Here is a 72,089-nt window from a genome sequence, read left to right on the forward strand (position 1 = left end):
CAGTGTGGCAACACCCGATTATATTGCGAACCCTTGACTCACCCGTGAGCAGATATCTGGCACATCTTCAGGAATTCAGGATTCAGGAAATAAATATAACGCGAAAAACATACAATCCAAATGACCAGAAACCACACACAATTGTAAAATAACAACGCGCTTGCAGCAACTACTCCGGATCAAGTGCAACACTTGAAAAAAAACTTCATCCCCTCTGCATCAGAACGCTGGTGGACTATACCAAGTGTCAGACGTAGGGGTGGCACATTTCTTTGAACATTTAAGATATTAATCAAATGCGTTACATACGCGCGGGGATTAGATTACATTAAATGAACGGATATTTTGATCATGAATTTAATAATAGTAGTTAGATTTATCAAATCAATAAACAATGTGTTTAATTCAAACAAGTAATCATGATATTCGCTTCATTAATGGCCCCCCCTTTTTCGAATGTGTAAACAGCAGACTAGACAGACAGATAGATTAATCTGAATTGATTGTCTCAGAACGGTTGCCAATTTAATTCTCTGTTGAGTGCATTGTGAATGGTTGAAATTTATATAGGAAGCATAGATACACATTTTGATTTGCAGTAGGCTATTCCAACAGTTTTAGTCTTAGTCATGTATGGTTCTTGTCTCAGTGGATGTATGGTTGCACTGAGACTATATGCATTCAGGACTTAATTGGACATGTTGAATGGTTTAAGTAACATCAAACCAACTATGTGACAATCAAGCTCATTCTAAGTGAGATCAAAAAATGATTCAACATGTAGGGCAGTTGAAGAAGGGTCATTGGCACTTGGGCTGTTGTTGCCTATTCTAAGCAATGTAAAGAATTGGCGAGGCATAGCACATTCCTTTGGAGTGAGTGTATAATTTACTTGTTAACAAGAAGCATTGCCACCATGGAATGGTGTTGCTGCCAAAGGCCATCTCTTCTCAACATCAGGTTATTTGTTTTCTATGGAGTATGCAGCATGGAAAGATTTCAGCAAACTTTGGGAAGTCACCGTTGTCTGCCTTGGCAATAAAAAAACACATAGGCCTAACAGTGCATCTGTAAGCCAATATGTGAATTTTATTGATTAAACCAAATGAACATCCTTGGGATTGGATCGAGAGTTGCAGGAAAGCCAGTGTCACATAAAAATGTCATCCAGTTGCCATTGGTCATATTTACACAGGGATGTAGTGGAGGCTAAACTTGAGTAAACACAGTTTATCCACCTCTGAAATTTCAGAAATAGAGTTTATCCACCTCTCAAGAGTTTATTCACCAATTGCAACTTTTAACATAAATACTGTATTATCCACATTCACAATATGTACACTTGTCAACACTCTAGGAACACTTTAATACCACTGGTATTGTTATAAACATTGGACAATAACCTTCACCATCATCTAACCTGTTCTGAATGCCCCCGCTGGACTGCACCCCCGAAAGGAAGGTAGGGCAGACACAGTTTTCTGTGAATATCTCGAGAACCGTAAGGTTTAGGAGGACCATTTTTTTTGTATGTTGATCTCAAGGGGCCATGTCAACCCATTCCATAACCACTCATTTCATGTATAGCGCCACCTAGTTAAACACAAAAAGTTAAAAATGAAGTGTTGTAATCGCAGGTATCTGTGACCTAACATAGTCAAAACTGCACGAAATTGGAAGTGTATGATCATTATGACACCCTCTGAATGCACGCCAAGTTTCGTGGAATTCCGTTCATGGGGGGGCACACAATAAATTAATTTATGTTACTATACACCAACTGGCCTGTAGGTGGCCGGAGACAGTTTTCTGTGAATATCTCGAAAACCGTAGGGCCTAGGAGGTCCACCTTTTTTTTGTATGTTGATCTCAAGGGGCCATGTCAACCCATCCCATTACCACTTATTTCATGTATAGCGCCACCTAGTTAAAAATTAAAAAGCAAAAAATGTGGTGTTTTCATCACAATATCTCTGGCTGACATGGTCAAAACTGCACGAAATTGAAAGTGTAGGATCATTATGACACCCTCCGAATGCATGCCAAGTTTTGTGAACTTTCGTTCATGGTGGGCCTTACAATAAAATAATTTATGTGTACATTTAGTGACCATACACCAACAAGGATTCCCGGGACACTGAAAGACCGGGGTACACGAAACTTGGTGGGCATGTAACTCCACATGGATAGCATGGAACCATCGTTTTTCGTTTTGATCTGTAGCCCCCCCGCTGTACTGGACCCCCCAAAAGGAGGGTGGGGCAGACACAGTTTTCTGTGAATATCTTGAGAACCGTAGGGCCTAGGATGACCAATTTTTTCTGTATGTTTGCCTCCAGGGGTCATGTTAACCCATTTCATGTGCACACATGTGCATAAACAGATACACACGCACACACATACATTCACAGTAATCATACGTATGACACATACTCACACAGTAGACATATGTATGCATGCATGCACATGCACAAACACACATACGCAGGCAAACACACAAGCACGCACACACACACACACACACACACACACACACACATAAACATAAACGTGTACACGCACACATGCACACAATTCAAGAATTTCTCAGAATTATGAACAGGCAAGATGGGGGTGGGGTTGTATAAAATGAATTTTACATGTGGAATCTATGAACTAATTATGTTTTGGTACTTGTTGTCTAGCAGATACCCGTGAAAATTGAGTGTGGCTAATGCAATTTAGTGAGACAGTTAGAATCATATAGGCCTTTCAGCGTGATTTATTTTTGTGGAAAAAATGTGCTGGACTGGGCGGCGGTCATATTTTGTACCGCTCTGCGGTACATCTAGTTTTACCACTATCCCTGTATGTACAGTATACTAGTCTCAGGTAGGCCTAGCCAGGCAATCACAATATGTGAGTTACCTTCTTGTTTTTGAGGGGGCAATATGCAGAAGCATAAAAACAGTCAGGAATCTCTGAGCCTGCCTTGGCCAAATGTAATCCATGGGAAGCAGATTACTGACTAAGATTAGCATTAGCTCGTCTGAGATTACTGATAATTAGACTCCTAGTGGGACCATCTCTCTCTTAATGAACTGCTCAATCTATTCATCTCTATATTAACCATTTAGACTTGAAAGTAGCCTAGTATCGATATAATATATATGTAATTATAGGTCATTAATAATCTGTATGACAACATGTTGTGTTATGCAACAAATAGTGTATGCTGTTTAGAAAGGAACTGGCTTTAAGAATAATCCTAGTTGAAAAAAAAAACAGAACAAATAAATCTGAAAGAACCTCATATTCCGAACTATAGGCCTACTTCAAGTAAGTAAACTATATATAAAGTTTCAAAATAGCAAGAAAAAAGTAGTATATTGTAGTAGATTTGCTTCAGTTTCTTAAGAATACTTGACAGCACAAAACACCTATCCCTCTAAACATTTGTAGGACTTCATAAATCTGTTCTCACCATTTCAAGCAGTTCACCATTAAAATGCCACAACCTGGTGTTGCCCAGATGTGTGATGCATTGCAAAGACCAAATGAGACAGTGAAACACTCTTCAGTAACGCTAACAACATGCTCTGCTGGTGTTCCATTAGCGAGGATGTCCTGGCGGGAGGAAAGAGAGCAGTGGACAACGACGCGGTGTGCTGGACAAACACCTCCCTCCGTCCCTTCAGCTCCTGGGTCGTGGTCACACCTGGTGGCCTGCTCTTGGAGGCCTTGTCTTTGGCTGCTGTTTGAAAGGAGACAGAGGCTCTGTTGGACCAAAAACCCCGCGACAATTTGACCCCTGACCCCAACCCCCACTAGAGCTCTTTCTTGCAGAGTCAGCTCACACAATCTAGCTCCCCGTCCCCCCCCCCCCCTTTTTTCTGCATGGGGGTACACATTACATCATCCCACAATGCCATTAAGCGGTGAAAAGGGATGAGTGGCGGGGCTGGGGGATGGGGGGGGGGGGGCAATTGTGGGACTGCTTTCATTTGGAACTCCAGGTTTCCATGGAGAGGCAACATTCCAAAGATCAGCTGGTGCAAGGAGCCACTATCAGACTGAGGGAGAGTGTAAAGCCCAGGAAACTCCTTATATCTGTCTGTAATGGCCCAGAACGCACACTTCGATTTGCAGGCAAAGCCACACTCAATCGAAAAACATGTTGAGATCTTGGTTTTGTGAAATAGCTACTTTAGCACCTGTGGGAATATGCTATATGGAAAGTGCAACTACAGTTTTTTCGCCTGATGCATTTATGTTTGCCTCCCATGAATGTTACTCACAAACAATACATAATATTCTAGGTGTTTAAAATGAAAATAGGATAGTTTTGCCTGTCTTTTTAAAATACTCAACAATTCACTCTTAATGATAAAGGTGAACACTGCCACCCAGTGGAGGTAATAGGAATCTTCTCTCACTGGCTTTTTAATGGTGACAACACACACCTTAAGATCCTCTACAGGAGATATTTGGTCATAGGTTTTGAGAAAAATGAAGAAAGACTGTTTGCACCATCACAGCTCTATTAATGAAATGATACAGTACATTACAGTTCCAAACTTTGTGCTTAGAACCGACTTCTAGAATGACTGAGAATAATTTTGACATGCTACGATGATTAATGATGCATTGATAAGCTTATTAACAAATAGGAAGAAATGAGTGGAGAAACTGTCTTTTGCTTTCAGTACATTTAATGGATAAGATTGCAGTCAATGATACAAAACCCATTGTGACAAATGAGAAATTTATTTCTTTTATTTAAAATACCATTTTCTCGTTTACAAGCATAAATAAATTTTCACCCCAGATACCAAACATAAATACTTTCCATAAACCATTTTGTTTGATCACTTTGTGCTGTATGAAAGATCTGACACTTGGCCTATTGTTACCCGATGATCCCTGTAGTGAAATAGTTACCATGCTCGAAATTCAAGGGTCTCCCCCAACACCAGGCTGGGTTAGTGTTGTGCGTGAAGCAGCGGCTGCTCGGAGCGACGGTGTCGAAAACACCATAGCTCAGCTCCAGACTGCTGCTTCGAAGCTACAATCAATAATCAACTGAATTCATCTGGAAGCATGTCTTTTGTGATGTAAAAAATGGATTGTAAAAAACGTGAGTAGTAAAAATGACAAGTGTCATAAAAAATCTACTCTCACTCTCTCTTTGTCTGCAGTCTGATGAAAAATAATGAAAAAAGTGAAATCATTTGTTTTGAGTGAAATGGGTCCTCTCTGTGATGTACAGAGCGGACTTGGTTCACCTCCCGCAAAATAAATATTTTATGTGTTTAGCAGCTACATTTCCAGTTCAGCAATAACCTTGAGTAATTGAATAAAAAAAATGTGGAATAAAACTGGCAAAATATAATTATACATAAATAACACTGAAAATACCACAATAAAATGAAGAGACCATAGCATTACCTTGACAGTACTTTAAAATGATTAAAATCATCCATTAAAAAAAAGAAAAATGGCAGTAGAAAAATAAAAATGAGAATTCCACATTCACAATGCACCAACTATTGAAAGATAAAACAACAAAACAGTTTAAGAAACAAAAACACTGATATACTGTCATTTGTTTTCTTTTTGCCTCCTACAAGGAAACAAAAAAGAAAATACCATACTTAAAAAAAAAAAAAAAAAAAAATTATGTGACTTGCGCTGAATGTCTTTTTGTTTAGGGTGCTGTGAGGTAACAACTCAAAGTCCTGCCTCCTTCCCACCTCCAAACAATCTCTACTGAAAGAACTTGAGGCCAGCAACCAGGAAGAACTTCTCCAAGAAGATCTCGGAGTCCAGCACGGCAATGTGTGCTGCTCGGCCGATCAGCGAATTGGCGGTGTTGGGCAGTGCGTGGATGACATCGTAGCGCACCAGGTTGCACTCTTTGTTCTGAAGCACGGGCAGCAGCAGGTTTTCAATCATCTCGGCGTATACCGGACCTAAGAGAAATAACATGAGGAATCAAAAATTATGCCAAGTTTATAATAACAGACCCCTGATCAATCCCTGACCATCACAATCCCCCAATCGGTTGGCCAGGGTTCAATTCCTGTACCCGGCCCGTCGTAGTGTGTCCGCTAAATACCAGCCTACTTTAACTTCAACTAATGCTCCAGATAACGCTGTGCAGCCAAACTCCTGGAGAAGTGTGTGTAGCATGCTAGTGGAGTGTGAGCTACAGCAGTGTCCCGTGTGTGTGTGTGTGTGTGTGTGTGTGTGTACAGCAGCCTCACCTGTCTGCTTGTCCTTTAAGGCGGTTTTGCACATCTCAATGCGAGCTGAGTGATAGGGGACGTAGCGGTCCTGCAGAGAGCCCACCAGCACCACATTCCTAAAGTACTGGAGCCCTGACAAGAGAAGAAGAGTTCCTTCAGCTTCATCAGTCACAACATAGCAACCAACATGATTACCCTAGCAACCAGCCTAGCAACCACTTGAGTTACTATAGCAACCACCACAACTACTTGGATTATGGGGCAGTCGTGGCCTACTGGTTAGGGCTTCGGGCTTGGAACCGGAGGTTGCTGGTTCGATCCCCGACCAGTGAGAATGGCTGAAGTGCCCATGAGCAAGGCACCTAACCCCTCACTGCTCCCTAAGTGCTGCTGTAGCAAGGCAGCTCACTGCTCCGGGTTAGTGTGTGCTTCACCTCACTGTGTGTTCACTCTGTGCTCTGTGTGTTTCACTAATTCACGGATGGGATAAATGCAGAGACCAAATTCCTCGTATACGCAAGTATACTTGGCCTAGAAACCTGATTTACATTTACATTATCTTATCAACCAGTCAGTCCCAAGGGGAATACTTGAGTCTACTGCATTCATTACCAAGAGGGGATTACTAGACAGACTACTGCAAATGTTGCATTTCTCCAAGTTGAATTGCATGATTACTGCACGGATGAAGCGTGACAGCACTTGAATGACATCCTCATAATGGATAATTATCATAACCACTCCTGTTTCATACGGAGAGGGTGACAGACTTAGAGCTAAGCAACAGCAGGAACGTAACGGAAGCATTCCGTTCGCGTTGCGTCTGCTGCAACAATTAGTTTCCATTATAATCAATGGAAGTAGCTACACCAGACGTGATAGCGGTGCGTACGTTCGAAAATAGACCATTCGTCTAAAATGGATTTTACGCGTCGCGAACGGAACACTTCAGTAACGCGCCTGGAGTAGCTTCCCTCTCAGACGCTCACCTGCTTTCTTGCTGAGCTTGTACAGGAAGGTTTGGCGTGGGTCTGAGTGATCCCGGCAGGTCAGCTGGAGAAGAGAACCCGACTTCTTCCACTTCTGCATGAACCACAGGCCTGAGACAGAAAGAGCACTCTTTAACAGGAGCAGGGTGGACAAGCATCGACCAGTGACAAGGCCAGAGATCTGACACTACAGTCAAGTCAGGCTATTTATAAAGCACTTTAAAAACAGCAACAGTTGTGATGCAACAGCAACCAAAGTGCTACACAATCAAAAGGTCAGAACAAAATAACTGACTAAATAATAATAAAAAAAACCCATCAACATCAACAACAAAAACGTATTAACTGATGCTCAGACATTGCAATGTTATCAATACTAAGGTACACGTATCAGAGTGTCCACCACGCCCTTGAATACATTCCTCTGTTTATTGGTTTTGAGTGTACCATGACTCCTTATTTCCTGGCCTTATTTAAACAGAACGCTCCTGTGCTACCTGACTCACCTGTGTTGACCAGGGCAGAGCTGTTGTACAGCGTGCCCAGGTGAGGGCCCGACAGAGACAGGAAGGTGTGCAGCCGGCTCAGGTAACACTTAAACCTGGGCCTTGTCAGCACCGAGCGCACGATCAGATTCCCCAGGGAGTGACCCACGAAGCTGAGGACAAAACGAGGAAAGAAACACAATCAGACAGAGAAGAGACAATAGAGAGAGAGAGAGAGAGAGAGAGAGAGAGAGTGTGTAACAAAGATATAATTAAATCAGACAATTGGCTTTGGAAATTATCATCACTAAATAAAAAAAATAAAAAAAACCTACCTGATTTTTGAGACAGCTAAATTGTAGATCTGAATATACTGCACAATTTCATCCAACAGCCGGTCAGTCATTGATTCAAAATCAGCAAAGGTGTCATTCTGTAGAAGACAGAAAATAAATTCAAAGATTAACAACAGCAGAAAGTTACTGTGAGGCGGCTATTTATTTTGACAACACCCTTTTCATCTCAGGTGGGTGCAACTATCTCCCTGTGTTTGTGTTGCTGTTTACCTGATTGCGTTCGGACATGAGGAATTCTATGTGAGAGCCAGGCAATCCCAGCTCCAGGTAGGTCTTCACCAGGCGCAAGTCTGCGCTGTTTCCTGTTGGAACAGAGGAGCAAAGAACAGATGAGCATACACAGACCCAGCAAACGAGCCCAGCACTGGACGACTGAATTCATTCTTCTCCTTTCTGTTGCTAAAGAACCATGTGTGCTTTTCATTTGAATTACAGCACTTGGACTGCAAAGGGTTGTACTGTAATCCACAACATAGTATTCCTTCAACAATTTATTGAACAGAGAAAGGTACAGCTTGTACAGACATAGTCATACTCACAAGACACATTTTGGATAGCGACCCATCTTTAATGTTGAATATCTATCTAAATGTGATCCAATGTGTTCCTGAAAGTGCAAACTGAATCTTTTACAGTAGCTCTACAATGTTGACAATCCGTTTTAGAGCCAAATAATCCTGAGCTATGTTGATAGGGACTGATGTGGATATGTTGTCCATTTTCTTATATGTGGCCTCTATTCAATCATGTCTGGTATTATTACCTCTTCTCAATCCATTATTATTAAAGATGTATTTGGTAAAGAAATACATCTATCGCCCATGTTATGCCAACATATTTAATTCACCTAGATATAGGCTACAGTAGATAGAGGCTTTTGGACATCTGCTGTTGTCAGTGTGCAGTCTATCCCTTTACTCACAATAGCCTACATGTTAAAACATGAAATGTTCAATTATTACCTGCTGACTAATGCAAATTACTGATTGCTTTTAAAGAATTTCACTGGCACATGCACTCAGTTTCTTTCAGATCGTGGTGTCTTTCTGCCATCTGTGAGGCTGCGATGATTAGGCCTACATTATTCCAACTGTGATAGGTGCCATCTGCCATCTGTGAGGCTGCGATGATTAGGCCTACATTATCCCAACTGTGATAGGTGCCATCTGCCATCTGTGAGGCTGCGATGATTAGGCCTACATTATCCCAACTGTGATAGGTGCGCGATCTCCGTCTGGAAGCCTATTATTTGTTCTTGCTTGTTTTCACACTAATAATCAAGAAGAAGGGTCTATATGCTCCAAAGAAGAAACAAATTGAACACTCATCAATGAGCAGCTCAAAATATTTAGCCTACAGGTCCACTTTCAGACTCGTTGTTAATGGCTGCATTTTGCCTCGGAAAGTTCCGCGCTCCATTTAATTAGCACCAGATTGAATCAGATTAGACCATTAGCATCTCTCCTATAAGCTAACAGTCTAATCTGATTCAATGAGCTGGAGCTAAAAGTGTTACTGTCAGACTCAGAGAACGGCTGGATGAACTGGGGAAAGGTAAAACTCAATTCTTTAACTCAAGGTGAGGTGGAAAACGAGTGTACTTCCCCAAATGGTGGAATATCCCTTTAAACTCAACTCATCAAGTCTTTCATTTAACCCACCGTTGAATGAAGAAGAAAAAAATGACATAATGCTTTGCCTGTCATTCTCACTTGTCACTTTCTCTCTGTATCTCATCCTGGCATGAAACAGATTTGCAGGGGATTCTAATTCACATGCTCAAGGAGCTTTTCTGGAGAAGTTGGGTGTCTGCTCGTTTTGCGTAGTTTTAAGTAAAAAATCGTATTTGATGTGAAAATCCGTGGTTGCTACGCAAAATGCGTACAGGTTGGCAGGTCTGTTCTATGTTCTTTACTTTTTAAAGCCCCACCCCCTTTTAAACTATTACCCTCTCATGATTTTGTGCTGTTAATCACAGTGCTCATCTTTCCTTTCACCGTTTATGCCAAAACATGAGAATCTGTGTGAGTTTCATAAAGGGCATGCTTGTTGTGTGCCGATTATCAAAGACGGACAGAGGTTTCGTCACAGTAATAATAACCTGTTGAGAGACTGTCTGATGGGCATGGATTTTTCAGGCTTTGTTTGGGTTAGCTGGTCTATAGCTAAATTTAATAACCTAACAGCCTAACTGGTATGACAAAGCATAAGGTTAAGTTGTTGGCTCTGTTCCAGTAATAGATTGTTTTGCACGGTCTTTATTATTTTATTGTCTTTTATGTCTTTTAACTACTCTATTTTATGTATTTTACTTTTTAAACGTTTTTAAACTACTGCCCTTTTATGCTTTTATGTAGTCTTTGCTTTTGTTTATGTAAAGCCAATTGAATTACCCCTGTGTATAAAATGTGCTATATAAATAAACTTGCCTTGCCTTGCCTTGTAACATCTCTGCCTGGCTCCAGGCTTGATTCCTTATGCTCACCTCCAGCCCTCTGTGTGTGTGTGTGTGTGTGTGTGTGTGTGTGTGTGTGTGTGTGTGTGTGTGTGTGGTCTCCTCAGTGCTCACCGTCCAGGCCGTGGACACAGACCACCAGGTGGACGCCCTCGTCGGTGCTGTCGTCCTCCTCCAGGCTGAAGTAGGGCATGGTGGAGGCCAGCTCCGCCACCTCACTGTACAGGAAGCCCGGCAGCTTCAGCAGCTTCAGCTCCTCTTTGGCCTGCACAAACCTGTAAACAAGCACACACACACACGCGCACGCACACACACAGCCAAGGCTATTACATCGGGATCAGCATCAAGGGCCTGTATTCTGCAAGACCACACATGTATAAAATACCGCAAAGTACACAGTACAGCAATTTATTCCTCCTAAACTAATAGGCTTGTCAGAACAGAGATGATTAAGTTCTGACTCATTAAGTTAGCAAGAAGGGAAAAAACAAACTTCATATCTATAAATTATATATTTATAAATAATAGTTATTATATATAATTAGGGCTGTCAAAATAATGCGTTAATTTCGATTGATTAATTAATAAAGAAATAAATAAAATAAGAAATAATAACGTGTTAAAAACTAAAAACTAACCGCATTTCATAGTGACATTTGACCCAGTACAGTCTGGCTATCGTAACAGAAGGAGGCAGACGAGAAAGCACTGCTTTAAATGAAACATTTAGCCTACGTTTTAAAAAGAACGCCCAGGCAAATACTGTTGACAGGAGCATCAATCTACTATTTCTGCAGTAAGGAATTTCCGCTGCCTACCATAGGAGTTTGTCAAGTCTGAAGTAGCACCTCAATGCAAAACAATCCGGAGGTAGGCCTACGAGTTAGCACACCTCTTGATGATGATAATAATGCTAACCGCCAGCCTTGTCAAAGTTAACTTTGCTAACGCTTTGCTGAGCCTAACCTAACTAACCAACAAACTCCATTAATAAATTGACTAAATTTGTTGCACACTTGAAACAATCAAGTATGTTGAAGGTGGTTACATTTATTTCCATTCCAATAACTTCACACACTATTTCCGTTCGCATTGTGTAACAGTTTAATTTCTTGAACTGCTCTATTTCTTATCCTGGACTGCCACCTACTCGATAGAAAAGGCAAAAACTCAGTAATTATGTGAATAAAAATCTACAACATGTTTGAATAGCTAAAAAAAGGATAAATCACAGGGGTATTCCAGACATTACCTTGATTCACTCATCTGCCAAACTTGTTCATAGCAAAAATGGATGCATGCGATTAATTTAGATTAATTAATCACAGAGTATGTAATTAATTAGATAATTAATGTCTAAGAATAACTTGCTCAAATGTTTGTAATCAAAACTGGCAAATAAAGTAGGTTGCCTTTTAAAACCCAACTAGGAATAACATTAACATACTGACTAACCCTCCAATTGTTCCAACAAACCTTTAATCCAAATCCCCAGTAAAACTGGCATCATCTACCGGCTTATAGATCCAGTCTCTTAGAGTTATCGTAGCTTCACCTAAAATAGTTCTTAACTAATGATAGACTATAAGAGAGAGAGCGCTGGAGACTTACGCATTCATGTGAGCTTCAGGGACGTTCTCATACCAGCGCATGCTGTTGGTGGTGGTGGTGGTGGTGAGGGGCGGGACAACAGCCCGACAGCAGACGTGCGGTTGGTGCAGGGAGCTGCCCGTCTCCGGCAGGTTCTCCAATCCCACCTGGTCATAGAGCAGGCTCCTCCCCTCCTCGCCGCTCTCCTCCGCCCCCTCCAGCCCGTTGACGTAGGCCGGGGCGTCCGTCTCCTCGTAGTAACCGTTCTCGATGTCGTGTTCCGGCTCCTCGTCGTCATCGCCCTCGTCCTCCTCGTTGGCTCCGGCAGCCGCTGCGGGGACGAGGGTGGTGGTGGCGGACAGGCCAGAGGGTCGGACGCCCAGAGTGACCGCGGACGACTCGACGGGGCTGATCTCGGACACGTCGGTGCTGGAGCGCGAGCCGAAGTGGTTCTCCACCAGGCCGCGCTTCACCATGTCCGTACTGCTGGTGCCTGAGGCGCTGGACTGGGCCCCTCCCGCGGCAGTGGACGCTGACGCTGACGCAGACGGTTCTGCTGCTGCAGCCCCACAGGGGGCGCCGGTCGAAGGCGAGTCCAGGAACACAGACTCGTCCCCCAGACTGGCCAGGGTGGAGTGCTGGGCGGTGGTGGTGGCAGGGCACAGGGGGTTGTTGGGGGCGTGAGCGCTGCTGCTGACCGGCTCCCAGGGGTCAGGGTCGGTCGAGAACACCAGGCTCTGCTCCTGCACCAGCACGCTGGACTTCCTCCCGACGGGCTCGCTCTCGGGCTCTTCGTCGGACGGGAGCGAGGTGATGGACGTAAGCGAGGACTGGACGCCACTCACGCCGCTCGTCGTCTCTGGGCAGAGGCCGCCTCCTCCGCCTCCGTCGGGGCACTTGGCTCCCGCTGTGAGTGCCTGCAGTGGCCTGACGGTGGACACAGGCCTGGGCGGCTTCTCCGACGCCGGCTGCTGCTGCTGGGGGACCCAGACGGGCTCCGTGGTGTCGGCCTTCGCCTGCGGCCCCGGTGCCAGCTGTGTGGCCGAGCTGGGCTCGCTCTCGATGCCCGAGTCCGAGAGGCGTGACGAAGGTCCACCGGGCAGCTGGATGCAGTCGCTCTTAGCGCCCAGCGCTGGACCGCCGGCCTCGCCTGCTGCTGCTGCTGATGATTCCGCCGCCGCTGCCCCCTCCACCCCCCCACCGCCTTGCGAGGGCTGGACCTCAGGGCTGCAGTGCGACTGTGTGATCTCTGGCAGCAGCCCCGCCAGCCGGCCCGGTGAGAGCACGGTGACCTTCTCGCCCTGGTAGGGGTCCTTGTCGCTGGGCTTCACATCAATGTGCCGGAGGCCCCCGCTGTGGCCCCCTGCTGCTGCTGCTGCTGCTGTGGGCGGCGGCGCCTCACCACGGGGAACGGCCACTCCGCCCTCCGCGCCCGCCACTGGGGCTGCGGCTCCAGGACCTGCCTGGGGCCTGCCGTGGGCGCCCGCCACGGGCCGCAGCAGGTTGGTGAAGTCGTCCCTTTGGCAGCCGCCGTCCGTTTGGCACTCGGCCTCCCCCGCCGGGTCGGGCAGCGTGGGAGCGTGTTTGACGCTGATCCGGGAACTGTTTCTGCCGTCCCCAGGGAGGAGGTGGTGGTGGTGGTGGTGGTGGTGACCCTCTCTCTCCTCCCCATCTCGTCCACCGACACCCTCCCCCGCTGTCGACGCTGACCACTCCCGGGGGGGCTTGGCCAGGGGCTCGGCGGCAGAGGAGTGTGAGGGCGGCAGCTTCAGGTGCTTGTAGCCGGTGAGGATGACCGAGTCCTTGGAGCTCTGGCGCACCAGCTTCTTGGAGTTCTCCGTCTTGGTGTTCTTCTTCAGCTTGATGGACTTGGCCTTGGACTTGAGCGGCTGCAGCTCGGCCGTGGGCTCGGGCCAGGTGGTGGCCAGGGCGCCGTGCCGCGGCTCGGGGGTCGGGCTCAGGAGACCTGTGCCGCTGGCGCCACCCATGTCCCGCGAGCTGGACCGGTCCAACCTCCCTGATACGGACCCTCTACGGGCATTGGGCATCCCTAGCCACGGGCCGTCACGATCTGAGGGAGAGAAGCAAGCTGCGTGAGAGAGTAGCCAAAACCAGCAGCAGGCACAGACATTATCCTCAAGTCATTGTGGCTTAGCAACACATCATAATCAAGCAGTGGGAGTAGTGCTGGTAAAGCATTTCGCCATGGCTGAATGCAAGGTACCGAAGGTAATCACAGCCATGGTGATATCCTGTGCCAACAGCAATATGAGTGTCGTACTGCTTATATACAACAGTTCCATTACCAACTAATTTAGTTTTTAGATACTAAATTGTGATTTCTGTTGTTTATTTTGATTTTTGCTCGTTCACCCTCCGCCCACAAAAATAGTTCTAATCTTAGCCTTGCCGTTTCCGGTTGCCAAGCAACGTAACACCACTCGAGAGTCAAGATCAGTGAGAGGCTATGTGCTTGTGCACACAGTAGGCTAACTTGTACCTAATGTCTATACATCTCGTATCAAATTGAACATACATCTCGTATCAAATTGAACATTCACCTACTCTTTACTTACTCCATTTTCTCACTCAAATGTGATGTTATGAAATCACTGCTCTCTTGAAATGTTATGAAATCACTGCTCTCACTGCTCGCTTTGTATGAATGAAATGTTGGCTTTGGATAATTCAATGCAATATGTGGAGTGATTACTTGTAGTAAAACGTCCTAGTGGGGGATCTCCTGGAATATCGCCACTCATGACGACTCATGGAATGCCTCTCATCCAATGAGAAATTAAGAAGTAGTTTGACAGGACCTTACTGTCGTTTAACACACCATATAATACATAGCTTACTATATGCATTGTATGGTAAGGTATGAACTCTAACTACTATTGAAATAAAAATAAAAAAAACTGGTCTGTGACGGAGCTGTTGGCTTTTTCAGTCACGTGGTGCGACTTACCCTCCTTGACCGAGTCGAGGTAGCGGTCCTCAAAGATGATTGGCAGCGAATTGACATCTCCGTCCAGGTCGGCACACTCGACAGGCAGTGGCGGCAGTGACAGGAAGTAGGAGGAGCTTTTAATGGCGGCAGTCATCTGTTGGTGGCTGTGAGCGCTGGAGGAGAGACCGAGAGAGGGAGGGAGGGAGGGAGCAGTTCAGTGAGTTCATAAGCATCATCCAGCAGCCCTTTACCACTGACAGCCTGACTACTGCAGCTAAAAGAAATGACAGGATTCTTTATCAGTGCTGATGAAAGGAGAGAAAATCTTCAAAGACACTCACTGCAGTTCCTGGTAGGCGAGCGCGGTTTGGCGCGGATGTTCCAGGCAAAAGAAAGCCTCAGCAAATCTTCGGACCTGCCGACGTGAAATGTAAATGCATTTTAAAACTGTTGATCATTACAAATATCTCTATGCCTCCGAAGTGAGTCAACTATTGAATTTCTGTGGAGTAAGGGCGAGTTACTCCGTTGGTGCCAAACTATTGACATCCATAAATAGTTCTGCAGTCATTGCAAATTAATTCACATCCACCACCTCATTCACAGTAGTTGCCTCCATATATGGCACCCCAGCACCTGTTCACACATCAGGACATTACATCCCATAATGATCTCTATTGACACATAGCAGATAACGAGGGGGTAGCGTAGCTGCAGGTGTCAGCGATTAGCTTCACAGCCTGATCAAGCTCAGGATCAAGGTGTGGATGGATCCTCACTTTGAAAAAAACTCACACAACTCCCAAGCTTTTGCATGATACGATACATAGGTTCACGTGTAACACTTCACTCCACTAGTCTAACCATAACTGGGTCAATTCGTTCATTTGATATTGTTAGTTAGGGTCAAGGATTTTTGGAGATGCATTTAAATTTTAGATCAAAAAAAGGAGCAAGTCTGTGCTTGTGTGAGTCCATGTAGGATTGAGTGTGTGTGTGTGTGTGTGTGTGTGTGTGTGTGTGTGTGTGTGTGTGTGTGTGTGTGTCTGTGAGTCTAACTAACCCTTAGCGTGTGATGGTCCATGGCCAGCAGGGCGGCGATGCTCTCGTGCAGGGACACCACCTCCAGGAACTGACCCCACAGCGCCATGAGCAGAGAGCAAAGCTGGGCCAGGTTCATGTTCACCAGCTCCGCCAACTCATCTGGACTCTCTGCTCTCTTCTGGAGAACACGCACACACACATGCATGTGTATCCACACACACACACACACACACACACACACAGAAGAGCATAGAATTGAGCAAATATTCAGAGATCTGGTGAAAAAGAAACCAAACAAACAAACAAACCAAATCAAATACTCTTTTCAGCCACCAGGGGGCATCCCCACACAGTGAGTCTCCTTAAGCAGAGGCACGGGGGATGTTGCAGTGTTACTGAGATGCGCCAGATAAGAGAAGTGTTTAAAGGACAGAAAGAGGATTTTTTTTCCTTTATATATTTATTCATGAACAACTTGACAGAGGCAGCAAGCATACCTAACGATTCAAACCCAACCACCATACACAGACTTATTGAATAATAAAACATAACATTCTGGAGTACAGCACTAGAATGGGATGTATAAAATGAAATCCGTGAGTCAGTGTTTGCTACCTGTATTTCTGGGAGACATCCAACACCGTTTCATCCTGACTGACAGCCAGAGTGTGAAAGACCCTGTGAGTGGCTCAAAATAACCCCTTTGGGCTGAAAACTGCACATCTTTTTGGGCTTAGAGTCAGACAGCCGTTGGAGCTCCCAGAAGCTGTTGTGTCATGGCCCACCACTGCGCACTTGTCACATTAAAGACATTAGCACAGTTGGCTGTGCTCACCAGCTAACGCTAGCCAAGCTGCAGCATCAGCAAACCTGCTCCACAGACGGCTGCTCTACAACCTAGTGACTACAGTGCAGAGTCGGGGAGAGAAGAGGCTGTGTGTTTGTGTGTTTGTGTGTGTGTGTGTGTGTGTGTGTGTGTGTGTGTGTGTGTGTGTGTGTGTGTTGGGGGTGGGGTGCAACACGCATAATAAATCTGGGATAAATATTTCAGAGCTTCTCAATTTTTGATAAATACTCCCACAGACGTAAAAGAGAGCAGAGGAGAAATCTATGACTTCTCTGTTTTAACAGCGCTGAAAACAGAGCTAGGCACACTGACACTGATGCTCTCATTGGATAAACAAATCACATGGCATTATCAGAGCAAAATGAATATGAGGGCAACCTGCAGGTCTGTCTATGACTAAAAACATGCCTCAAAAGAAGGATTTATTGTGTGTAAGCGTTTATTAATATGTATGTGTAACTGTATGTGTCTATGTTCCATCACTATGAATGGTGAGAGCACATACCTTCACTTGGTCACAAAGTTCGGTGAGACGGGCCTCCACGTCGAGTTTCTCTGGGGGACAAAGAACACAAAGGTCATGATTAATTTCAAGATATCAACGTGGGATTGGTCTGCAAGTGTAGCTGAGGGAGCAGAGGAACCATTAGAACATCAGCAGAGAAACCATTAGAACATCAGCAGAGGAACCATTAGATTGACAAACCAGGAGGAAATAGTGAAAGACCAGGACACTACAGGGACACCAGAACAGAGACAGAGAGAAAGGGAGAGAGAGAAATACAGAGATGGAGAGAAAGGGAGAGAGAGAGACAGAGATGGAGAGAGAGAAAGAAAGAAAAAAAGAAAGGATAGAGGGAGGGATAGACAGATTTGAAAAGATAACTCGATGAAGAGCTAAAGAAGGGAAGAGGAAAGAAGAGAAAACTGAGGAAAAGTTGAGAGCAGAGAGAGAGAGAGAGAGAGAGAGACGAGGCATTGCCAGACATGAAGAGAAACCCCCAATACCCTAGAAACACACTGAATAAGGAAGAAGGAACAAGAGAAAAAGAGCACAGATCTCAAGTGTTCCATCAGCAAGGAAGACTTACTCAACGGAGAGAAAAGTGAACCGCCTGGAGAGGAGGCGCATCGGGAGAGGAGAGAGAGATAGAGAGGGAGAAGACGGAGGGAGGGAAGGACAATGAGAGGTGGAGGAGGAGAGCGAGTGAGCCAGGGAAGAGGGGGACGGGGTCGTACGGGATGGAGGGGTAACATACCTATGGTGACGTGCCTTTGGCCGCGGGGGTAAGGTCTTCTGAGAACTCTTTCATAAAGGACTTGCATGCTGGGCTTGGCTAGTGGTGGGGATTGCACATATATAGGCACATGTTCAACGTGTCATCTCCCTTCAGCGGGCGCTTAATGCTCAGTAAGAGCCATTTACTGTTAGGTGGGTTAGAGAGAAGTGGTGGGGCGTGCAGCAGCAGCAGCAGGAGCAGGAGGAGAGGGGTTAGTGTCTGAGGGTGATGCTGTGCTACAGGAGAGAAAACTAGTGGCTTAGGGAGCTAGTCTACAGTTGGAAATGAAGGGGCACAACAAAAAAAGATTGCTCATAAGGGGCAACGATTGGGTATTTGCAGAAGACACACACACACACACACACACACACACACACACACACACACACACACACACACACACACACACACACACGTACAACATCAATACAAGCACATAGTTGGATGGGTAATTCTGGTTAGGATGAGGATGATAAGTTGAGAAGAACAGGTTTAAGTTAGTTACTGCCTAGGTGACCAATCTTACAAATTTCCAGTAAAGGGGTTAGATGGTGAGAGGCGGGATTAATTTGAATGTTAGTGAGCAAATGATAAAACAAAAATACAACAACAACATCTCAAAACAGCCATCTAAAACAAACAAGCTAAAAAACTGACAAGACATGTGGCACCTATGAAACTGGAGGTCACTTTGACAAAGCAATAAATCATCACTGATCACACACACTCAATTACAAAGCAGTGCTTTAAAAAACAAAACAACACAAAACTCTCATTCTCATTTACAACTGAATGTGGCCATCAAAAAGCCAATAGTACAGCTCAATTCCCTCCCTGCAACAATCACATCCATTGACCTTCAAAGTGATTTGGACAAAGCATCAGCAACAGTGCTACGCATGAAGGAACAGAACATAAATGGGGGAGCGGTGGGGATTATAAGCTGGCTAGCACTAAGAGAGAGAGAGGGGTGTGTGTGGGTGGAGGGGTGTGTGTGGGGGGGCATGGGCGCCCACTGTACCTAGCTCCATGCGGTGGGAGGAGGGCAGGTCCTTGGTGACGGTGGAGAAGTAGGAGAAGAGACCCTGGTAGGCCAGCAGCAGGCTGGCACACAAGCTCTGGTGCAGGTTGAAGGCGTGCTGCAGGCAGTGATCAGACACCAGGAACGTCTTCCCCTGAGGAGGGCACAAGAGCACAACACACCTTAAAAGAACATGCCAACTTTTGGGAAATTCAGCTCATCTACCACAGAGTGAGACAAGAGGAAACATACCATTCTCTGTGCATGCAATTACCCTGTTTGACACCTTAGGCCTATAGGATGTTAGTTAAGCCAGTTAGCCTACAACTCCCTTTTAGCACCAGGCTAGCTATAGGTTAACTGGTGTAATGTGGGATTCAGCAAATCTCTCCACACACACACACAACCCACCAGTGGTCCATTCTGTGTGCACTAAATTTTGTGTGTGCAAGAACTCACACCACACCACCCTGGTGGAGCACCGGTAACCTCACTGATTGACATTCGGTCAATCTGGGTTCGATTCCCGCCACTGAGAGTCCGTGTTGCTTTGGATAAATGCGTCGGCTAAATATCAGTCAACTTTAACACTGCTGCAGCCAATCAGAAACAGGATGTCATCAGTTCACACCCCAGAGAGTTGCAACAACTCTATTCACGCCAATGTTCTATTTCAAGCCTCAAATAGTTGCCGGAAGTTAACAGCAGTACAGCAGTATGGACAGCGAACAAGGCAAGCAAATTAACGTTAAGCTAAGCTCAGTCTACTAGCTATTTAATAGGCTACGATATAAAGTCTGGAATTGTATTAAAAGTTTTCAATGCATTCTAATCAACTGTCAATTTTGTCCAGAACTTTTTGAAGTGAATTTTGATGCCCCATGTACGCAACTCTCTCTCTATAGGATTCTGCCACAAACCTATGGAGCACTGAGGGGAGGAATCTATTTGATTGGCTGTTCTTCAACATGAGCAATCTCCAGCATCGCTAACCCCATCTTTAAAAGAACTGAGATGGAGTTCGACTTTTCGGTTCCCTTCATGTCTACAGTCAAAGGGAATTGAAATGCTGAACTTGCAGCGAGCAACCCAAACCAAAGTTTAAACACACTACAAATGTTACAGAAAGTTGAATCAGTTCAATGTTCATTCTATTCCAATATACCAGAACTCCCTCTGCCACAGAAATCGCTCAATGGATTAGATAATGCTGCTGAACTGATCCGAGACCAGGCCTGGCATTGATCTATGAGATTCTCACAGGCTTCGGCCTCAGGGAAAAGCGAGCCTTCACTAATGTGTGTGTGTGTGTGTGGTTAATATTAAAGACCATCTCTATGGCGAGGCGAAGGGAAAGGGAATATATACTGGAGTTTTTTTCTTTTGTTTGGTTTCTGCAGCCATTATGAAACTCCGCTCTGGCCAGCTCGAGTGCATTCTGGGTCTTGAGCCGTCTGTGTGCCGTTGTGGGGGTGGAGGACTTGGGGAGCTAGTCCACTAAGAGGAGAGGGTTCGTTCTCGTCTGTGTGCCGTTGTGGGGGTGGAGGACGTGGGGAGCTAGTCCACTAAGAGGAGAGGGTTCGTTCTCGTTCCTGCTCGCTCACATTCTCCTGTCCACAGCATCAGAGCTGGTACTGCTGCTGCAATGTTACATCATCTCTGTTCCAACCAAATGAGGCCATGGCCATGGATAAAAAATACCATTGCGCTGGCTATTCCAGATGAACGGTTTGAACTGAGACCTTAAGTGATGATACGGATGTGTGAATCATCCATTCAAATAGCTTTCCTAATTAGATCATGTCTATTTTTTGGCTTTGTGTGATCTTATACAATACCCTACCAAATATAACAGTTCCCCAGTTAATACATGTTTTATACTCATCAGTGGTGTCTGTAAGTTACCTCAATGATGTCAGCAAGCAAAATGTCCTGATGGCCTTCCAGTGTCAACATTCTTGTCTAACACAGTGGCTTAATCTTCCCAAGCTTCCTGGTCATTAGGAACTTCAAGTCAAAGTGCTGCCGTTGTAAGTAACTGCTGGGGGGCATTTCGAGTAGATGGTGTAGAGCTGAGGTCACTAATAGGCGGACTGTGGTCTGGGTCTGAAAATAAGTCCCTTCAGGGCGGAACAAGACCCCTCCGCTCTGCGTCGGGGTCCGGTTCGCCCTATAGGAACTTATTTTCCCAATAATTACCGGCGTTCTATACATTATCCCTTACTTAAAATCTGGAACTGGACCTCACTGAAAATGAATTGAATACCCTTGGCCTAGAGACTGTAACAGCAGAGCCTTACAGCTTCAGCACAAGAAAGCCAAAGGGCTCTTGTCTGACTTCATTTTCTCGTGTTTGTCACTAAATCACTTATTGGTTAAAGTCTCCTGTTGCTGTGGCTGGCCACAGAATACAGGCTGCTGAACTGGACTTACATCAGGGGATAACTGCTTGACATAGCTGCTGCCAAACACCACATTCTCCAGAGGGGGGATGAGGGAGTCTTTGCTCTGTGCCGGCGCGTTTCGGTTCAGCCATGTACTCTTCACATGCCGGGGAAAGCTACACACAAGCACACACACACACAAGCACACACACCACACACACACACACACACACACACACACAGATCAGCACAACAAATCCAGAGGCAAAGGGTAGTAAACTGGCATCATTTGTCAGCAAACATGACAGTACATGATAAAATACCACAAGGAGAATAAGAGCTGTTCATTCTTAGAAACATTTCAAGAGGCATTTCCAAGAACGCTGACAAAAACAGGTCTGAGAGTTTAAGAAAACAGCCTGTGTATTTCAAAGGCAAAGGCAGATTAAAACAAATCCCTGCTAAGGCGTGATGCCAACAGTGTGTATATATTACAATAGTCTCTTTCTGAATTCTGCTGACACAGATCCTTGGTCAAGACAACGGTCAGACACATACAGGGGTGTAATAGTGTGTTCAAAACACTGAAATTATATCCTTTAATCACTGTTTCCCTGTAGAAGCATGTTTAATCACGCTATTCAACAAAAATCTGTAGGCTATACCTTTTCACACATTGGCTCCTGTTTACGAAACAAACATATGATATAAAACAGGCGTAACAAAGGCGTCCACTCATTTTCAAGCAAAGCTTGCTGTGACAGAGTGCCATCACTACAGTTGAGTATGCGTTCTAAAAGCTGCAGGTTTAGTATACCGACGGAGACTTGGGTCCAAGGCCAGGTGGGGTCACTACACTCTCCCTTCGCTACAACTTGGCATTCATAAATCTGGGTGTGAGCAGTGGCTACACTCAGATCTCATGTCAAGTTTCAACTTGTGTATGCAAGCTTTCTAGTGTTTTTGTTTTAGAACTATCCCACAGTCTCCGGTCCTCCGACTGACCTGATAAGGGGCTGGTGCAGGGCCACCAGGGAGGCGTGCACCACCGCGGAGATGACAGACAGGTGGAAATAGTCGAACATGACGTTGATATGCTGATGGATGCCTCGCTGCAGGCTAAAGTGCAAGCGCAGTGTCCGGCTGCTGATGCTTTGCAGGGTCCCAGGGTCCTCAGGCCTGGATGGAGGTAGGGGGAGAGAGAGAGAGAGGAGGGAGGGAGGGAGAGAGAGGGAGGGAGGGGTAGAGAGAAAAAGAGAAAGAGAGGGGGGAGAGGGGACAGAGGACACACATGTGACATACTGGAAGAACAAACTTGTTTATCAGAGGTCTTCTCTGTTTTCTATGCATCTTGGCAAATGGTCTGAAGGAAACAAGTCAGAGAACGGACTGACATAAAATCAAGAAAACAGGAATGAACCTGAAGATGGTGGACACATAGGTGTGAAAAAGACCTCTGTCTGACCTCTCCACTCACTCAACTTATACCATACTTAAACAAAGGGGGGGGGGGGGCATAAAGAAAAGAAAAAAGGCGCGTGTCAGAGCTCTGGGATACATACGAGTAGTCACCATCTGTGAAGTACAGCTCCAGAATGAGTTGGAAGTCCATATCATTTAGGGAGTCCTCCACCTGGTGGGTGAGGTGAAAGACAGACACTCAAACAGGGTCTGATAGGGCATCTCTGTTAGACCACCCATCACTAAAAACTCACTACCAAGACCATTAAAAGCAAAAGAAAGAGGTACAACAGGCACAAAACATATGACTTACCTTCCTCTCGTCCAGAAGCATCATGACCTTGAAAATAAGCACGTCGTTGACCACTATCTCCTCGTTCTTGTAGAGAATCTGGAAGGTCTTGCTGCAGATGATGTCATCTTGAACGCTGGCGGGGAAGGCCAAGTCTGACCCTGATGGGAGAGAAAGGGTCACTGTCAACTACAGAATCCTGCTGACACCTCCTCCACACCGCTCCACTGCTGCTCCCTGATGCAGTTAAGAACTCACAGGCAGGGACAGTACTGTCTGCACAACACTCCTGGAATGTTTGGAATGGAATGGAATGTCAACTTTTGGAATCTTTCTGGAATTCACAGGGCGAAAACAATTAATCCTAAAGCCCAATTCAAACCAAAGATTCGCAACGAGATGAGCTGCAACATTCTATAAACCAGCAACTTGCTGCAATGTTCTAAAACCTTGCAACTGGACATGGTGAATGCTTTGCGACGGCTTGCAACAGCTGGCAACGACGTGCAACATTTAATACACATCGCTGCAACTCCTTTCTGCAACTGCTTTTGTGTGAATTGGGCTGAAAGAATCTTCTACATCAGGGGTATTCAATTAATCTTCAGCGAGGTCCAGTTACGGAAAATTTCCTCAAGCAAAGGTCCGGAGCATCATAATGTTTAACGTGCGTGTTTAGGATATGTATGTATGTATAATATTAGGATGGATGGATGGAGCCTAGTTGTAGATAGATAGATACTTCATTGATCCCCAAGGGGAAATTCAAGAAATAGAAGATTGTAGGCCTAGGCCTAATGTTTAATGTGAAATAAAAGAAGTAGCCTAAAAGGCAACATTCGAAATGAGGAGAAATAAGGCAAGAGTAGCTTAATTGGGGAGAAAAACTGAGTAGCCTTGGCTATTTTTAAGATCTTAACGTGAACTTAAAATAAAATTTGAGCTGAGACAAGGATGGATATTCCACAGCTGGTTCCTTGAACCCATTAATCAGCAAGTTTAATTTTTTGTTTTTTGTTTTTTTAGGTTGACCCGAAATCCTGGAAACCCAGGAATATCACGTTGTTGGGCAGTGAATGCATGTAGGCTTAACTAGATTGTGGTGGATCAATCATATTGCCTTCTTAAATCGTAAAATATTCTGTGGTCTCAGTTCACTGTTGAATGGGCCTAGCCTACCCTATGCTTGCTCAAAATATATGCTTTGTCTAGTAGAGGTGCTTCAAATTGGCGCTTAAAATCGCCTGTCTCAGAATATATATAGAAGAGGTCCAGGGCAATTCCGCGCAAAACTGTCACATCATATTTAGTTGGCGTTAACGTGACAGTTTTGCGTGGTATTACCCCCGTATCGTTATATAAAGCTCGGTTCTCGCTGTCTAGCTTTCTCCTCTTTGAGCAATTGATGATTTGAAAATAACTTACTTATCGTTAACTTAGATATCCATCTGATTGTTTATCGTTTCAGGCTATCAGTCTCTTCTCCATAGTAGGCTACTTTACTCACTGACTCGACTTTATCAGAATTCACAGATTTCACTGGCTGAGTAGCAGCAAGCGAAATGATGGTTCCTGAAGCTCCTGAAGTAAATGCTGTTATCCTAACCAACGAAACATTTAGCGCAGCTTTGAAATCTTACGTGAAAATCTAAATTAGGCTATTATGGTCTGGGTCCGGATAGGATCACGCCACGGTCCGGACTCGGACCGCGGTCCGCCATTTGGTGATGGCTGTTCTACATCATAGACTGAACACTGGCTGAGTGTTAAGCTGATCTCTGGATTAGTGACATTTCCTCTGTTGAATGGACAAAAATGATGCATCATAGGTGAAACACCAAGACATTTTATCATCATAATTAAGAACTTTTCCACAAGTTGAACATAGAGCTAACCTCATGCAATGAAGTTTGCTATTACACCCAAGTAACAACATAGGCTTTAAAATTATATTGCTCTCCCAGCATCTTACACAAGCTGAATATTATAGACACAAATAAAATAAAAATTAAGAGAAATACATTTTTCCCTCAGGCTACTTTTAATTAATTTTCTTCAGTCCTTCACAGGAATCCAGAAAAGGAACAACAGCTCTGAAACACCCAGTTTCAAGAGAAATATGTCATAGTTTCAGATCTGTTTGATGTGAGAAGCCTTTGATGATCTTGACTGTGATAAGCTCTCAAAACAAGTGTGTGTGCGTCTATGTCTATATATACGCACGCACGCACGCACACACGCACACGCGCACACGCACACACACACAATCATTCCCAGTCGTCTAATAATATGGTTTCACAAATAGTAATTAGACCCTTTCAGAGTGGAGCATGGCTGCTGTTCCCAATTATGCCAGAACTTCAGATCAGGCAGACACCAGTTTAGAACTCATAGACACTGCAATCAGTAGAAACTTGGCAATTATTTCAACCTTTTAGCTTATAAATGTTAAAGTTACAGCACCTTTTGCAAGCCATGCCCAAAGAGTGATTTTTTGTGTGAGTTTTCATATCATCTAGAGCTTCCAACATCTTCGAGAAAGGAGCTGAGCCCATAGTGTGGGCTTATTGTTGGTCTCAAGGTTAAGGAACAGATTGTTATGCAAAATGCATACTTGTTTTCAAATCACCTGCATCGCCTTTGCTCATCAAGCTGCACATTCAAAATCTGAATTAAAATGTTTTGCTGTCTGTCATTCCTTGTCTTTCCCAAGGACATCAATCGCTATATGTTATGCTGCAAAAAAAATCACTCATGAATGTGAATTCATACTACTTGCAAGTGTTTGACAGTATTTTTGGCTATTTTCATACGCCAGCTAGTTAATAACATTGATCTATTCACAAGCATGGAGCATCTTTGCTCTTGGTTCAGTGGGCAGAAAACGCTGGTAACACCACAGTTAGCTGACAAAGTTACCGGAATTAGCCCATTTCACAAGATGGGGCCGCTGTGTAAATCAACTTCCTGTGGAACAGCACTGTCCCATAGACAGCAAAAGAAGTCCACAGGAAAGACAAAAGCAGGAAGACGTTTTACCCTGCCAATTAAGGCATCATTAACATCAACGAGGCCGGACACCTGGACACTGTGAAATAGGCTTATTCATATAGCATGGGACTTGATACAAAAGATTCATTTGCAAGAGAGAGGATATGCCAGTGAAATATGTAAACAACAATTCAGCGATTGACATGCTTTATGATGCTTTTATGCAATGACCTGCATTTAACACATGAAAACTCTGGTCTGAGCGTCGTCAATCTGCAGGGCCTTTGATATAGATGCAGTGGAGATACGTGCACGGCAACGTCGTTCACTTCGGCTGCTTGACTACCATCTGCTATCTGTGGCCAGGCCTGAACTGAGCTGGGCTGAGTTGGACTGAGCGTGCCAGGTCATAAATGAAAGCCCCGAACAAAAGGGCACTCTGTGAGATGAACGCCAACTGAAAGCCAGGGAGAGGGCTAACACAATGAACGTCAATACCGATGCATTGAGCGTCTTAACAGCCAGTGAAGCTATTTCACAACCTCCACAAGCAGAAGGATCCGGGGAGTGGTTGGCAAATAATACAGGCTAAGTTTGCTTTCACCGTCTATCTCTTTGCCAAACCGGATGTGTCGGCACTTCAGCATCAATCAAGACTCATCATGTTCTAAACCATCAAGAGCCACAAACTCTCAGTGCTGATTGTCTCTTTGATTGCCTTTATTCCCTCCATTACCTAAATTAACCACCTCAGCATCCTTACAGTCCTTATAAAGAGTGCTGGTACAGCAAGTGTGCGGTAAGTGTGCGGCTGATCTACTGGTCCATTTGGTGCAGGACTGCAGCCAACGCCTCGGGGCAACATGCATGGACGCAGGAGGTGAGAGAAGAGAGGGTGAATCATTTTCAGATTTCAACTGAACGCTTTTATAGAACACTTCAGGCAACGAAAGAGAGAGAGAGAGAGAGAGAGAGAGAGAGAGAGAGAAAGAGATAGAGAGAGAGAGGAGAGAAAAAAAACATGTTGTTGCAATTGTAATGAGAGAAAAGATCTAGAGAGAAAAAGAAAAGAATGCAACAGGACAGTGCACAGTCTTGCTTGCATCTTCCAGTGGCCTTAGTGGGAGCTGAAGTAAACGCAAAAGCATGCAGGGGCAGCAGCAGAGAGAAAAGGGAAAAAAAAAAAAACACAAATTACTGTTGCGTGCCCTCCCTGCCATTTGAGACTTCTGCAAAGGAGGACTGAATATGTGGATTGAGCTTATTGGTGGAAACACGCAGAATGGAATGCCTTGCACCAGCATAATCTGACTGTTTGTCTGGCTGGCAGGCGAGGTAGTCGGTTACAACTGCATTAGCCAGCACAAGAGCACGCACGCAGAGACAGACAAATGTCACTGTCCACGTGCAGTCTGGCCCAGCCAGTCAATTGCGGGGCTAAGCTACTGTTCCACCGAGCAACCTTTCTCCAGTCCACATTTCTGAAGCTATTACACAAGTTCATAACATTCAAAATGGACACAATCTAATTCCTGTAATGCTTTGTAATCCCTCCAAAATTCAAATTTAACTTATTAACATACAAAGCAGTCACGCATCTCCAGCTGAGCAACAAAGCCTTACTTATGCTCCACTTGCACAACCACAAAGAGGGGCTTAAAAACAGAAAGTAAAAAAAGAAAAAGAAATGAAATCATTTTAAGTGTCCATAAGGTGGCGAGGAGACAGGCGCTGTAGAGGACACCCTACAGAGAAGTGACCCGTTCCGAGCTGCAGCCGAGACCTTCTGGAATGATCCGCTGCCCACTGTTCTGCCCCTTCGCTCCGCACGGCACGGCCAGGTGTGCGCCTGTCACCCACATGCCCACCTTGGGCCAGGGAAACAGATGGCCAACGAGTAGCGTGCACTCATGCGGGCAAAGTTTTGTTTGCCAACAACGAGAACTACATGAAAGAGAGAATAACGATTTTACAAGCCATCTGCCCCAGGGGCACTACAAATCACAGGCTCCACTGGCAAACCGACATCCGACAGTATTGCATTTCATCAAGCCCCATGCAACTACTATAAAATACAGAACTGCAGACTTAGCAAGGGCTACAAACCGACATGAAGTCGCTCTTCAGATTTCCCGTTTTGATCTGCTACATCCAGAGATGTGGCAAGGAATGCTATGGTGCTCAGATGAAAGCCATCATCATTAAAGCGGCTCAGTGAGATGAACCTTCCACTGAGCAGAACTGAACTCGGGTAGGGGGAAAAATTTTAAAAATAAAAAACAACACTGCTCTCTACTCTGTACTTATTCATTTACACAACCAATGACATCCTGTCTTCAGTCATAGCTCAACCAAATATAATGACACTCTGAGACACATAACATGGTCTAAGCAAAAATTCTAATGACAGTTCACTTCACCATAATGGCAGAATGTTAAAAGCATGACCTTATACAAAAGGAACCCACTGATGGACTGACTAAGTGAATAAAGCCAAAGCAATATCTAAATGCCTGCACTGGCAGACTGATGACAAGGTAAGATATACTACAGATCGAGGTCAATCATTTACCTAACTCGAGAAGCATGTCCTCAGGTCAAGGAAGTTTCAGGCTATTAGATGCCTCTGATAACACTTAACTGGAAGCACACGCCTGCAAATTCCTAGACAGGGCTAGGTTTCACCTGAACGCTACGCAGCAATGTCGAATCAATACTGAAATTCTGACTGATACTGATGTCAGCTTTGGTGTCCCCAAGGTCAAAACTCAATCAAGCTGTTGTGAACAGTTGGTGTTTGTTACAATCTGTGGTCAGGAAATATGTAGGCTAGGTGACACTTAGATCTTATGAATCTGCTGTATAAACTAGCATTGTACACATACAGCACCTAAATCAACAGGAATATGAGGTGCAAACTGTACAGCAAACAATTATGATACTGTAAAGTGGTAAAAACAGATAGCAGGACAGTCATAAGAACCCGTGCCTAGCCGTGCCTAGCCTAGCCTTTCCTGGGGATTACAGAACATTAATGTCAACATCTCTGACTCAGCTGCTATTGCAACTATTATGCAATCAATGCACACACAGAGGTAGACTTTGGCAACTGGTGCCAACACGCAGTTTGTTCACCACTGAAGTGGGTGTTACATGGAAAATATTGTCAGACCTCACGGTCTCATTATATGTTCAGGGAGATCGGTGTATTGCAGTATTTTCCGTTTCTGTAGTGTCTCCATAGCTTTGCATGCTGTAGTAACATCTTGCTCCAAGGCTAGGAAAATGGACAGGCCCGACATTTGGAAACACAACATTTTTTTATGCATACAGTACAGGGTGAAATGAGGCTATGATTACTCCACGGTTTTGAAGTGTTCCACCAGTACTTGCCCAATATCTAGCCCAGTGTTTCTCATACTTTTTCAGACCAAGGACCACTTAACAAATAAAAAAAAACCTAAAAAAAGAAAACTCATGGACCACCTAGCTTACATAGGCAGTGTTGAACTGTTTGGATTTACATACAAGTTGGTTCAATATTGCAAACAACTCATCTATATTATATTTTACCACATCTGCTCGCGGACCACTTGGGGATAGCTTGCAGACCACAAGTGGTCCCCAGACCACACTTTGAGAAACACTGATCTAGCCTACACATACATGGCAAGATCCAAACACACAAATTTGAATCTGAAGCAAAATATTCTGTTGCAGCAAGTAATACACCCACCCCACCATTTTATGGAGCAAGCGGCTTAATCCCGAGGCTGATTTGGTGGCATTTGGTGAGTGCTCTGCCGGGGCAGCTGGTGGAGACCGTGGGGTGCTGTGGACACACTGACCTGAGGGATGGAGCAGGCTGGCCTCCACTCTGTGAGGGACCCGCGGCGGTACCTTCAGACTGGCGCGGAGCTGGTAGAATCTGTTGGCATTAAGATTGAAGAAATAAATAATAAAGAAAGGCACAAATAAAGACAACAAACAATGAATTCATTAATCAAATGACAGATTAAGCACAACTGAATTGGGGATAAAAATAAATGGGTCAAACGTGTGCATTGCACAAACATGCTCTTCAGGCACAAATATGTTCAAAGCTAGGCTATGTATAACTTGTTTTTAAAAACAGCTATGAGCTAGCTATGAGAGAGAGAGAGAATGTAGTAAAAGGAGAACAAATTGAGCAGGTCACAGGACACATAAGCACAGCCGCGGAAACTTGAGCACTCATGAATGAGTGATGAGCTCTTACATTCTTCTCAAATTCAGTCTGCCCAAACCGCAGACACGCACAAACACACACATTCTCTCTGCCCTCCGTCTCTCTCTCATCGGTCACTGCAACCAGCAAGCCGTGATCACCTACACAGCCATGACTCGAGGGGCCATGAAGAAGCAAAGCTGTGAAAAAGCTCTGACACATCACAACAACCCCCCCCCCCCACACACACACACACATAACACCCCCCCTCAGCTCCCCTACGCTTGTTGTGTTAACACGGGGCTGATGGGAGCGCTCCGGATCTGGACACAGCACGGAGAAAGGGCACAAGCTCCACTTGGCTGCTTCCTGAGGGGGCCGAGTGTTTCCAAAGGAGGCGAAAAAAGAGCCGCCTTTAAAAATAGAAAACAAGTGCTCTCTTTTCTTTAGAGGGGACAGGGAGGAGGTGGAGGAGGAGGAGGGGGGTATTATTTGATCAAATGTGCACGGCTGCTACATGCATTAAAAGGGCAGGGGGAGAATCAGCACACAATGCTGCAGGTCTCCAGAACAGGAAGCCGGGACCAGCTGTTCCCAAGGAAACCCAAACATGGTGTACAACGGCTGTGGATCCAGGAGCTTGTTTCCTGAATGGCAGCTGAGCAAACCTCCTAACCCCCCCCCCCCCCCACACACACACTCCCAACCCATCCCGTTGTGACAAAGAATGACCCCTCTCTAACCTCAGTGCCACCAGAGATGCCATGCTGGTATGCAAGCGCTGCTGCTGCTGCTATTACAACTGGAACATTTCAGGAGAAGAGCGGGTGGAAAGGGGAAATAAATGCGGTGCATTTAATAAAATAAATGTGGTGCATCGAAGATGCTTTGTGATGGGCTTCCACACATGTAGCAAACAGGAAGGGAGCGAGGATATCCACGCCGCCTGAGGACACCAGGCGCTGGGCATCTGAAATTTAATATAAACGCCTGACTACACTCTGTTTGTTTGTTTTTTTTGTTTTGTTTCCCCCGAAAGGCGACACAGCTAGCTTTGTGTTTAGGAGATGTGCAGAACAGACATTTTGTATTTAGCAAACAAAAGCCACAACAAACAAACCAGCTTTTCGGCGCCGTGGCAACTAGGCTGTACAGTCTACACTCTGCATCATCATCATCACCTGATATGTGGCCTTGCCTGTTTTTCCACCCCATGGCCATTGTTCAGCCAATGCACGCTCCCTCATGCCCACTGGTATTACAGGTATGCAAGACATCCTTGCTGCAATACAGACGAGGTGTGGTGGGTGGAGACTCAACACTGGCTTCAGTCCAGTAAGAGGAGTTCACTTAAGCAGAGGTAAAGGAATCCAAGCTGCCTAGGCCAAGGTCGCCAGCGGGCACTTTGCTCTGCCAGAGGCAGGAAGTGGCAGGCATCACTGATACCCCTGAGGAGGCACATTTACTGCATTTCCTTCCCACAAATGGAATCAATACCTCTCCACACACACACACACACACACACACACACACACACACACACACACCACACACACACACACACACACACGCTCCCTCGGAGAAGCCCTCCATCTCTCCACATGGTTGGGGGTGGGGTGTGTGTATAGTACATCCATTATTAGAGGGGTGAATCTTCACTGGACTCACTTATTCAATTGCAATACCTACAAAAGGTACCTACAAAAAACTATTCCATTGTAAAATTATTCTAATTACATTCTTTTTAAAACTCTAATTACATTGTTTTTAAATCCATAAATAGCCTACAAGCGCTCAGAGTTTAATTCTATTTTACTACCTTGTTTTCTTCAACTAGGCTACTTAAAACATAGTCTCACATGGCATAAACTCTGCTGATATATATGACTATATCGATTATGGTCAGGGTGTTTATCAATAATCCTTTTGTGACAAACTAATCATACAAAATTATACAAAGCATGAATAAACTGTCCACAGGAATACCTCTACAAAGATGCAACCCATGAATGGAGGGCTTCCTTATGGAGAACAGCCTGCTTGACAAGCACAACCAGTTGATTGAATTATCTGGGATAAGTATGTCCACAGAAATGGATTAATTTAGCCGAAACGACATGTGTGCTCATTGGTTTTATAAATAACTGCAGCTTCATCTGAGCGGAACAAGCCCTGTGTGGCCCATCTTAAACAGAGCCAAAAATATGCAGCTTTAAAATCGCTAAAGTCGCAGAACTCAGGAATGTTCCGAATGTTAGCGAGCTTGTCTGAATTTGCCAGTCTTGCTATGAATCCAGAGAAAAGAAAAACAACTTGGGCCTCAGCAAAAACAAAGCACCACCTTAACAGCCATCTGGAGTAGAATCAGTCACTAATTGCAATGGTAACGTTTAAGAGTCAGACGATTTAAAGGCAGAGGTAATTCACAACAGAGATAATTGACGACTACTCCAAAGACAGGCAAAAAAAGCCCACATAACCCAATACATGTCAGCAGAAGGGAAAACCACAAAGCAGGCCTAAAGTACATCCACACAGCTGGCTGACTGACTGCAGTCTTGCTGACCTGCCACACTCCATCCGGTCTTGACTAATGGTTCACCTACCCCTGCTAATTTAAAGCATGAGGTATATGGTCAAAACAATAACAATGAGACAAGAGGTACTGGGATCAAATGACACAGTCTAACCTCTTGAGAAACACATCGTCACTTAAAAAAAAAAGAAACCCTTTCTCAAAGAAACCCGGACACAACATGGCAAAGTTCCTCTTCTGAGAATGGCTTGTTCTGTTGCGCCTGTGAGAGTAACCTGACCTTTGAGACTGAACAAGAAAAGGGGGGCACGATAGATGCACCTCGAGATGCACGTGCTTGGCAGGGACTTGTGGCATTCTCGCATGCTGCCTTTCGCGAGCACCACGACTCGACACGAAATTACAGTCCTCAGCCTTTAGCAGCTGACCACTTCATTAGCGAGTACTTAGGAGCAGATGGGCATGTAACTAAACAAAAAAATAAAAATAAAAATAAGGGAGGCTGTGTTCGTCAGGAGAAGAAAGGGCTTGCTGCTCATGCGGTCGGCCGGCCAGACACTTCTCCATTTCATTTCTCGCCCCGGCATCTGGTGAGTCAGACAGAGAAACCGCTGCTCTGATCCAGCACTGGATTGCAGAAGTCCGTCTAATTCAATTCAGGGGTATGACATAGCATTAAATAGTAGAAGTACGTTTTTTTTTGTTGTGTTTAATGCCAAATTTAGCACCTGTGGCTAGTTCATGCCACAAGACAGCAATGAAGAAGTGCTGGACTTGCTCTTTCGCAGAGCACTGGCTTACAACACACAAACAAACAAATAAAGAGCCACTCAGCGAAACTACACTTATCGTAACACCCCCAATTATCACCACTTTTGTTCAGAAATTCTAAAACAACGATGTTTTTTAACACTTCAAAATAACATTTACTAAATGAACCTTACATTTTTCAGTAGCCATAGATGTGTAGATTTGAACAAAATCTGGTTTGGTTCTTAACGGGAGCATTTACTGCCTGAAATATCCGATTTTGTTGGACCGAGTTATAGTGCTGGCCTGATGGCTCGCCTATTTACACCGTTTCAACGGCACATGAACGGTTAGACCGAGAATTCTCGTCATAAAATTAAAATTCCACTGGAGCTCCAAGCGGTTGTGTACAAGCAGCCTTACAACACTGTTTACAGCTCTTCGCGGTAACGGTGAACGGTAAAATGTCATTTTTGGTACATAGCTAATTTAGATACACCTATGGTGTGGGTGGTTGCGTTTCTTTAGGAGTCCGCTGTCTTGGTTTGTATAGAAATGGATATTAAGTGACACATATACGCAAGACGGTGGAAATACGGGACCGACGGTAATAGGGAGAGTTCCAATATGTGACTCAGGGGTCAGGGGTCTAACAGCACAAGCTACTCAGTGGTCACAAATACTCTCCCTCAGGGCCTACATAGGGTCAGGGACAGCGCATGGGTAATGTCACAACATCTTCTTTTGGTCATAATGTGTCATTCCCTTGGCTTGGAAGTCAGAAACTCATTTCAGACACCGAAATTAATGTGAGCAGCATCTCCTATTCACAGATAACATTCTGTCCATAGCCCTGCATGACTAGACATTTGTCTCAAAGGCAGATGCAAGTGCAAGATAGGGAGTGGAAAAAACAGCAGTTCTTTCAAGAACCAGACTTAGTGAATTGAGAGAGGTAAAAATAGAGCTAGAAAAAAAAAATAATAATAGATGGCAACGGAAATAGACAAAGCACAGCTGAGACAGGGAGACTGCAATGCTGACTGACTGACAGTCCTAATGGGCAAGGCAAGGATAGGCTCTCTACTCACCCTCTCTGAAAAAGATCCACATTGTAGAACTTGTGAAGCTCCACAGAGAACTCTACGGTGGCCTGGACCTCACTCATGTTGGAGGGGGGCTGCAGGCGACGGTAGCGGTGGTGGTGGAGGTGGTGGTGGGCCAAAGCTCACATCATTTGCGACAAGGCTGCAGAGGGAGGGAGATTCAAAAGTGTCATTGACCAGCATGGGACCCGTGGTGTATAGGCAACAAAGAATACACACAGCTGACAATTGCATCTCTCTCTCTCTCTCTCTCTCTCTCTCTCACACACACTCACACAGAGATATGCATACATATCTAGTTTTGTTAAACCAAGCAATTTCCAGAAATGACACACCGTGGGTAACATTTAAACACCACGGCAGCCAACTTCAACCTAAAAGACGAACGGCAGCAGCACGTTCTCTAAGCACTGAGCTGAAGGCTAAGTAACAAGTCCCTCTGAAATAGGCTAGTGTATAAACTAAGCATAGTGGGAGAGAGTGGGAAAGAGGGCAAAGCAATGAATCACTTTTCAAAAATAGCACTGAAACACTATATCTACAGCTGGACAATATTAGATATACACACGGCACGGGAGTGTTTTAACTCAATACACTAACCATCAGCTCTGAGTTCTCGGAGGAGGACTTCTGAGCAAAAAATATCCCCATATCAGACAATATGCAGTACAACACAGGAGTTAATGGTACAAAGCATGTCCATGCCCTGGGCAAGGTCGACAATTCCTTGCATGGAAACCTATATAGTTATTATGTAATGTAATGTATGTAAAGAGCAGGGTCTATGGTCTATGGTCTAACAGTAGTGCATCATATTTGATTTGTGGCTAACAGACTACCCTACTGAAGCCCTGTTATGTCCTCTGACTGTATGTATCTATACACACACAGCACATAATCTCCAGCACAGAGGAATGCAGAGGTTTACAGTCTGGAGCAAATCTGTGTACCAAGCAGGAAGCAACAGATAAGATTATAGATATGGCTTTGTAACCAATATGAGTGGGTGAGTAGTTTATAGATTATGGCTTTGTAACCAATATGAGTGGGTGCGCAATCTTTTGTTTTGCAGCCTAACAGAAGTAGCCCCCTCCCAAACACAAACACACACACACACACACACACAGGTGACGAAACATTTGAATCAATGGCTTGCCAGTTTTATCAGAATGAAGATGTGGTATTCGACTTTGTTCCGACTAGTCTGTAAATTCCAATAACAAGGCCTTCATCTGGATGACCTTTTTATCACCTTAGTTTTCAAACACAGTCTTATTTGATTAATCAACCCTCAATAACTCAACTGGCACATCTCCAGATCTGCTGTAACGTTTGCTTAGTAGTCGATTCCTTTCTACAGCCATAAGAAAGCATAACTTTTGACTGGTATAATGCAGCCTGGATATTTATCTCTTTCGGTGTAAACGTTGCCATGTGCTGAAGGGGGGGAAACAAAAAGACCATTGCAATTGGTTCATGATAATAGTCTGACATCACTCACCGCTTTTCCGAACAGCAGCGCACTTTTCTTTTGTAGAAACATTCTAAGTTGTTGGAATGCCCTGCGTAAAAAGAGAAACGAGAACGGTAACATTAGCTGCTAGGTCATCCAAGTAGTTGTACAATAACGTTACGTTAAATCAAGGAAACATTACAGACTGGCTTAAAATCCCTACCCCAACCACTGCGTATCTATAATTGTCATAATAATAAATCCCAGTTTTAGAAATGAGACGTGTTGAAAATAACGCTGAAAACGACAACTGACACAACCCCGACAGGTAGGCTAATGTTAGATCTAGCCAAGCCAAAGCGAAATAACTTTAGCTAGCTATATCGACGTCGACTTGGTTGATTGGGGTGGTTATGAATCAATTCTTACATTAACAGCTGTGAGATTGGGTAACGTTAATGTTAACCGACCAAGGGTTAATAATGTCAGTATGGTAAACGCTTATCCTTATCTAATTCAGAGGAATGACTGTGGGCGCACCAAATGTTGATAATAACAGGTTGTGGTCTGTCATAGAATAGTTACAAGCCACCTTGACTAGCTAACGTTAAGTTAGTTAATTAACATAAACCATCTCATGGACATTTTGTTAACGTTACATCAATCAGATGGACTCCCAAGACTGTTAAAGTGACACTGAGATGAACGGATTAGTTCTAGTTGATAGCAGACCTGGAACTCAAACCGAATAACTTATAGCAACCAACAGAAGCTAACTAGCGATAACGTTTAGTTACCGCTGAGCTAGAAACGTCAAGAGAGATCATTACAGTTGGCTAGTAAGTGAGCCTGTTAGCCAGCTAAAGCATCACATTGCGCTAGCACTAGCTAGCTAATATAATTGACCAAGTGTTGGCTAACATTAGCTGGCGAGCTAACTAACGTAGATAGCTTTCGAGCTAATGTTACGTGTTACTCCCTAGTAGACTATACAAAACATTCCAAAAGTCTGCGGAGTGTGGCTAGCTAACGCGCTTAGCGGCGCTAAGTAACAACAACGTATGGAAATAAACAATAAATGCCTCTACCTCTTCAAAGAACCCGCTTTAACGGAAAGGCCAAGGCACCAGGCTTGATTTGTGAGGATAAATTGCTCAATATCCGTCACACCCGGTGTTTCTTTTCACCGCATACCGCTGTAGCAATCTGGCTAATAGCACCGTTTTGAGAATTTCTTATGCTAAATTGTGTTACTGACAATCACGCACATATGATAAATGACAGTCTACCCGACATTAAGCGAAATTAATAGACCTTTCCAGACACAACTACTCTGAAACATGATCAGTATCGGGTTCACATCCCGAATGCTTTCCTCGACTGGTCTGCCACCACTGCCACTGATTTTTTTTTTGTCAGACCCATAGCGAGCCAGAAACAGCAGCGACATCGGTGGGAGGAGTCAAGCATCTTCACTGGGTTTACGGACGGACTCAAGATCACACATGGACCCTTTTGCAATCCAAAAGTGATAGGGGTTTGGGGATAATGTAGGCCTAGCCTATTATTGACTGATGAAGAGCCTAAGATGGAATATGGGAATATTATGGGATGCTAATACAGTCTATGATAGCCTTCGCAATGAATTAAAGATGTCTCATTGAATTAAGTTGTTGCTTGAAAACGGCTCTATTATAATTGCTGTTGCTACGTTGCCTTCTGCTCATGGTTTGCACCATCACACGCACCAAAAGCAGCAATGGACCACCTTCATTAGGTGATTATTTTTTAAAAATATATTATTAATATGATTTTTTTTTTATCAACGTTAGACAACAGGACTGTAGCCTATGTCCCAAATGTATCCTATTTGGAGGGTCACCAAGACCTAGTCCTAGACATATGCGCTTAAGGAGTAAAAAGTGCATGGCCCGTTAAAGACAAAAGCAGTAGCCCTAGGCCGTTGATTTGTTTTGATGTAAGTGGCGCTCCAGATCTCAACAGTTGGAAAGGATATCCTTTCAGATTAAGACCTTGATTAGGCTACCCTTGTTAAACTTAAGAATAAGCTAAAAGTATTTTTGTCTATCACATTTAAAGATGTTCCTAGCAACCAAAGGCAAGACTTGCCTAGTAAATCATTTTAGGCCTATATGATCGTACTGCAGGCCTACACTCAAGAATTTAACCTATATTGAATTCTGTTGTAATGCAAGAGCGACATCCAGTGGACAGAACAATTCTATCCGCTTTAGTGTATCCTACGACTTATCAAACAAAAAAAAAAAATGTCATGAATAAGCCGGTACCAAGGTCTTTCACGGTCATCAAGTAAATATATATTTTTAGTTTGTACAGATTATTGAGTATTTCCATATATTTTCCAAAATATATGGACACAACTCACCTTATTTGGCCTTTGCATCTGAGCACTGCAAATAGCTGACCCGTTGAGGGAGGAAGGTGTTTTGTTTGCACGGCTACCCTTTTGTATAGGCTAGCTAAACTATTGCCTGGCTATTTTCAATTGGAATGTTTTGTTTGGGTATTATGGAGACAACGACATTGGTTAAATGGCTACAATTTTTGATGACACTACTAGGCCAGCAGAACAGTCCTTATAGGGAAGCCTAAATTAGGCCCAATGGACAAGATAAACTGTTTCAGGCCATCGCTTGTTGATGAGGCAAGGATGTGACGTAGCCTATCAGGCGAGGCTCACGCCCCACAATAAGACAGGCAAAGTCTGATGGGTATCATTGTCTTGAGCCAAGACAGACCACAAAGGTGAACAGTGTATGATGCACAGAGGCAGCAAGGAATTCCATCCTCCGAGAAAATATGACACCAGAGGCCGGCGTGTGCAGAACCAGGTAGGCCTAATCGGTCATGGTCATGCAATGTGTTATGCTTTCTAGAAAATATTTCTGTTAGACAAAGTTATGTTTAGGCATTTCATGTAATAAACTTTTTGTAAAGGATAGTCTAGGCCAAACCCATTCTAGTAGGCTATTAACATTTCCCATGAGATTACATTTTTATTCATGAGATGACAATCAGATCACAGCTTTTTACAGTCATTTGAAATTACAATCAGATCACCGATTCTTACAGTAATTTAAAAGAAAATGCAATAAAGCCTCTCGTGATAAAGACTTTTCTTTCTTCCACTCCTCAAAGGGGAGTTCTTCTATTCATTTTGTGCAACGTGATTCCTCGCTGTATCTGCACTGGACTGCACGCACAGCGTAAGTGCAAATATGTAACTTCACTCCGATTGTGATGCACGAGAGCTTCTAATCTTGAGGTTTACAGTTAAGGCATACCTCACTGTTTGCTTGTAGGTAATGTAGAAGGGACTGCTTTTCCAAATGAAACGTTTGGCTGTCAGCAATCAATTGTATAGTAGCCTATACCTACTATTGGCCTGCATGCCCCATCCGAGCATCAAACTATCATCGCAGCTTTAAGACTCACTGTTTATTCAACAAGTTGCCCAGCACAGCTCTTCAAACAGAGGTTGATTTTAGTGTTCCCACTGTCAACATGGTTTTCCTGCAACCCAGCAATTGAGTGTTGACAAAAGCAACCTTGCAGTAGTTTACACACACACACACATGCACGCACGCACACACACACACACACACACGCACACACACACACTGAATGTTTTTCTTTTTGTGCAGGGGTGTCTTTCTCAGCTGGCAATGTTCAAATTGAGCAGACAATGTGTCCGCAAACACAGGTCGGAGAAGCACAATTTCCAGGTAAGCTAAGGTTTTAAACACCACCACCTCGAATAGTTTTGCATTTCTTTACAAGAAATGTGCCGATTTGATGCTTTGGTTTTGTTTCGTTTCTAATAGGATTTTATGTAATGTCACAATTTCACATCGCTGAACTGGCAAGACGCGGGACAGTCAAAAAGGTGGTTGGATCTACGCCTCAACAAGCCGCGTTTAGAATAGGCCCAGAATTCAATTTTAGGATCAACACCAGGTAGGTCAATGACTCTCAGAGCAGGTCATTCAAGCTCAAGGCCACGTCTTCAAATCTACGCCCAAGACCACTTCCCGCACGATTTATTTCCTTACTCTGATGAGTCGACGCCTACCGTTCAGTAACGGTACTTGACCCTGTCCATGGTCCTGAAGTAAAAGATTCACAATAATTCACATTATTCACATTTTTCTATGATAACCAAAACAAACCTGAGAAATGTCATCAGTTATCTTTATCTTACCTACAACAGCTAACACATAACAACACCGAATATGTCTAGGCCTACTTAATGACAGGCCTCTACCCTTTCCCATTTCAGATCAGCATATCCTTTGGGCCTGCCGGATGAATTTGCATTTCAGGCAATTTTTCGGATGACCGCTGCGACCCTGAACAAAAACTGGAATATATGGCAGATGTTGGACCTAAATGGGAACGAACAGTTGGCTGTTAATTTGAATGGAGAGCTTATGTCATTGGAATTCGTTTATTCAGCCATCGGTAAAAGAAGACAAACCGTCGTGTTCTCAAACCTACCGTTCCTCTTTAACTCAAAGTGGCACAAACTCTTCCTGGTGGTGAAAAAGGGCTCAGTGACCTTGACCGTAGATTGCATTATTGTCGACACCAAAAATGTGTTTGCAAGAAACAAGGTTAATTTGGATGGCTTTACCCACATTGGAAAATTGAAGGACCGACCCGCCATTGCTGTCCCGGTGAGCTGAGTTGCATGTTGCTTTGTAATACATCAGTCATATGACAGACACAGCCTATGTGTAAATTCCATAACTTGGAACATAAGTCTCATTCATTTGTAATGTAAGTGCCTGTAAAAAATGCCTAGATCTTTCACCTGATATAAATGATTGAGTCATAAATAGCCCTCAATCTGGATTCAAATTTATGGTGAAAACTAAAAAAAAGCAGCATAGCCTATGCTGTCTTTGAATGGAATCCCTCTGCTTGGTTTAACCCCTTTCTACAGGTAAGTGGGAATTGTAACATGGTAGTTCCAGTCGAGTGACTGCCCTCTTGACAGTCGGGGCCTACAATCTTTTCCCCCCTGCATTCACTATTATGCTGTAAAGAAAGTTGAGTTTATTTAATTGCCTTATGAATAAGCCACATGTTAGTGGTCAGATGTATTTTAATGACATAGACACTACGATGTTAAAAATGAAAATGTTACATTTCTCATTAGTAATAGCAGCAATCAGACCACGAGGCACTCTATTTAGGTTAAATGTAGGCTACAGTAGAGAAAGCCATGACTTAAACCCATTGTTTGCGTTTTCTCCACAGTTTGAGTTACAATCCATGCTGATACACTGCGACATTACGCACGCTCAAAGAGAAGCATGTAACGATCTTCCAGCGCAGGCATCGGTAAGATTTAATTTCACCTCACAACTTTGTTTGCATTAGTGATGTCTTGAATGATTATGCTTCATTGTCTTGTGAACTATTAGCCACGCCATGCCATTGCTGCTGACATGAAAAAGAACAATAGCTTACAGTTGTATTTAAAACCTTAGCGACCGGTGTGAATTCCACAACTATGGAAGAATTCCCGCTCATCTTTTAAATCTGCCCTATGACTCGTCTTTGTTTTCACCCTCCTACATTCTTTCAGTCCTCCAATCGCTTCCCATTCAAACCTTGAGTCATGAATAAACATGAGCCTTTCAGAGTTATGGTATCTCTTTTCGTTCAGTGTGTTGAAACGGATTTAGTTGGGTCGCTTCGTCAGGGGGTCCGGCAACCCAACTAATTCCAGAAAGCGGAGTTTTTTCGCCTTTCTAGCCAGAGGGAAAGACCATGGCCTGCGCCATGGATTGTCGCGGGCCGTTTTGGGTGCTTTTGTTGGGGATAATTCTGATTTGCTCCGCTCAAGTAAGTTTGCTCTTTCTTTGTATGCATTCCCTTACAGATAACCGAAGCGGGATTTGAGGTGAGCCTCGGGCGTTTTGGATTGCTAGTCTTTCCTAATTTACTTTATTGCATGTCCAGTTAAAATGAGATTGCTTTGTCATGCATACGTCTCTCTACAGCATAACATTGTATTGTACAGATTGCACATGTTGAAACACCTGCCCCAGCGCATGGATGTGTGTTGTAGACAGCGTGAAAGACTATTCTGTAGCCTATTTCTTACATACACCTGTGGCAGTATAGCAGCATATGAGCAGCATATGGGTTTTAAAGGCACCTGTGTGTGATTATTGCATTAGACAATAATGAAGCGAATTATGCCAGAATAGACTATACCAGTTGGAAGTGTAGACATTAACTTATAAATTAACATCCTTAACAAATGTATACTAATGCTTTGAAATACATATGTGTACTGGAGCACATGTGCTTTATTCTACAACAATATGATAAACAAATGTGCAATCTCTTTTCTTTTTCAATAGAGAAATGGGGGCCCCGCTGGTCCAGCAGGTCCTGCCGGAGTCCCTGGAATCGATGGCATTGCTGTAAGTTCACTGATGCCTCTTGTAAAGGAAGAATAGAGCTCCTCCATCCTTCGGTCTTAAGTTACGGAGGGCATGACCTGAATGTGGGGGGAAAGGACACACCCCTGTTTTAAAAGCCAAACACATGATATTATAGCTTCAAACAGGGTATTGTTGGTACTCATGTAATGCTTTGTGGATGAATATTGCACGTTTATAACCATGCCTTCTATTTTAGGGGGATAGAGGGGATGATGGTGAAGATGGCCCACCTGTAAGCACCATTTCCTGTTTTGATTATTCTTTCATATTCTATTCAGTTGTATTGTCAATATTGGGTCGTTATTAACTGGGCCATTCAAACAATGCTTTTGCAGGGCCCCAATGGAGATGGCGGTAAACCAGGCTCTGCAGGTCTCCCCGGGCTGCCTGGAGCTGACGTGAGTAGTCTGAATGTGTGATATGGGGGATTGTTGGCTGTTATTCCAGCTGCTAGATGGTGCCACTGAGACAGAATTGTCCAGGATAGCTGACAGTGAGCTGTCAGTGCTCATTATGCAAAATTGTCTCATTTGCAAATTTGGCCCAAGATTGAACTTGATGCCCCCTCCCCTGGGAGCGTATTGAGGTGTATTGTGATGTGCCTCGGGTGGTTCTTTCTAGGAGGTCAAAAAAATGCTGAGAATTTTTGGAGGTGGACCTTAAGGTAAAGAATCCTTGAAGAGTTTTCCCTTTGTAGACAACAGTCTTTTTGTTTGAGTGGGGAAAGCTGCAGCCTGGACTTAATTAAATGCTGATCCTTGTGAAAATGGAAGCCTGGGTTGGGTTAGGAAAACAGGATCATTATGATGCTAAGTGCCTCCTCACCAGAGGAAGAGTCCACATTGGAGCTGGATAGTTGGCCTAACAGAGGAGCGCAGGCATGGATCCTTTCATTTGCAAGCAAAAATAACATCTTTTATGCAACATATTTTTAGCTTGGGTCTGCAGTTGGTTAGTGCAACAGCAGCAGCAGAGCCCCATATTCTATATCCTTGTGAATAGTAATATAATTCGTGTTGCCAAAGGCCCTTTTATCCGCTCTGTAAGGTGGTGTTTTGCCTTCCCCCAGTGTTTCTCTTGGGCTCCACAATGTGAGTGTATATCTTGGCTGGCCCTTTTGGTCAGTGAGTCCCTCCTGTTGAGAATCCTCAAGCTGGTGTGGAATGATGGCCGTGAATGGGGGTTTGTTTGAGACAGTGGGCTGGAATGCAGCCTGTCTGTCAGCAGCAGTCTCAGGAGTCCGAGGCAGTCTGGCTTTGAAAGTCTGTCAAAATACCTGCAGTAGGATCCCAGACCATATGAGCAGCTATAGTATCAGGGCCCTTTATTAATTAAGTTTTTCTTTTAATGAAGACCATTGCATGGAGTCCGAGGGCTCTAATTTAAATGATGGACAATGTGCAAAGTCCACAGTCTTAACTAAAGTTAATTTAATAACTAGGCAAAATCAATTTGCTAACTTATAATTTAACTTAATTTATAATTTGATAATTATAATATAATATAAAACCATGAGCAAGATCCTAAGCACAGACATTGGTGGGTGAGCTCAGTGCTCCTAAAGACTACATGATAACTTTACTTCCTGCATGAGACACTTTGCTCATTCACTGACACTGCACTTTGCCCATCATTTGAATTGGGGCCCAGACTGTTTTAAATAAAGCCATATGAATCTCACTTTGGAGCTTCTCTTACCAGTGGCTCGGGGCAGAGTAAATGTGACCTATTTGAACATGACCTGTCAGTTTTACTGTAGGTGGGTGGAGCCTGCATGTTAATTATATATGCCCCATGCTCCCTAAGTACGAGTGTGAGAACATGCCAGATCACATGATGTCTATCCTATTTTGGATATTGTTGTTGTTAATGATGATGATTGTTATCATTATTGTCGTTGCTGTTTTTGTTGTTGTTCATTATCATTATTATTATTGCTGTTGTTTGCATTATTCACCAGAATTCAGTAGTATGGACAAATTAGTTTGAATCTGTAATTTAATGAAGTTGTCTAAGCACATAAAGTTAATAAATGAGAGTATTGAGCTTGTGGAGTATACCCAGTGTGACCTACACACAGCAGAGCTTCAATGAGAATCTAATAGCGTTACAATCCAGAGCTGATTACTCTGTCAGTCTCACAATGCAGCAACAGCAATCATCCCCCCCCCCCCCCGTAGAGACAGTCCTTTGAATGCTACTTTTTTGTTTGTTAAGGAGCATGGAAACAGAACGTCGATAGTCTGGCCCCGGTTGATCTTCGCCTTGTTATGATTAATTAGTTAACGCCCCTCATCTTTCTTTGTTTTCATCCAGGGATTGACCGGCCCTGTTGGAGACGCCGGCCCAGACGGCCCTGCCGGACAGAAGGTGACTGCCTAATGAGACGCTACTCAGCTTCTTTCTGCCTGAGAGACCCGCGGTGGCAAGCGGCCAACCTGTTGTCTGCTGCTGCTGCAGCTGCTGTTGTGGTAGCTATGCTCGGGCACGGGCACAGGCACTGTTCTGGGAAATACACTGTGCAAAGCAATTCCTCGTGACCAATAAGCTTTAATCCTGTCTGTGTACCCCCATAATCTCCATGGGTAGCAGGGCTCTCAGCATCAGCCCTTATTAAGCTAACAACCAGTGGGCCAGTGTGTACGGATGGCAGCGTAGGTGCACTGACAGAGGTGGGATCCAGCCAGCACCTGATTACTTTACCTGTAAGATACGGTATCTTGTAGAATACTGTGTCACAAGAAGGGCCTTAATTATGTTTCTTATTAAGATGTATTCTCTCTGCAAATAGTAATGACAAATCACAACAGGCTTACCCACTCACAAATAGGGTTTCAGCTGCACTGGCACGCAGAGGCTTTAGTCTGAGAGGCTTTGATCTTCTGACATATGTCAGCATTCCAGTGGTAATGCTTTAAATTGGGCAGCAGTGAGGCTCCCCAAAATGTGGTTGACTTCTCTTGCATGAGAGTGGAGGTCAATGGGAAACTGACCAATGATTTTGCTCTGTTTCAGGGAGAACCTGGCAAACCTGGACCTCGCGGCTTATCTGTAAGTGAAAAGACATATATTTAAATGCCTGTGTTGTGCTTTATATGAAATCATTGTTCAATAGTTATAATGACTGTATTGTAAAGTGTTCAAAATTATGTCATCCACAGGGTATTGGCCCAGATGGACCCCCTGTAAGTATACTGGATTGAAAACTGACACTGTCAGAGTATGTGGGGTCATTGGTGTCACATGGTATCATTGAGTTACTCACTTGCATTCACCGTGCTTTCAAACAGGGACCACCAGGGCCAGGAGGCCTTCCAGGTGAATTGGGCAAAATCGGAGCTCCCGTAAGTACTGGTCATCTTTTGTTTTACTATGCCAATACATAAACATCTAGCAGCATCAGGACAAAGACACAGGACATACAGTATAGACAGCTAATGCACATAACCTTTAACAGTAACATACAGCTAATGCACATAACCTTTAACAGTAACAGACAGATAATGCACACATTCAGTGCACAGTTACTGTAATTTAGGACTATTGGAGTGTTATGCTGATGACATGTTGGCCCGTCTGGTGACCTAACTGGCCAAATTCAAGACACAATTTAATCCCTGTCATTGGATGATATGTGTGCCAGCACAGGTGTACAAACTTGAACAAGCCTTTTCCAATACAAAGGCTTCCATTACGAAATGAGTGTCCTCTGTTTTACCTTTTATCCTTTAGAAATATTAGCTGATTAGCTAAGCATTAGTGAATATTCATATGTGATTAGTCTTACTTACTTATTCATTTGGCGGATGCTTTTATCCAAAGTGGCAGTCTCCCCAAAGTAACTCGGGGTTAAATGGCTTTCTCAAGGACTCAATGGTAGCAGCCTGGAATTGAACTTTTTTGGCTACTGCATGCTTGTTCAGCTCTTTAGCCACTAGGCCACCACTGCCCCCCATCTGTGACCTACCCTGCAGGCTTATTGGCTGCCCACTGACCACGGGTCCACTGAAGCAGTGGGAATACAGCTTGTCATCCCACTCCAAAGTATTGACATGCTTGGGCCTGGTTCACATAGTTGCCTAGTGGTGCAGACCTGAGAGAATCTATGATTGTGTGTGAGGGAGGCTTCATTTGTCTCTTTGTATCGCCTATACCAGGAAAATAGAGCAAGAACTGAAATAAGATTGAAAACTATAGCATAATATTATCAATGCTAACTGCATGAAGTAATGAAACTAGAGACTGATATACCTCGACAGGCCTGTCTTGAGCTGTTCTCTGTTGGAGACATTAACATACATTCTGGTGAATTGTTCTGCGATTGATCGATTGTGATGTGCTATACCTTAGGGATCTATGGGTGTGCGAGGGCCTTCTGGACCCAGGGGACCTACTGGACCCAGAGTGAGTATTTACCCTGTGCCCTGACAAGATGACCCTTCCTTGACCTTTCAGGGATTTCACAGCATGTCTGAAAGAAACAGTGTCATCGCTGTGTGCATGGCAGCAGTGTTTGCCATTTACACTTGTATTCTAGTCTCCAGGTTCATGCATGCGTTTGAGGTGATTACTGTGGTGAAATGGGATTTTTGTTTTCTCAAAACATGTGCTTAAAATAGCTGGGATTTAGAATTTTGCCACTTAATAGGGGCTGTTTGTAGTCTGCTCATGACCATAACTGTGTGATTTTGCCACATTGGATGATAAAAAACAACATTTTCTTTGTTTTTAGGGAGCAGCTGGTGCGTTGGGTGGCACAATGGAGTTGGTAAGAACTATGGAATTATTACAAGATCTATGCACTCTTATAGATATGAAGCAAGAGCAGATGCCATGTATAGCTTATGGTGCTTCTTAAGGGTTACCAGGGAGTGCAGAAAAGTAGCCTACTATTGACATCCCAAGACCAATGTCTAAATGGGATGTGTTTTACCTGCAGGGCAGGCCATTTAAAACATTACAATAGAATGAAGAGACTCTTTAATTAAAGTTAACTTAAATTAACATTTTCTGTGTAAAGTGTTTAGACATCCAGTGGGGGTTATTAAGACAGTATTTCTGTGTTCATTAAAATGCTAATATATTTGAAGAAAAGTTAAATAGATAAATATCTAAATGCAATATTAATGAGCCTTCATTTGGTTGATGCAGAAACCAGATTTAGGCAGAGACATGTTTTGATTTTTAAATACAATGTATTGACGGATGCATGCAGTTCATTCAGTGTATCCTAATGCACCATAATGGTGGTTCAGCCAACAGCGTTGTAACAGTGAAACATTTCAGTAGGAATACTGTGTGGGGCTCAGACTTCATATAGGTGTATTCAGAAATTGTTCTGAAATGTTCTTTGTTTTCCGTCCTGCAGTGCGCCAATGCCTGCCCACCTGGAGCACCTGGCCACCCAGGCCTTCCAGGGATGAAGGTCAGTTTAATCCCCCGATGATGCACAGCAGACATCTCAAGTTATGTGTTGCTGCGGTTTGCATAGTTAAGATACATTTGCATAATGTAAATGTTCTCTGGCACTTGTAAAATGTTCTACTTGTGCTCATGCTTGTAAGAGGTCATATTTACGGTAACTGTGTTTCAGGTTTCACTCTTTGACCCTCAGCTGTATGTCTGATGCCCACAGTGGTATATCATGCTTGTTCAGCATGCTTGTTTGTACCGTATCAAGTGCTTGCTATTTTCTACAGGGTCACAAAGGTGTGAAGGGTGAGGCTGGGGAACCTGGAAAACAAGGACACAAGGCAAGTGCAGAGCTGGCTCTGAGATTATGGGCCCTTATTTGAATTAAATTGGGTTACATTAGACACACACGCACACACACACACACACACGCACGCACGCACGCACGCACGCGCACACACACACACACACACACACACACACACACACACACACACACACACACACACTGTGATTTCTGTCGAGGAGCCTGGAAAACAAGGACACAGGGCAAGTGCAGAGCTGGCTCTGGCATTAGGGCATTATGGGCATTATTGGAATGATGGTCCAAATGCAAAGTTTTAAGTCTAACTAAAGCTTATTTGGTAACTGGGCAAAATTGTTAATGTAACACCATATGCAAGACATTAAAACTCAAACACTGATGATTTGGCTCAGTGCTTCCACATGCCACACGATAGATATAGTTCATGCACAAGAACTTTACTTTTTGACAAACTCTGCACTTTGCCCACCATTCCACAACAGCATTATGTTTGGCTTTGTAGCACACGTGCTGTGCATGGAATCAGCTCCCAAGAAGCATATTATTCACTTCTAAAACATTCATTGTCCTGTAAACTTTCATATAAATCAGTGGTACTGAGTATGTTTTCTGTCATTCCCCAATTTGGAGGTGGGGAATTTTCCAGCCCCACCTGACCTCCTCACCCCAGCAAAACAGTAACATTAAAATATTAGTTTTGCATTGTGGTTCCATGTTACATTTCCCATCTCGGTCCCTTGGATCTAATCTAATTTATTTGTAGGCCTGTTTATATCTCCTGTGTTTGTGTGGCTATTTTGTTTTGAATGTTATGTGATATTCAGTGTAAAAAAAACAAAGGCATTAATCAAGATTAAAAAAGACAAATTGTTCATCGCGCACCAGGTCATGTCTCTACTCCCCACTCTTTGAGAGCCACTGATATATAGGCATGATTCATGTGATTGTTAACTATGTAAGTGGCATGGCTAATGTGCAAATGCACTGCATGCTGTAATGTCAGTGACAGTACATGCTCACTGAATACATTGAACCATTTTCCTTCCCACTTCCTTTAATGGAAAAATCAGATCGGTCCATGCTTCATGCAGATCAAATCAGTTCATGCTTGTTTTAAATCACTATTTGCAATTACAGTCAATTCAATGAATAAAATGATAGACTAGGCGTGATAGCCATCGGGTTATCTATTAGTATCTAAGCAATGAAAAGGCTAATTGGAGAAGTGCACCATCACATAGTGCCCATGGCCAGGCCATATCTACACTGGCTGCTTTTGATAATACAGACTGATATGGAGGATGAGATTGCTTTCAGTGCTAAGCTGAACTCCTCTAAGGACACAATGGTATCCTCTACTTCACATGAATAACTTAATCAGCGATGGGAATCAGTGCCTGTTTATTATTGCCATAACATCCAGCTCTTGTTCAAGTGGCTCGTGGACCCTGAATGCATTACCCATCACTAACGAGATAAAGAGGGAACTCTAATGTTCTCACTTCACTGGTCAAGATGGCACCCACTGATAATGGATGGCTAATGTGTGATCGTTATTCCCACAGGGAGAAGAGGGAGACCAGGGAGCATCTGGTGAAGTCGGAGCCCAAGGGCCTATGGTGAGGCATCGTGCTTTGTTTCAACCAGGATTGATTTGGCTGCGATTAGAGTCCATATCAGAATTGGAAATGGCTTTGAATCAAGATCTGCCATAGACAAATAGAGAAAGAATGTGTCACGGAAGAGGCAGTGGTAGTTTGTAGAAGTACATGAAACCAATGTTACATATTAAGTTTCCAACATGATACTGAAATACCAGTATCATATATCATCTCGCTTGCGGGGATTCAGATTAACAATAGTTGTCAGATTGCAGAGCAATGCCAGATACACTCCATCTTGTCCTGAAGGTTCCCCTCAGACTGAGAGGGTAGTGAACAGGAACTGCCAGCGGTGGCCTTTAACAGCTTGTGCTGTCTCGGTCTCATTGCAGGGGCCACAAGGGATCCGGGGGTCAACGGGAATGATGGGACCCAAAGGAGAAATGGTAAGGAGCGGCGTGCCTTCCACCCCAGAGGCTCCGAGGAGCACCGCATAAGCATGACAAACAGCATCCCGCGGCTGCTCTCGGGCGCTGTGCCTTTCGTTTTGTTATGTTTATTTATTTATTGTTAATGCCAGTGGACGGGGACACCATTATAATGTTTTTATTTATTTATTTATTCATTTATTTTGTACTATTATTATTCTCCTTCTTGCAGGGAGCTCGAGGCCATGACGGAGACCCAGGATCGCAGGGCGTCCAGGGGGCCACTGTAAGTTCCACGCGCCAGATTAACCAGAAAGTGACTCTCAGGCACAAAATAATCCTCAGAAGCACTTGAGGGCTGTTTCCCGGATGGGGAAGTCAAAGGCCTAGGGCTGTTTAATCCATGTTTTGGAACTGAGCCGTTGGTGTCTCAGTCAGAAACAGTGACATTATTTTTTAGAATGCTAGTGACAGGTAGCCTGGCGGGGCCATCCTATATCATTGAGATCAGTGTTGCGCGGGTTTGGTCACAAGCGGCCCGCGGTCGCCCGATATTTTAATCAACCCGACAGCAACTCGGACCGCGAATATTAATTAGGACAAAATTATACCCGACCCGCGATCCGACCCGCTTATTTACAAAATGTGTGCTTTTGGTTATAGCCTGCATGCAGTGTTACAGTAGGCCATTTCTGTAAAACAAACGAATGTATTTGCGAAACTTTATGCAGTAGAACTACACGCGGTAGGCATGCAGGACATAATGTTTGCGCAGGAGAGAATGAGAATAAGAGCGCAAGCACGCACGCAACCACCAAGGATTAGAACAGGATAAGATTTGAAGGCCATGGACATACATCTTTCTTTCGAAAACAGAAATGGTGAGGCAAGGTAGGCAAGATACATTGCTGGTCAAAACGTTAGCGCAAGAACTGGTTTATAATGCTGAATGAAGCACAAAGCTTTACTACGTCCACTGTTTAAAGTCACAAACACAACGAACTAAGGTAACTTTTATGCATGCGCGAACCTATACATACCGGTAGATATGGCTGTGTAGTCTGTGCCATAACATTTATTCCTGCAGGCTGCCCGTTTTGGCTGTCATACTTTTAAATGGCTTCACAAGAAGTAGGCCTAGACCATAACTTGTACTACTGTCATCTTCTTTAACAACTTTTCCCAATATTTCCCATAGCCTATATCGCTTTTCCTGAAGGGGTGTCTTTATTATTTTAACTCGCGTCTTGCTTGTTGCTACTGTTGACTTTACTGTATTGATCCTTTACTGTATTGATGCTAGCCTTCTCGTGATATTTTAAGTAGGCTTATTTGTAGAAAATATATATTAAATGGATTTTAACTGACCCGCCCGCAAATGACCCGAATATCATTAAAATATTTTGTTTATGACTCATAACCGCGGGTGACCGCGGTCATCCGCGGGCGACCGCTTAATTTCGGGTAGACCGTGCAACACTGATTGAGATGTATAGTCTGGCATCGAATCATTCACCTCGCTTAATCCAAGGGGCGGGCAGAGAATTGTCTTTCAAACTGCCTAGGCATGCAATAGGCCAGCGCTACGACCATATCCGTATCCGGTAGGCAAAATGGCAAACACATTCTTCTTAGAAAGGAATGACTTAAGTGCATTGTGTTGCTCAACGTTCAAAGAAAAGCACAAGTCCAACTCCTCCAAAGTTGACGCCAACGCCGATTCAAACAACCGCTCTTCGTTCGCCATAGCCACCTTCCTTGTTGTTCACCGTCACAGGACTGTCGTTATCCTGTTAAGCCCGCCTTAAGACTCTCTAACGAAATAGAGCGCTGTGATTGGAGAACATCCACGGTGTTAAGCCAATAGAAATTCCTATGGTTCGATGCTAGACGTACAGGCTGAGCAAATGAATTTGCCGCCGCTAGGGTGCGTCTAGATTTCTAGGCTAAGTGACAGGGCTTTGCCTTGGTTGAACATAAGTTAGCAGCAAAATATTTGCAGAAACATTTGCAGGATCATATAGTAAATCATATAGTCATAAAATAATGGAGGAGAAAAGAGTATAAAATAATTGTTTTGGTTAAATGTTACGTGTATTTATGTATACAAAAATATATGTTATATTTATGATAATGTATGGTATATACGGTATACTCTGTATATAACAACGATTGTTTTCATTTTAGGGTGACATGGGCCAGAGAGGAGTGATGGGTGAGAGGGGTCCCAAGGGAGAGCAAGTAAGACCTCATCATTAAGCACCAGTTCCTTCAGTTATACATACTGTAGTTGACTGTTCTTTACACGCAGGGTGATTTTTTTTCGGTGGCTTAACTTTCTGCTCTCATTGCACTCCAGGGTGGTCAAGGTTCAAGGGGCATCACTGGCCTTCCAGGACCAAAGGGTGATTCCGTAAGTCTAATGTTCTCTTAATGTGATAGTTTGCTAATATCTCACCAGAGTCTTGTTGTCACCGCAATAGTTCTGTTTTTCTCCTGTAATGCTGGTCATCTTTTCTTCTAGGGCCTGCCTGGCGTGGATGGCCGTGAGGGCATTCCTGGTATGCCAGGTTCAAAGGTAGGAATCTCATTAATGCACCACATGCAGTTATTCTCTATGTGTGAAGCCGGGATGTGAACCTCAGACGTCTCACTCCATCTGTTTCATTGTGCAGGGCAGCTCAGGTAAACCTGGTTCTCCTGGCGAGGTCGGGCTCCAGGGACTTCCTGTAAGTATGACAGGTGTTCTTCCTCAGCAATGGTGTTGCATGAGACATAGGTGGAGTGTTTGATTCCTGCTCAATTGTGTGTTATGCGTATATATTACTCAGCAGAATTATGATTGTAGGATTATACACATCCCAGCAGCACTGAGGACCCTGTCTTCCAAAAACAGCATCATATCTGCATATGAATGTTACTTTATAGTGCCACTATGAATCAATGTGATTCTGCAGTGCATTTAGACATGAAAAGCGAGTAGTTGATTGCTATGGGGGCAGACTGTTTTTGTTTATATACAATTCATGAAGGCACAGCCTCAAAGGAATGTAGGAAACATATTTCTCCCCAGTCACGCTGGAGTTACCTTATAGGCTGTGTCCTTGAATGACATCCAACAGCTTCTCTGAATTGTCCCCCTCCACAACACACATTTTATTCAGCAAACCCTCATCAAAGCAGGAAAATGCAATGAACAGTAGACTTCTGAGAAAACATGATGCATTTGAGTTCTCGAGTGGTACGCAAGTGGTGGTTTCTGAGTGATGTCTGCTGGAGACTAGAACATGTGCTAAGCCCCTCTTGACAGGTACCCACTTTGCTGGCACAGGATGATGTTGCAAATGAACAACATAACATTTCTAGCAAACAAAATGAGCAAATACCTTGCGTTTAAAATGAAATATATACCGACATGCTCCAAACAGCGTACAGGAAAGTGTTCCTGAGCTTTTTACTTTTTTTCTCCTTTCCTGTTTGTGTGGGATAGTGAAACGGTGAACTTTTAGCCTGCACCTAGGTGCAAGCCTTCAAAGGCTTTTTTCGAGGCGTCGTCAAAGAGGTCTGCTTTGATCTCTGTGAAGTGGTGGGATGCTGCTAAACAATGTTGTTGTGTGCAGGAGTAGGAGGGAAACAGTTGAACGTGAGCTGTTTGTTGTTTCCCCTTCTGTAGGGTTTACCTGGCATACCTGGACCCAAGGGCATGGGTGGAGAGAAGGTGAGTGTTGCACTGTAAGATGTTTACAGACTCAAATCAAAGTCTAATGGGCTGCATCCTGCCTTGGTACGGGGGTGGCTGCGCTATGTCATAGTTTATGCTGTTTCATAAAACAGTTGATGGTGTAGAAAACTTAGTTTAAAACTTATTCTTCTTTGACTGATATCTTTAGGGTGGTTTTCATGAATTCTCTATTAGCATTCATTACAACATAGACACAAAGACACAAATGTTATGAATTAAAACCTCTGGGAACAAACTCAATCTGACCTTTTAAGAAAGCACTTTCTGCAGGTATTTCCATATAAATACTCTTGTGATTGAAGAGAGAGAAAAGAAACCCACACAATTGCTTTTATTCCACAGGGCAGCTCTGGAGACCCTGGTTTCCTCGGGACAATGGGCTCTGCCGGCAAACAAGTGAGTAGATAAGCCCTTAGCTGGTCATTCGTCACCAATAACGGCACGCTTACGGTGTTCGCACGCCATTACACTGCCATTGTCTCTTTTACCTTCTTCCAGGGCGAGCGAGGAGAACAAGGAGAGCTCGGCCCGATCGGACCCATTGGAGAGCCAGTATGTTTTACTTTCATTTCCTGCCATGAAACGTTATCATTTAATTACATTTCTGGGCCGCGCTGGCACCTGTTTGAGGAACAGCTGTCCTAATGGAAATGATGCTATTTCTATTCTGGTCGTCGCTTTCTCACCGTGTGTGTGTGTGTGTGTGTGTGTGTGTGTGTCACACAGGGTGATCGAGGAGAGCAGGGACCTGATGGGCCAGCTGGAAAACTAGGTGCCAGAGTAAGTGACAGCTAGCTTCTGTATGTGTGTGTGTGTGTGTGTGTGTGTGTGTGTGTGCTGCTGACAGATGATGACAAATTACACAAACACCTTGAAAACGAAGCTCACGAAAACCACACATCAACACATGCTTAAGTGTCAGGAATAATTAATGCCCTACGGTTAATTTTTGTTCACAGTGTAAAAAGAAGTTTGTGGGGTCTTACCTCCATGTTTTACCTGTCTATACATGATATCCAGTTAAGGATTACACCATAGCAGGATGTCATTGTGACTCAGGACTCTCTGAGAGCAACAATAAAAGAATGAGCTTTAGCCGCAGAGGAAACGTAGTCACAGAGTTAAACTAGTTGATTTGGAAAAGCTCCCACGTCTTCTCTTATCACCAGGAAGCTCAAGCCAACAGACAATGCGTGCCTCAAATGATAGGTGACTTCTATCAGAGGGCCACAATTCATTTGTACATGAAAGCTAAGCCTTCTCCCCACTGATCCACATAGTTCAAAAGATAGGAGCCATCACGCGACAAAAAACAACAACAAAAAAACAACTAAGGTCAAAAGATAAAAAGAGAATAAAATAAAACAAGGGGAATGATAAAAGAATAATGGGAGGCAGAGAGTAATCACGGGTGGAGCACAGAGAACAAGCACAGGAATACTCTGTTGGAGGTAGAGGCCCAGGCAGGCTAAGCAGGAATTCCCCAGAGAATAGGGCCGAATGAGATCCCATGGAAGAGCTATTTTCACAGTAAGGGGAGAGTTTCTCTGTGAGGTAGCCCCTCTCAAAGAGCCCTCTGTTTCCCCAGCATTCCACACACAGCCGAGCACAGATCAAAGGTACACACCACAGTGGGGAGATGAGACACACACACACACACACACACACACACACACACACACACACACACACACACACACACACACACACACACTCCCACAACTCACCTAAAACAAAATCAAGGAAACAAAGATAAAAAAAAAACAATGGGTTGAATTTGTTCCTGTTCATTGCATATTGGATATATCAATTTCCTTTCATTGAACTTTAGGGGCCCAAAGGTGATCTCGGCTTGCCAGGACTTCCCGGACCTCCTGGTCTCCCTGGAGTGAAAGGGGACAGAGTAAGAGAATACCTTGATTCTTGTTGTAGATTTGTACCATGCCTCTCATGTTAAAATAGCTTCCCCTGTACATCTCTCTGGACCTTCCAGTTTCTCATTGTCTCAATATCTTATTCAGTAACAATATCAGTTACATTGAATTTTAACATTGCCTTTTTAAACTTTACAATGACACTGGCTAATCAAACACATTTATTTCCATTTATTGTTTGTATTGTAAATTGTATTGTATTAACCTTTGAGTGTGCTGTTGAATCTTACAGGGCGAGGGTGGCGAGCCTGGCCCGAAGGGAGAGCAGGTATGGCCTGAGTCTGTTTCTCTCCAACATAATAGATGATGGTTCATTCATTATTGCAGTCTTGTTGGCATAGATGCTACACCACATGTAACAAGACCATAGTCCATGGTCTGACTCGAGAATCTGCTACTCTTCTTGTGCCCAACACTTTTCCAAATCTCACTTCCAGGGACAACAAGGAGCGGAGGGAACCCCAGGAGACAAAGGAGACCTCGTAAGGAGCTTTGGCTCATTTATATGGCATCAGATGCACTAGAGATGTAGATTGGACATAGCCGACTCAACTCCAGATTGATCCATTCCAGGCAGTCGTTTTCTGCAGGAGTATTCTCACCTCTGCCTCTCTCTAAATGGCTCTTATTTTGCCTCAATTACAGGGCGAGACAGGAGAACCAGGACCTAAAGGAGCGGTTAGTTTTGCAAATCTGAATTTATTCATTTCATTGCTGACTTCTCTACAAGCTGGTCATGTCTCTCAGACCTTCCCCCGCTGTAATACATCAATACTCACCTAAGAGAGCATCATTAATTAATGTCAATTAAATCTCAAGGCATCCACCTTCACACATTTGTACATTTCCTCTCTTTACCCTCAGACAGATTTATTCATCCATCAGTCCGTTTCCTCTCACGATCTTTAATGTCGATGTGGCTTCTATCTATTTCTTCCTCTTTGCCACCTTCAGTTTTGGAACTGAACTCACACTCTCCTTTACCTAAATCTTTTGCTTGTGGTTGGTTGATGGGAGTCCAAATTGAGCTTGCATGATCCCAGCTTGTTTCCTTCACTAATCCTGTCATGTCTTTGGCTGTGTAGGCCATTCAGACCGAATTGATTTTGCGCCATCTCTCATTACAGACTGGAAACCCAGGAGAGCCAGGGAACAGGGGTGCAGAGGGTGCCCGCGGGCAGCCTGGCATCCAGGGGCCTGCCGGTACGCCAGGACCGCGCGGCATGCAGGGAGACAGGGGATCACCAGGACCTCGCGGGTCCCAGGGGCCAGCAGTAGGTGCCACTTTGTTTGGGCAACAGACACAGCAAGCAGACTTATCACTTTGTCAGTTGTCAGTTGGAGTATGGTGTAATCCTTTAGAAAGCAAAGCAACCACATTTCCTTTCTTAGTGTGCTACCTTGCTGTCTATTTGTAAACTATTCAGTATTTGACTATCTGCTATCTATGATTGCTTTGTAAACTATACAGTTTCACAATACAATACATTTGTGCAGACGTTAAGTAAAAACTTCCCTTCTACTTGCAGGGCAAAGAGCCAAGTGATCAACAAATCCGACAAGTCTGCATGAGAGTTATGCAGGGTAAGGCTCAGATCTCCATTACACACAATGTGTGATGTTTCCTTTAATGATTTGCCCTGTATTTGATGTCTCCCCTTAAGTGCCCCACAACAAGATGACCGGTGGCCAATCAGGATGGGGGGGGGGGGGGGGGGGGGGGGGGTGAGGAGAGGGGGTGCTCGCATCTTGTTTTTTTGTTTATTTGCAGGATGAGACAGGCCATCAGACTCCCAGCGTGATCTTCAAAAACACTTTTAAAAAGATTTGAAGTTGAAGTTGTGGTCTCAGATCTGGTTCTCTACCGACTGGCTGCCACTTCAGTGTGATTCATGACTTTTTCATCACCACGCTCTCCTGAAAAATGTATTTGGCCTTCAGCAGAGTTGCACTTTCTGGCTGGGTGCAAAAAAGGAAGAGGAAAGAGAAAAGGAAAGAAAATCCTACCAAATTCAGCCAAGCATGAATATTCATTGAGAGACTTCGAAGTGAACTTCACTGACAAGCAGTGTAGCATAGCACTGTGGAAAAAACTGTGGAAAATGTTGTTAAACCATGAATAGATTTACTTCAGTGTAACTAGAAGTGATAAATGAACAATGCATGGATGATCAGGATTTTCTGATTTAAGGGAGGAACCAATGCTGCAACACTACCAGAGTTGAGTGAATTTTTCATGGCTTACTGATGCTGGTACTCTACACAAGCAATATTTACTTTCATTTTCAAGTACATTTTCAAGCGTATTTATTCATTTAGTAAACATGTCAACAAGCATGGAAGCAAAGGCAGATTCCCATCCAACAACAATTATAGGAGCCACTGAGTGCCCCATCATTTCGTTTTGATTCCATCTTACAGAAGTGACATCATATTGGTGTGTGTGCTACAGGGAGTCCACAGAGGATCCTGGTGAAGCATCACAGTTGTTTGTATGGGTTTGAATCCTGATTGCATGTTGACAAATGCATAAATGTGCCATGTCACGTTGGATAAAAGTGTCCGCTACATTCCAGTCACTTTACTTTACAAAGGGAGGATTATATGTTACTTGTTATACAGTATGTCATGCTTGTGCTGTATGGATGGGATATATGTCACATGGGTGGATGTGACATATGAGTTACATGTTAAATGTTTTTTTATATGGATTATCTGTGCCATGGAACATGTAATGGTAAATGTGTGGAAATGATTATCCCTATGGGACAATAAAGACTATCTATCTATCTATCTTATAAGATTTTAGGAAGAATTTTGAGGGCTATGGCTAGTTGACATTAGTGAGGTTAGTTGAGTAGATGTATTGTGAGGACATTCAAGTGACTGGTCAAGTGGAGGGATGCATCCCATTCCAAATAGTCCATTTGATCCCAATAGAAAACCCATCCCCACATTTTGTATATGGTTTCTTTTCTATGAATATCATAAATCAACAGTGCCACGAAAACCAATGTGTCCTTATATGTAATGATTATTGAACCTGAGTCTGAATGTTCTCTTCAAACAATGAGTACGCTATAACTCCATGTTTTGTGTATGAAAGCACATTATCATTGCAGCGTTTCCACAGCACATGCTGAGCCTATCATTGTCTCTTTCCAAACTCCAGAGCAGTTGGCACAGTTGGCAGCCAGTCTTAGAAGGCCAGAGTCAGGAGCAGCAGGCCTTCCTGGTCGTCCAGGACCCCCAGGTCCCCCTGGTCCCCCAGGAGACAGTGGCTTCCCTGGGCAGGCAGGAGCAAGAGGTCTCCCTGGCTTGAAAGGCCCTCCTGGACTTATGGGACGCAAAGGACCGAAAGGTTTGACTCTCCGCATAAACAGAATTGTTCTATACATTTACGTTGTGCATTGTTTACATAATAATAAGACTATAATAATAAGACTAATTTGACTCTTCAACAACTTGGGATCTGTTTTTACAGCATAGGATGATATGTGATGTAAAGCCTTTAGGATGGAGTTAACTGGGGTTAGTATAGGGCAACTGTTCATCTAATAATGTGTTTCCTACTCCCCTGTGGAAAACACTGCCCTTTACTGTGAGATAGGGCTTTGGAGCGATGGCTGGGCTCTAATGATTTTGTGTCTGGTTCAGGTGAGTTGGGAGACAGAGGTGACCGAGGACCCACAGCGCGAGGACCCAAAGGCATGCCAGGACCTCCTGGACTACCAGGTAAGGAGTCATACAAACCCAATCAGATGGACAAAGATGGACAGACAGACATGTCGTAGCCCCCTTGGTCACATAACATCACGTAGTGAATCCGCTTTGTCAGTTAACCTTTTGATATACTTCTGAGACAACTTTGCGGACATTTTCCTGACGTTTACATACAGTACATGCCACAGACTGGCAGTGAGATAGGAGAGGCTTGACTGAGAGTGGCAGTTCCAGGCCAGTGTTCCTGATGAATGAAATGCCTACAGTCGCTCTCCAGGGAGGCCACTTTGTGCCTGCTATTCAATTGAAAACAGACCCATTAAGCTGGGCTCCACGGAGCATGTGAGCGAAGCAAAGTCCTGTCAGTAGCCTCAGGAAGGGAATTAGAATGTTTGGAGACGGGTGGCGGGGTGCCACAGAGATAAAGGACACCAGAGTTATAAGTGGAAGTGAGAACGCACCGCGGTGTGTGTGTGTGTGTGTGTGTGTGTGTTGGAGAGCTGGGTTGGTATAGAAATCAGCCGAGTAAACGGCGGCACATATTCCCTGTGCGTGGCTCAAATGTGAAGGGATGGACGTGTATTACGGGCAGAGGCGGCGTGGGGCGAGTGGTCTCCGTTCGTCCGTGGCGGGACACCGCCATGAATCATTTATCCGCCTCTCCCGCTGTGCCATGCCACAAAGCCGTGCAGCCTTCATTTCCAGTTAATGTCCAGGTGGGGACCTACTGTGGCAGTGCGGCCGCAGAGGTGGGGGGCAGGTGGAATCTAGGGACAGCACCGGGGCCGACTCCATTCTCTGTCCCCCCACAGGAGAGCTCAGTTGTGGCCAAACCAGAATAGGCAATTTATATGCGCCTAGCTCTGCGTCTCTCCCTTCCCCTCTTCATTTTCTCAGCTGTGACGAGATAATATGATTATTTTTTGAATTTTGAAGCCTCTTAATCGTTAGAACAGGATGTATGCCTTCTAAATGATATTAGAAGTCAGTATCGATTAGTGTCGAACAGGCTTATTTTAGGACCTCCTGATTTGTAATCTCAGTATGGTGTTCTCAATATGCTGTAAGAGAGAGAGAGAGAGAGAGAGAGAGAGAGAGAGAGAGAGAGAATGGGGGCAGGGAGGAAGAGATTACCGGCAGATTGTGCACATCTCACCTGTGACTTATTTCTCATTTCAGGTGAGCCAGGTAAGCCCGGCTATGGCAAGGACGGGCGTGATGGCGCCAGAGGTCCACCTGGTATCCACGGTCAGCCCGGTGTCCCTGGGCCTCCTGGTTCTGCCGGCCCTAACGGCTACTGTGACCCTTCTGCCTGCAACCTCCCGGCTGGGTCAGCCGTCCTGGACACCAACATGAAGGGGCCAAACGACAACTAGGCCACTAGGGGGCACTAGCACAGCTGGGGCTGAAGCAGAGGAGAAGAGACTAACGTAATGGACAACTCCCCGAGGAAGCACACAACATTCTCACGGCACGTTTGAAAGCCAGAAAAACAGACGGGGACTGCAAACCTGTCAGCGCCAGTAGACCAGTGTGAGAATGTTCTGTGCCAGTCAGGGCCTGGGAACATCACATGGAGGGCTCCATTTCAGTTGTAGAGACATCACCAGAGTCATATTGGTCAAATATCTGATTTCAAATGTGGTCATTATTGTATTGTTTTGTGTCCTTTTTTTTTGTTTGGTTCAAACTTGACATCTTGGTTGTTTTCCTTTTTTGTATTTTTTCCAGTTTTGAAAGGATTCCCCCCCCCCCCCCCCAAAAAAAAATATTTTCAAACCCCTCTGCCTATGTTGTCAGCACTCTTCCATCTCCATAACGCAATCTGAAACTCACGGGATGTTTCTCTGTGGACAATATTCAACTTCTCTACCCATGGTTTCCACCCATGGTAAAACTACTACTTACCTTAGATCATAAATCACAAACATTTCCCTCAAGAGAAGGAAGTAGTAAACAAATACAGGTGCCATCTAATTTTTCAATGTACCAACCTATTCTGTACCATAATGAGCAAAAGATAAACCTGCTGAAAGCGCTTGTGCTGTTATCCGTCTGTACAGTGATTGTGGCAAAGGATATGACTTTTATTTCACTTTCAAATAAACAGGGAGAAGGGACTTTAATAGAACCATTCACTTTGGCCGTCCATTCCGTTGTACAGTAAATCTGTAAATGACTGTGGATTAGATATGGTGCAATGTTCTGCTCTTCGGAGGGCGGTGGAAGATGTTACTCCTGCTTTACCTGGATTTGGTAGCGGGTGTCGAAGGATTTCCCCTTAAAGAGCTCAAAGTGGGGCTAACGCCAGTGTGCCAAGCAGCCAGATGATGCACAGTATTTCTATTTATTTTACCTAGGTATTATGTAAGGATGACATTGAAGTTTGTACAGATATCACGGAGATACAAGTGTTTTATATGAATTGTTCGATTCCAAATAAAGCTAGGTCTCAGCCTGTTCTTAAAGTTTTCTTTATAACTCTTGAGTGAAATCATATGTGGTTGCACTAAAATGAAATCCACATTTGTCCTTCCACAGTTGAGAGCATTTTTTTTTATATAGGACACACAAATCAAACATTTGAAATATCCAGTAGGTATTGAACACACAATGTTTTCAATGAAGACGGTGGTGAGAATTAATAGATCTTGAATGATTTAAGCATATCAAATGTCACATCTGTAACATTTCAATTCTCTGATCAGAAGGAAGCATGAAAAAGGGGAAATAACTTTAAGTTCTTTTTCAGTTTAAATCACCAGCAGTTTTATTTAGTGTCATTGTACTGGGTTAGTCATGAAAACAGTGACATGCATGCTTCACTGTGTAAAAAAAAAATCAATTTTATTTCATTACAGTTCATTACTATTTTTATTTCATTACAGTTAGACTGAGGTTGGACAAATAGAAGAATGATCAAGCAATTTATAGAGATATTACGTATTAATCCAATACAGACTTGGACATTCAAAATAATCCATGATTTAATTAATTATATTTGAAGCACACATCAAACTTCAGAGAAAAAAATATATTACAGGGATTGTTGAAAATTGACATTTTTGGGACCTTTTTCAAAAGCATATGTATATTTGCTGGGATAAAAGCACTTTTGTTATGAGAGTCAAGTTTGATATGATTCATCCTTACAAAACTAATGATACAAATCACACATACAGTAGTATTTAAGATAAATACTCATTTAAGATATAATTCTATGCCTTGCTATAATTCTGTCAGAACATGTAAACTCTTCTTTATAAATAATTTCCTGCCACAAATAAAGAAATGTGACTGTTATGTGCACATCACTTAAAAAACCACAACCATGCACGTATGTCAGTTCATCTTCAATGCCCACAGGTTATGTATCTGTTATCAGAACACAGTGATTCCTCCTATGTCTCAAGAATGCCTGCTGTAGTGGTTAGAGAAGTTGGCTCATGTCCATATCACAGTGTTAACTGACCTCAAAGTAAGCGAGAATGGGGAATCCGCCTTATCATCAGAAACTTGTCCTGAAAAGTAGTCTATAATCTTCTGCCTATTTGGTTTTGTTGATGCACCTTTCCCAATCCCTTCCCCAAAACTTTACATACGTTAACATCCCAACATTGTATTCTAGCAAGTTCACAGTAAAAACAACAACAAACTAACAAACAAAATGTATCAGCTAACTGTGACATAACAAAAAGAACCCTCTGTTTCCCAGACACAATGAAGAACAAAATGATGAGTCATTGCAAATGAACATAAGACAATAAGTAGACTTCAAGTAGCCTTTCACAGACCTGGGCTGCTTTGTGAAATACAGGAGTTGCATTCAGAGTTGAATGTCAACATGCAGTGGACACATGCAGTTTAAATAAAGTGACCAAGCTCTTCTGCAGATAGATGTTTAGCTGTTAGGCAGAAAGAGAGTACATGAGAGAGAGAGGAAGGGAAGACCAAACGAGGAAGTGCCTTGCTGAGTGAGGCAGAATATTCTAGTAAAAAAACACAGTACAGTGCCATAGCAGGCAGTGCCACAATGTAAGTAACTGAACAATAAAACATCCTGTTTTTCAGTCATTCATATACATATATTTATAAACATATCAACCACCAATTCGTAAATAAATGTAGCTATTTTTAATAGCTTGAAATAAACAATTTCAACAAACAAAATGTTTCATGAATGGCTTAAATTTACGAGGCACATCTACAAGGAACCCTCAATAAATTCCCAGTTTGTCTGTTCAGAAATAAAAACGTACAATTCCAGTACACATTTTGCATGCACACGGTATTGTATAAGGGGGAAGGGATCGGGATGGACTAAAAATTGCAACTAAAAGCTCATTCTCTTTTTCAGTGAAGATCTTCATTGAGGGCCTCTTTTAGTCTGTGACAGCTTAAAGTATGGAAAACCGGCCCTAGAAGAAATATTATCACCAGTTCAGAATCAGGCCCACCCACTCAGGATGTAAAGTATGAGTAAGCCAATAGGAAAACCAGACATAGCCTTTACTGCAGGCCTAATTTCCAGTTTTCCGTTTCCGCAGAGTGTAACACCATTCTCATTTTAAATCTTACAAATGACAAGAATAACTGACTAAGTGTGAGAATGAGGCCAGCTAAGTTCATGTGCCCATATTGGATTAAGGAATGCTTGCATCATTTAATACACCGCATCAGTCTTCAGAGATGAGAACAAAAAGTTGTTAAAAAAACATTTGGAATTCAAACAACGCAAATACACACCAAGGATCATCAGAGACAAATCATTACCTTTTTGGCTAAGAGCATTGCAAACTCTTTTTCAATGGTGCAAAGCCCCAAAGCCTCAAGTGAAATTATTAAATGTCACATCTGTGTCAGATTTATGACAAACACAAATTAATTAAATGTGCCACCCATTCCTTACTGTAGTTTATTTGGTATGAGAGGAAATGCCACTGAAACATGTATGCAGCTTCAAGGGCTTGAGTGAGCAGATTACACAAACCTTTTTATTTACCATAGAATACACAACAAAGATAAAGTTTCATTTAATTGTTATGAGGCAGAGTATGTTTAATGTCAGGTATAATACCATTGCGTTAAAGTTGTTAAAGCAGTAAATTGAATGAAATTACAAATGAAACTCATAGCTTGTGAGTGATGTTCTAGAAACGTTCCCCTAATTCTCATTCCTGTACATTTTAATTCTAATTTAACTCAGTTGATTGCAGTGTTGCATTTGAATCTAATGAGTTAACTTCATGGGGGAGATGGGGTTATATTTATATTAATGATACTTCCACATTACTGATTCTTTGTGTAACTTTAAGCCACTGAGAAGTCATGGTAGCAATGAACCTCAGCTCAGGCAACCTCTGTTCTCATTTCTACTCTGGAGACTTATAGCTTAAGTGTGCAACACTGGTGCAACAACACATTAAAAAAAAACACTATTTTACTGTAAGATAACAATGTGGCTGTTGTGTGGTTAAGTGAGAACCCTGTCAAATTCAGTGATCAGGAGTTGGGTGAGACAATTAAGTAAATCAATTCAACACAGGTCAAACACAGCCTTTTCCCCACATTAACCAAAAACCATATCAATATTACAGATCTCAGAACTTCTATAGGTTGTGGCTGTCAACATAATGAACTCTCTTACTTCAATGTGCATATCAGCCACTAGGTGGCACAGCAGAGCACATGTAAGTGGGCAGAGATTTAATAGCGTGTGGTGTTGTTTGGTCACATGGTGTGGTTAAGTAGGAAAAACAGCCTGGGTGAAAGTGGTCAGCAGTTAAAAATGGCTAATTAAGAGCACCAGAAAGGCATAGGTGTGACTACAAAAGATCAATCCAAAAGATGACAGACGAGTCAGGCACCGAGACATGTAAGGTTAGCTTAAATTCAATGGTTTGAACATCTACAAAAAGCGAAGGAAATCAAACTGTCTTGTATATAGTCTAAAGTCTGCTGCAGATGTCTTCATAATTTGAACAACTCTACTCCCAGACACCAAGAACAAATAGAAAAGTGATGAAATCCTGACAACAAAAGGTAATATAAGTTTGACATGCTGCCCCATCAAATCATCAGTGTAGCCAGTGATGCACAAGAAATAAAAGCCTGGTGAAAATTCTTTCTCTCCATCATTCTCACTTTGAGTAAATAATAATAACAACACAAATGTGTGGGCGGGGGAAAATTACAGGGGGAGGAAAATATAATGTGGCAATTCCATAAATAAAAAAAATATATATTTATCAGACTTCATAAAAAATGCACTAAAAAAGGAGATATTGAAAATCACAGGACGGCAGCACGCCCACATCACCTTTGATACTTTAATCATGACAGAGCACAAGTAAAAAAAAAATACAAGCATCTCTGTGAAGATGAAGGCCTTTCCTCCCACACTACTATGCCGAGCAGCACATATTATTCAACTTAAAAAGGGTACAGCATGGAAAGATCCTCACTGTGAGGGGCCGATGTCTCTACAGTCATGTCAGTACAACCTGATTTTTCCCATGTGAAAATCTTAATGACCGACAAAATAACAATGACTAAAGCAAGCATAATATAGGGAACTAGTCATTAAAGAGCCAAACAATCAAACAACCAATAAATAAAGACGTGATAAGAATTCCAGGTTTAAGACAAAATGCATGATAAAATAGTCTACAGTAGTGTAATGTGGAAGTCATATTCAACCAGTTTCTGTTTTCAAAAATGTTTAAAAAAAAAAAAAAAAACTATGACAATGAAACAATAAATTCAAGTACATCAAAAAAAACAAAAGCACAAAAACAACACAGACACACAAACAATAAGAGAACTATAAATATCCTGAAACATTTTGGTGGCACAAACAATGTTGGCAAATTCTGCCTTTGGAAAAAAGAAAAGGAACTTACAAGATCAAAATATACATATAGCACCAATGTAGTCTGATGTATGTACAGAGTGAAGGGAACCAAAGCGACCTGTTCCCTTGTAAACAATAAAAGTGATTTTTTTTGCCTCAAAAGAGTGGCACACAAACACCTGCAACAGCATCTGCCACACTGAGGGTGACAATTAACAGCTCTTAGGGCCCGAGTTCGGCGGCAAGATAGGTAGCGGGAAGCTACATCAAGGTGGGGACTCTGAATTAACTTCGGCCTGATATCTGACTCAGCCCACTTAGTGCATCTGACTTTGCTCTGGCCACAGTGCACATGCAGTGTAGGCAAAATACACTGTCAAACTCACACCCTTAAAGTTATTTACACTCTGCAGGTCTGATACCGTAAATGTATCTCTCTCTCTCTCTACACACACAACCCTCTAATAAATTCTAACCACCTGAGTTTATGACCACTGTCAGAAGATTGCAACAAAAATGAGTAAAAACAAGAAGTACAAGCATTGAAAAGAAAGAAAGAATCCTTGACAGAAATGTAACAAAGATAAGAGTGGGGATATGCAGAAAAGAAGTCTTACAATCTTGAGCTGCAGTGAATGATACACCGCTGGTTTCCTTGACGGATGCTCAGAATAAACCTCATATCTGACAACCTGACCTCCCATCCAGCAGGCCCCTTTATCCCCATGACGCTACCTGGCCTTCTTGTCCTTGACCTTTGCCCTCACCTCCCACATCTCTTACAGGGAGGCTACACCGGGCATATAATTGAAGCGTTCCGTTTGCACAGCGACTGCTGCAACAAATAGCTTCCACTATAACGAACTGGCTACACCAGACGTGATAGAGGCACGTTTCTGTGCCTGGTGTAGCCTGGGCCTTAGGTGTGCCTTAAGGTGGACACAACTGCACAATTCCAACACCACTCTTACTCTGCTTCTAAATCAATAAAATATCTCTGTTCAGTGCCGTCTCCGTCTAAAGATTGATATTTGAAATGTTTAAGCATTTAAAACTTAACGTGTCTCCCCTCTATTGCTTCATTCATTGTGATCCACCAACAGACATGTCATAGGCTCAATTCCTGGGCAATGACTCAACCAACTGTAGACCTGCTCCATAGTTCTCAGGAGCTTCACTTTGGTTTGTGTATGATCCAGGACCAAGGTCTATCTCCATCAGAGACAAGCTATCCTAGAAACTTCCAGACCACACTGAAAATAGATATGTACATAATCTTTTCAAATAACGTTCATGTCAAAAGTGGAGATGGACTTCTTCACTTCTTCCATGACTGCTAATCCTTCATCTCATGATACTTTAAAATATAATAACAAAGTGTAGTCTAACTGAATGAAGCTGCTCCTGTTTGCATGGTCATGGTCTTGGCGTGAATACATGAATTCATGTGGAATGCGTTGGGTCACAGAATGGGAAGACAAGAGTGGTACATCATCAAGAGCGCACCTCAACATAAAAAAACTGATGAACATTAAAAAAAAAATAACAAATAAACAAAAACAACCCAACAGGATACAGTGTCCATGAAACATTTCAGAAATGTGTGAAATGGATTTGTGTTTGATTTGGCAAACTCATTTTTCATTTCAGTCTGCTGTTCTATGCTATTTGGCTAATTCCAAACCCCATGCAAAGAAAATAAGATGCATACTAAGGAGGTTTTCTTTTCCAAGATGGCACATCAGAGACTTTGCCAAGAGCCAGCCCTAGGGCCGTACTGCATAAACAGCACAGACTAAGAGGCAGAAGCAGAGGCAGGCCAGAGGTTCAGAGACTTGCGTGCCAGAACGTAAAAATGGGCTACCGTGGTTCCGCTTGACTCACGCTCAGTGCGCCAGCTGATTTTTACTCATTTAGTTAAGCACCCCTGAGTCCCCCACCCCCTCAGTTCAAGCGCTGCTCTCCCCACCAAGAAAAACAAAATCAACTCCCACCCCCACTCCCCCCTCCAAGAAAACTGGAGTCAAGAAAATGTCTTGTCAAAAAAATCCTGGGATAGATCGGACTGCTGCCCTGGGAGATTCTGGAGGGGGGCCGATCTCTGGTGGTGGTGAGAGAGAGCGGGCTAGCCGTGCCGTCGGGAGTGGGCCGCTTGGCAGTCGCTGGGGTCACATCTGCCAGCTGGGCCCTCCTCTCCCCGGGGACCCGGTGGCCCCTGGCGGCCCTCTCCTGGAACACCTACGGAGATGAGTAGGAGCAACAGAGAAGAAGTGTGTGGGCATCGCACAGTAAAATGCAATGGCAGCTCTAATGCAAGTGCATCATCAGATCCATGGAGACTTGTGTACAAGCGTTGTGGAAGTTCAAGGTTGTCAGACTGACCTCTTATAAATAACAAATGCAAACAAAGGACTTCAGGTATACTGGCATGAATACATTCCCTTTCTCTATCGCTCTCTCTCTCTCTCTCTCACACACACACACACACACACATACAAACAAACACACACACACACACACACACACACACACACACACACACACACACACACGCACAAAAAAACCTCTCACACAGAGCGGAAAGTGGGGGAATTTTCTAAGAATAATACAGGTAAGGAGGTGAGAATTCGCTAGCCCTGGGCAGGTGCTGCTTATTTGCAGATGTCACCCGCTGTGATAGACCCCTTATGAGTCACACCAGAATGAACCCTTCAAAACAGTCACCGGCAATAGATGGCGGAAAAGAATATTTTCTTCCTCTCCCCGTGGACACAATTGTATGATTGCAATCTACAAAAGTTTGCCTGTGCCATACATCTTTATAAAAGAAAAAAAAAAAAAAACATCCTCATCAAACGGTTCTATGCTCATTAGTTTAGTTATGAGTCATTATGCGTTTGAGCTATCTAACAAAACACACGCGCAAACATGAATCACCTCTCATATCTGTTCTGCTCTGATTAAGAGTGTATCATATAAAAAACAATCCTTTCAAAGCCTTTGCAGATCCTTCACAGGTAGGACCAAAAAGTTATTTTGCTGAACACAAAAGTTTGGGAACACTAGAGTAAAGGCAAGACATTGTAGATATAATGACACAAAATAAAGAAAATTGCATGACAAATAAAAAAGGAACAAGATGCCTTTGATACTCTCTATTTACCCTCTGGGCCTTCCTGAAGTATACATTACAGATTTGAACACTCAGATAGTAACTACTGGCAGTGCCTGAACTCAATTCCTTCTGCCTGAACAAGAACTCATTTCACTGTCACTATGATAGATTAGTGGACATTAGTATGAGATGTAGCCAAATTTGAGTTTGCATCTGCAGTGGTGGGGGAGAATGACAACTGTCTGGTGATTAAAGGTTCATAACACCATTAACTAAGCTAGAGAGCATTTTAATACAATCATTAACTCGAGGATTCATCATTTCAGAGTCCTATAATACTGTCCACATGGTGCCTTACAAAGACTGTTCTTAGATAAAAATAGAAGTGGTCTACACATTACAGGTGGATACCAAATGTGCTTTATTGGGGTGTACTGCTGTCACTTATTACCTTTAGTGCATGGACTTGGACTAACTTTTCACATCGATATGCAGTGTTTTTCCATCCGAGCACCTCAAATATACAGCTATTTGTAACCGTTCCCATGTGTGTGGTGACCCCAGAAAGCACTTCGTACATGGGAGATTCTTACCTTGTGGCCCAATCGGTCCTGGAGATCCATGGAGACCCAAACCCATCTGACCTCGTTCACCTTTCTGACCCCGGTAACCTGCAAACAGGACCGAACCCCATTAGGCATCAAATCTTCACAAACAAGGAGACATGTTGAACAGGACACATTGTTGATCATGTTAGTGTGAGGGCATACAGTACACATGACTAATCACCAAGTGCTAGGAGAACGTGGGAGTATTAATACAATAATAAATTGCCCACTGAATAAAACATCAAAAAGAGACTTTGACTTTAGGTGAAAAAAATATACAGCCTCGTTAAAGATGCTGTCAAAACAACAGGCTTCAAACGCAGCCACCCGGGACCGTCTTAGATATAGGCCAGGAGTGCATCAGGGAGTTCAGTGACCTGCCTGTCAAAGAGACAGGTAGGATACTTTAATAACAAAAGCAGAATAGAAGCACTCTTGATCCACAATGGTCAGGGTTAGGTAGCGTCGGAAATATACTGATGCAATTGGCATAGCACAAAACAAGCAAATGGATATCGTTCTCATTTGTTTAAATGAGTACGCGAGGTAATTGGCTGATAGAGGAGATAACCTGGGCAGATTTTGTGTTTAGCCGAGAAAGATGCTCTGTCAACACTGAGCCATTTCTAAAAGCACATTCATGACAGCGTCAGCATCACATCTTTCCTGGGCTCCACATGATAACTCACAGACGCCCAAATTAATTGCTAACATTTCTACATTACTCTACAGACTGTATTTGTCTTCACCTTCAGTGACATTGCAGTGATGCTTAGAGCTGTTAGGGCTGTTTTTTTTTGTTTGTTGTTAAAGCAAAAAACAGGCTAACTGTATGTGTACACCAAGCAGACAGCAGGTGGTGGCATGACAACACACTTGCATGGAACAGCAGCACACACACATACACACACACACACACACGCACACACACATACACACACACCACACACACACACACACAGTATCACACTGTGGAGCACACGCTTAGGCACAACAAAAACTGGGGTTATCTAGTCGTTAAGTATGTGAGTAGTCTCTATCATTCTCTCTCTCTCTCTCTCTCTCTCTCTCTGTCTCTCTCGCTTTCTCTCTCCCATTCCTCCTTTCAAGTCTTTTCTCTTCTTCTCACTCGTTGTGCATTCCAGTCAGCCCATGCATGGAGAGAAGAGAGAGGGGCCAAGCACAGAGGCGCTCTTCTGTTAATAAAGACAGACGAGGAGAGGGAAAAGAGGCTATGGACCGTCTGAGCGTGCCGCCATGTTTTCCCGCTCTTCCACCTGATACCCTCTCACCACAAGTGCTCAGGGGAGGGAGGTGAATCGTTTTTTTTTCCTTGCCGCTCCGCAAATCAAGGCAGGGAACGGCTCGGGGAGGCTACAGAGGGCCCCCTGAGGCAAGTCTCAGCGTCTGCGGGAAGGAAG

The 72,089-nt window shown here is 43.6% G+C and overlaps 2 protein-coding genes and 1 long non-coding RNA gene across 5 annotated transcripts; 2 read left to right on the plus strand and 1 right to left on the minus strand.

Annotated features, from left to right (window-relative positions):
• Positions 1–4,727: 4,727 nt before the first annotated feature.
• fam135a (family with sequence similarity 135 member A) lies at positions 4,728–37,842 on the minus strand. 3 transcript variants are annotated; one of them, XM_076285376.1, is made up of 22 exons: positions 37,513–37,842; positions 36,473–36,533; positions 34,957–35,113; positions 30,221–30,300; positions 23,403–23,542; positions 23,191–23,261; positions 22,634–22,807; positions 21,678–21,804; positions 19,245–19,398; positions 18,203–18,280; positions 17,449–17,498; positions 16,116–16,271; positions 15,394–15,467; positions 15,071–15,225; positions 12,124–14,173; positions 10,627–10,787; positions 8,268–8,359; positions 8,037–8,134; positions 7,723–7,874; positions 7,217–7,327; positions 6,246–6,359; positions 4,728–5,951 (listed from the first exon to the last, which is right to left on the minus strand). In XM_076285376.1, exons 3-22 carry the CDS (start codon positions 35,031–35,033, stop codon positions 5,746–5,748), a joined length of 4,320 nt encoding a protein of 1,439 aa, XP_076141491.1. In that variant the 5' UTR covers positions 35,034–35,113; positions 36,473–36,533; positions 37,513–37,842; the 3' UTR covers positions 4,728–5,745. The 3 variants fall into 3 exon arrangements, with proteins under 3 accessions (XP_076141491.1, XP_076141490.1, XP_076141492.1); XM_076285375.1 differs by having other exon boundaries at positions 16,116–16,274; XM_076285377.1 differs by lacking the exons at positions 4,728–5,951; positions 6,246–6,359; positions 7,217–7,327; ... (5 more) ...; positions 15,071–15,225; positions 15,394–15,467 and having other exon boundaries at positions 16,107–16,271.
• A 3,075-nt stretch (positions 37,843–40,917) lies between these two features.
• On the plus strand, positions 40,918–56,893 carry col9a1b (collagen, type IX, alpha 1b). The gene is made up of 22 exons (XM_076286447.1): positions 40,918–41,142; positions 41,729–41,812; positions 42,357–42,377; positions 42,844–42,906; positions 43,124–43,159; positions 43,263–43,325; positions 45,244–45,297; positions 45,943–45,978; positions 48,296–48,352; positions 50,230–50,283; positions 50,658–50,711; positions 50,926–50,979; positions 52,881–52,934; positions 53,053–53,106; positions 53,218–53,271; positions 53,369–53,422; positions 54,367–54,411; positions 54,778–54,831; positions 54,934–54,987; positions 55,162–55,215; positions 56,602–56,637; positions 56,807–56,893. Exons 2-22 carry the CDS (start codon positions 41,744–41,746, stop codon positions 56,891–56,893), a joined length of 1,107 nt encoding a protein of 368 aa, XP_076142562.1. The 5' UTR covers positions 40,918–41,142; positions 41,729–41,743.
• Positions 56,894–57,512: 619 nt separating this feature from the next.
• On the plus strand, positions 57,513–59,704 carry LOC143124834 (uncharacterized). Its single transcript, XR_012987106.1, has 3 exons — positions 57,513–57,643; positions 57,899–57,953; positions 59,542–59,704. It is a non-coding gene; the product is annotated as an uncharacterized LOC143124834 (long non-coding RNA).
• Positions 59,705–72,089: the final 12,385 nt, after the last annotated feature.

This window comes from Alosa pseudoharengus, unplaced genomic scaffold, assembly GCF_046254945.1.
Source record: "Alosa pseudoharengus isolate Yale_2024_CS ecotype anadromous, Long Island Sound unplaced genomic scaffold, YU_APseudo_1.1 YU_APseudo_1.1_scf_15, whole genome shotgun sequence".
Lineage (NCBI taxonomy): Eukaryota > Metazoa > Chordata > Actinopteri > Clupeiformes > Clupeidae > Alosa > Alosa pseudoharengus.

Excerpts from the sequence above, each read along its gene's own strand:
- fam135a (XM_076285375.1), bottom strand. The coding sequence starts at position 35,033 with ATGAGTGAGGTCCAGGCCACCGTAGAGTTCTCTGTGGAGCTTCACAAG. Across the intron at positions 8,360-10,626 it reads CTGTGTCCACGGCCTGGACG|GAAACAGCGCAGACTTGCGC; the intron begins GTGAGCACTGAG and ends CTGTTCCAACAG. Across the intron at positions 7,875-8,036 it reads TTAGCTGTCTCAAAAATCAG|CTTCGTGGGTCACTCCCTGG; the intron begins GTAGGTTTTTTT and ends TTTTGTCCTCAG.
- col9a1b (XM_076286447.1), top strand. The coding sequence starts at position 41,744 with ATGCTGATACACTGCGACATTACGCACGCTCAAAGAGAAGCATGTAAC. Across the intron at positions 42,907-43,123 it reads CTGGAATCGATGGCATTGCT|GGGGATAGAGGGGATGATGG; the intron begins GTAAGTTCACTG and ends CTTCTATTTTAG. Across the intron at positions 50,284-50,657 it reads TCGGAGCCCAAGGGCCTATG|GGGCCACAAGGGATCCGGGG; the intron begins GTGAGGCATCGT and ends GTCTCATTGCAG.